This window comes from Somniosus microcephalus, chromosome 13 (assembly GCF_052327205.1).
Source record: "Somniosus microcephalus isolate GS21.2 chromosome 13, FLI_Smic_1.0, whole genome shotgun sequence".
Lineage (NCBI taxonomy): Eukaryota > Metazoa > Chordata > Chondrichthyes > Squaliformes > Somniosidae > Somniosus > Somniosus microcephalus.
In genome coordinates this window covers 137,382,695-137,454,783 of record NC_140999.1, presented here as the reverse complement: position 1 = coordinate 137,454,783, position 72,089 = coordinate 137,382,695, and the positions used below count along the sequence as shown (strand labels likewise).

Genomic DNA, 72,089 nt, shown 5'->3' with positions numbered 1-72,089 from the left:
TGATCCTGTGTCCAATTCCATCTTTACCTGGACTCCTGCTAACTTGAGAGTGACCCAAATGGTTCGGTGATCCTCCGTTGTGATCACATTATGTAGTTTCAGACAACTCAGCTCCCTGCTTTCGGAGTCGTTATCACTCTTTTGTTCGTCTGAACTATTCTCCGTCATCTTATGTACCTTCTCGTACTTTCCTTTGGTAGATTTCTTATTGCTGGTTTTCTTTCCCGACCTGCAGACTCGTGCTATGTGTCCTACTTTTCCACACTGTCTGCACACTTTGTCTTTGAACCAGCAATCATTGTGGTCGTGTGTTGTTCTGCTGCAGCGATAGCACTTCTCTGTTCCATATGACATTTCGTTTGTGCCATATTCTTACGGTCTCTGTTGTATCTCTGCAGCGCCCCGTGCTGCTGCTTCATATGATACCCCAATGCTGTAAGCCTTTTCCAGCGTAAGGTCCTTTTCAGATAAAAGCCGTTTCTGGGTTCCTTCACTTTGAAGCCCACACACAAACTTGTCCCTTAAGGTATCTGCCAGTCCCGCTCCAAACTGGCAGTGTTTCGATAGTTTGCGCAGTTCTGTTAAATAATCAGCATTGCTTTCATCCTTATGCTGGTTCCGTTTGTGAAACTTGAATCTTTCTGCTATCAGCAGCGGTGTGGGGTTTAAATGTTCCTTTAGTATCGTTACTATGTCTTCAAAACTCTTTTCCATTGGCTTCGTTGGGGTTACTAGATTTCATAATAAACCATACGTCTTTGCACCCATTAAATTTAACAATATCGATGCTTTCTTGTCATCTGACACCTCATTTGCCTTGCAGTACACCTCTATTCGTTCGACATATGTAGTCCAATCTTCGACTTTATTGTCAAATGCGGTGATACTGCCACTCTTCGGCATTTTGGGTGTGGTTTAAAATGTCGTCTCCCAATGGCTTAAAATGGCGTCTCCTTCGCTTTCCTTCCTCCCCCGCTGCTGCCAACGCCACTCCCGGTGGTTCTCGTGGCAATGGCAGCGCCCTGTAGTTTTCGCGCACTTCTCCTGCGCTGCTGCCAATGCCGCTCTTGGCGGTCCTCATGGCAATGGCGGCACCTCACGGGTTTCTGCGCGTCTCTCTCAATCTCTCCGACGCTGCTCAGCCCCTGAACACCGGCTGCGCCCTGTGCGCTCTGCCCTCTCTCTCTCTCCCCCGTCGACACTGCTCAGCCCTTTGCTGTGCCGCTCGGTCGGGCTCTAGCCCGCCGCTGTCCGGGAAGGGTCTGCGCACTACCTGTTGCCAGCCCGTTTCGCTGGACCACCTCGACTGGAAAGCCAAGCCTGGCTCTCGACAGCCTCCCCCTCAATTCTCGAGTCTCTGCTGGATGACTGGGCGGTTGCCCGTGGTCGATGCCTGAGTCTCTGGCCTTGACCTTCAATCCACTGATCTCCAGGAACGAATCCCCGGGAGGTGATGCAGAGTTGCAGGTAGGTTTGAACCTGCCTCGTCGCCAATGTTGCGTCCATGTATAATAAGACACAGACTGCGGAGAACGGTACAACAGGTGTTTACTCAACGTGGCTCACACTGCAACTGATCTGTACAGATTACTACTCAGTGCTATGCAGGTAGACTACCCTTTATCCGGACTTCCGAAAACCGAAACCCTCTAAAAACCGAAGGTTTTTTCGTTCAGCGTAAGTCGTGCGTACGAACGAAAAAACCTTCGGTTTTTAGAGGGTTCTGGTTTCGGAAGTTCGGATAAAGGGTAAGTCGTGCGCACGACCCCCCGCCGACCCCCCCGTGGACCCCGCCGGCCCCGACAACCGCCGACCCCGCCAGCCCCGACAACCGCCGACCCCCCCGCGGACCCCGCCGGCCCCGACAACCGCCGACCCTGCCGGCCCCGACAACCGCCGATCCCCCCCGCCGACCCCCCCGCGGACCCCGCCGGCCCCGACAACCGCCGACCCCGCCAGCCCCGACAACCGCCGATCCCCCCCGCCGACCCCCCCGCGGACCCCGCCGGCCCCGACAACCGCCGACCCTGCCGGCCCCGACAACCGCCGATCCCCCCCGCCGACCCCCCCGCGGACCCCGCCGGCCCCGACAACCGCCGACCCCGCCAGCCCCGACAACTGCCGACCCCCCCCGCCGAACCCCCCGCGGACCCCGCCGGCCCCGACAACCGCCGACCCCGCCAGCCCCGACAACCGCCGACCCCCCCGCGTACCCCGCCGGCCCCGACCCCCGCCGACCCCAACTGACTTACGCTGAGCGTCAGCGTAAGTCGTGCGCACGACCCCCCGCCGACCCCCGCCGACCCCCCCGCGGACCCCCGCCGACCCACCTTCCGAAATCCGAAATTCTCCTTTATCCGAAACTCGGCTGGTCCCGAGGTTTTCGGATAAAGGATAGTCTACCTGTATACAGGTGTGGTCACTGCCGGTACTGCAGTATACATGAGCTGTAAAACATAGTTCCCCCCCTTAAAGGTATATACATTACAAGCACCTTAACGGGAAAGAAAACCTCTTTGTTTCAGATAGCAAGGACTGCAAGTTTCTACAGCTCTTGGATTCCAACCTATCTCCTGATCCCTCTTCTTTCCTTTCTTCTGACCCCATCTCTGCTTCCAATCTCACCCCTTGCCATATTTTCACCGTTCTCTCTGACCTGAACCTTTCTTACCCCAGATAATCTCTCCTCGGCACGAGCCTCAGCTTAAGTCCCCTACACTCCTAACGCAATGAAGTCAAAACTTTAAATAATGCTGAGCTCTTAACCCACTGCCTTCACCTCTGTGTCTACATTTTTGACCAGGAGGCTTCAACCTGCAATTCTGAACCTGTAATGTATATACCTTTAAGGGGGGGAACTACTTTTTACAGCTCATGTATACTGTAGTACCGGCAGTGACCACACCTGTATATAGCACTGAGTAGTAATCTGTACAGTCAGTTCCAGAGTGAGCCACGTTGAGTAAACACCTGTTGTACCGTTCTCCTGCAGTCTTGTGTCTTACTACTGACAGACACAACATTGGCGACGAGGCAAATTTGATCCTACCTGCAACTCTGCATCACCTCCCAGGGATTCGTTCCTGGAGACCAGTAGATTGGAGGTCAAGGCCAGAGACACGGGCGTCGACCACGGGCAACCGCCCAGTCATCCAGCAGAGACTCGAGAATTGCGGGGGAGGCTGTTGAGAGCCAGGCTTGGCTTTCCAGTCGCAGTGGTCCAGCGAACCGGGCTGGCAACAGGTAGTGCGCAGACCCTTCCCGGACAGCGGCGGGCTAGAGCCCGACCGAGTGGCACAGCAAAGGGCCGAGCAGCGTCGACGGGAGAGAGAGAGAGAGGGCAGAGCGCACAGGGCACAGTCGGTGTTCAGGGGCCGAGCAGTGTCGAGGAGAGGGAGAGAGACGTGCAGAAACCCGCGAGGTGCTGCCATTGCCATGAGGACCGCCGAGAGCGGCGTTGGCAGCAGCGCAGGAGAAGTGCACGAAAACTACAGGGCACCGCCATTGCCACGAGGACCGCCGAGAGCGGCATTGGCAGTAGCGGGGGAGGAAGGAAAGCGCGGGAGATGCCATTTTAAGCCACACCCAAAATGCCGAAGAGTGGCAGAATCACCGCATTTGACAATGAAGTCGAAGATTGGACTACATATGTCGAACGAATAGAGGTATACTGCAAGGCAAATGAGGTGTCAGATGACAAGAGAGCGCCGGTATTGTTAAATTTAATGGGTGCAAAGACGTATGGCTTATTACGAAACCTAGTAACCCCAGCGAAGCCAGTGGAAAAGAGTTTTGGAGACATAGTGACGGTACTATAGGAACATTTAAACCCCACACCGCTGCTGATAGCAGAAAGATTCAAGTTTCACAAACGGAACCAGCGTAAGGATGAAAGCAATGCTGAATATTTAACAGAACTGCGCAAACTATCGAAGCACTGCCAGTTTGGAACGGGACTGGCAGATACCTTAAGGGACAAGTTTGTGTGTGGGCTTCAAAGTGAAGGAACCCAGAAACGGCTTTTATCTGAAAAGGACCTTACGCTGGACAAGGCTTTCAGCATTGCGGTATCATATGAAGCAGCAGCACGGGGCGCTGCAGAGATACAACAGAGACCGCAAGAATATGGCACAAACGAAATGTCATACAGAACAGAGAAGTGCTATCGCTGCGGCAGAACAACACACGACCACAATGATTGCTGGTTCAAAGACAAAGTGTGCAGACAGTGTGGAAAAGTAGGACACATAGCACGAGTCTGCAGGTTGGAAAAGAAAACCAGCAATAAGAAATCTCCAAAAGAAAAGTACAAGAAGGTACATAAGGTGACGGAGAATAGTTCAGGCGAACAAAAGAGTGATACCGACTCCGAAAACAGGGAGCTGAGTTGTCTGAAACTACATAATATGATCAAAACGGAGGATCACCGAACCATTTGGGTCACTCTCAAGATAGCAGGAGTCCAGGTAAAAATGGAATTGGACACAGGATCAGCCCTAACAGTCATAAACCGACGGGACTACGAGCGGCTATTCTCACACATACCCTTGAGAGACACAAAAATTATTTTGAAGACGTACACGGGGCAAAAAGTCTACCCCAAAGGAAAAATAAGGGTGACCGTTATATATAATGGTAAGGAAACACCAAAACTAGACCTGTATGTATTGCAAGATGGAGGACCACCATTACTGGGACATGAATGGATCTGGAAAATACAGCTGGATTGGCATTCCATACAAGCACTGACTGTGGCTGCCAAAAAGGATGACGACGTCACACCTGGGCGACTGTCAAAGATCCTAACCGACACGCAAGAAGTGTTCCAGCAAGGACTCGGAACACTAAAAGGCATGACAGGAATAATTAAAATTGAAGAAAACGCAAGCCCCAAATTTTTTAAGGCCAGACCGGTACCTTATGCGATCCGCCCAGCTGCCGAAGCAGAGCTGGAGAGTTTGGAACGTTCAGGAGTACTGTCCAAGGTAGACTGGAGCGAGTGGGCTACACCCATCATCCCTGTGATGAAAAAGTCGTTGAGCAGCACGCCTGGGGAACCAAGGAAGGTTCGCATCTGTGGGGACTTTAAGGTAACAGTGAACCCAGTCCTTCACACTGTGCAATATCCACTTCCGCGGATTGAAGATATTTTCGCCTCGCTATCTGGAGGGAAACGCTTCACTAAGATTGATCTGGCCCAGGCGTATCTGCAAATGGAGGTAGAAGAAGCATCAAAAAAGTACCTCACAATCAACACCCATAAAGGTCTCTACCAATACAACCGGCTGGTATTCGGGGTAGCATCAGCTCCGGCTATTTGGCAAAGGGCAATGGCAAAGAGAACATCTATCAGAAACGCTGTTTACAGAGATCACTGACCATCATCAAAGACCCTACCCACCCCAGCCATAGTCTGTGTGCCCCCCTGCCATCTGGGAGACGCTACAGATGCATTCGCACCCGAACGACCAGATTCAGGAACAGCTTCTTTCCCAGGGCTGCCATCCTACTGAACGCCACAAATAAACTCTAAAGCCTGCACATCTGCCAATGCACTTAATAATGTTTAATGTTTAATGTTTATGTTAATGTATTACAAGCCAAATGAATGTTGAATGTTTAAATGTCTTAATCTAAATGTACACTCTCGGGAGCCGCAAGCCTACATTTCGTTGTACTGCGCTTGTGCACTAACAATGACAATAAAGTTGATTATGATTATGGAACAAGTCCTGCAAGGGATCCCAGGGACCCAGTGTTATTTGGATGACATCCTGGTCACGGGCGAAAATGACAGTGATCACCTCGCCAACCTGGAGCAGGTGCTCACTAGATTGAAGGAATATGGGCTCCGAGCTAACCGCCCCAAATGCGAGTTTTTAAAAAAACAGATCTCGTATTATGGCCATGTTATCGATAAAGAGGGGTTACATAAGTCCCCAGAAAAGATTGAGGCAGTAGTCAAGGCTCCAGCACCGGAAAATGTGTCAAAACTGAGGTCGTTCCTCGGGCTGGTAAACTACTACCATAAGTTCTTGCCAAATTTGTCTACAATACTACAGCCACTGAACACCCTACTGCAAACTGGAGTGCCATGGAAGTGGAGTGACGAATGTAAACAAGCTTTCCAGAAGAGCAAAACACTAATCACATCGAAAGAGGTATTGGCCCATTTCAACCCAGCACTACCAATTCGGTTGGCGTGTGATGCGTCACCCTACGGCATTGGAGCGGTGCTGTCGCACAAATTCTCGAACGGCTCAGAGAGGCCAATAGCCTTTGCGTCACGATCACTAACCTCAGCCGAGCGTAACTACGCCCAGATTGACAGGGAGGCACTCAGCCTAGTGTGGGGAGTGAAAAAGTTCAATCACTATCTGTACGGGCAGAAATTCACCTTGCTGACTGACCACCAGCCTCTTGTCTCCATTTTTAATCCGAAGAAGGGCATTCCGGTGATGACTGCGCAACGACTACAAAGATGGTCACTCTTTCTAGGGGCGCACCACTATGAGATTGAATATAAGGGCACAAAACAGCATGGAAATGCTGATGGGCTATCACGCCTGCCACTGCCTACTGCGGAGGAAGCACCAGCAGTGGATCCTGTCGAAATATTCCATTCGACTATAGTTGAATACCTACCGGTAACTAACGCTCGTATAGAAAAGGAGACCCGAAATGACCCGACACTGTCTCGGGTATATGATTTGATGGTGAAGGGATGGCCAGCACATGGCGACTCACTGTTGCCAGCATTCTCGACAAGAAGAGAACAGCTGTCAGTTTCCTGGGGGACCTTGATGTGTGGATCCCGAGTGGTAATTCCACCCAAGTTAAGGGATAGAGTGCTCAATGAGCTTCATGAGGGTCATCTGGGAGGGGTAAAAATGAAAAGCCTTGCCAGGGCTTATGTGTGGTGGCCGGGAATCGATAAACAAATCGAGGACCTGACCAAGAGCTGCTGAGGATGCCAGAAAGTCCAAAATGCACCACCACATGCCCCTCTACACCCATGGGAGTGGCCCTCATCTCCATGGCAACGGGTGCATATTGATTTTGCTGGTCCATTCATGGACTCAATGTTTTTAATAGCCGTGGATGCGCACTCGAAATAGCCTGAGGTGATCAAAATGTCCTCCACCACCACGGAGAAAACTATTGCAGTCCTACGGACCATTTTTGCCAGGAACGGCTTGCCAGAACAGATTTGCTCCGATAACGGACCACAGTTTGTGTCCGAAGAGTTCCGGAGGTTTATGCAGAAGAATGGGGTAAGGCATTACACATCGGCCCCGTATCATCCAGCCACAAATGGATTGGCTGAGAGGTTCGTACAAACCTTTAAGAAGGCAATAAAGGCTATGTACAATGACAACATTCTGCTGCAGCATAAGGTGGACAATTTCCTGTTCGCCTACCGGAATGTGACACATGCAGTCACCAACCAGGCCCCGGCCATGATGTTCTTTAACCGAAGGTTAAGATCTCGCCTGGATTTGCTCAGACCAAACGTACGAAGAGAAGTTGAGAGTAAGCAATTCCAGCACATCCACGAGAAGCCAACAAGGAGCTTCAATGTAGGGCAACCAGACTTGGCCCGCGACTACCGAACAGAAAAATGGCAGCCAGGAATGATATGCACACGGCAGGGCCCACTAATGTACACAGTGGACATTGGGGAGAACATCGTGAGACGCCATGCTGACCAGATCCTAGAGTCACAGGAACAAGTCAACCCCATGCCTCGCTCATACGTACCTGGTGAGGAACCCGACATACAGGTCGCATCTACCCCAGAAACAGTAGCATCGGAAGCTGATGACCCAACCGACGACAGGGTCTTATGTTCATTAATAAATAGACATTCTTATTATGAACACAGCTAGCTTTTGCTAGACACTTTTATTGAGCACATGTGGACTAGGTACAGTATCTGTAGAGGCTTCCATCTTGACTGCTGCCTTCTGGGTAGCCTAGTGCCTCATGGGTAATGTAGTCTTATATACATACAGCTGGGTAGTGTAGTCTTATACATACAGCTATATACAGATCTACACAGCTCTACGGCTCCACCTAGTATCCACTATAGAATGACATGTTATTGATCATTACACAGGGTGCCAGAATCGCCTCCGCACCAAGAGCGAGACACTTGGGAAAGGCGCTATCCAGAAAGGATCAGGAAGCCTCCCCAAAGACTGATATATTTTCAGCTAACGTTACATGTTAAAAGTGTTAATTGTAATTAGTTTGATATTTAATTGTTAAATGAGTGTTATGGTACTGTTAATCTAAAAGGGGAGGAATTGTAATGTATATACCTTTAACGGGGGAACTACTTTTTACAGCTCATGTATACTCTAGTACTGGCAGTGACCACATCTGTATATAGCACTGAGTAGTAATCTGTACAGTTCAGTTCCAGAGTGAGCCACGTTGAGTAAACACCTGTTGTACCGTTCTCCTGCAGTCTTGTGTCTTACTACTGACAGACAAAACAGAACCTTTCTTTGTCTTCAGCTTCCTCAATCCATCTGGATCCTGGGCAGGATTTTCATTGGGCCGTGGAGGCAGGATTGGAGGCGTGTGGGGGTTAAAATCCCGAAATCAGGGGACATGAATCCATCCCGCACCCAACCCATCTCCATGCCAGTTTCAAAGGAGGCGAGTACCCGACCCGCACTGGGACCCACCTCCCCGAGGCGGGAAGAGGATTAGTGTCAATTAACTGCCTGTTAACAGGTAGTTAACAGGCAGTTTTTAGCCTAATCCCTATTTTTAATGTTGAAGTGTGGGATTCCCGATGGCTCCAAACCATGCCAAGTTAGAGGAGGCGGACCGTCGGGATGAAGGGCTTGGAGGGGTCGAGATGTCCAGTGTTCAGGTGAGTGATGGGTGCATGAGTGCAAAGGTAAGTGTGTTTGGTGTGTGTAAAGTTTTTAAAGAAGTTTTACATACCTTTACAGCCTTCCTTCCTTCAGGTCTCGGGAGTCCCTCATCTCACCGGCACAGAAAGCAGAATGGCCGCAAGCTGTCAAAAATTGCAGCATTCAGCTTTCTGTTCCGGGGAGATCTCTAAATCAGCTTGAGAGGAAGGAATTAACCTCGAGTACAGATTGTCAGTGTTTGACAGCTTCAAACAGCTGTGAAACGCTGATATTTCATCTGTCAAAAGCTCTTGACACATGAAATATCAATCTGTGATGTCACCTGTTGCCGGGTGGCCCTTAATTGGCCTGCTGAGCCCACTGGGTGGGCTCAACAAGGTCAATCAAGTCAAAATCGCGTGGATTGGCTAGAACTCGATGGAGGCGGGACTACAACCCCGACAGTTGTAGTTCCGCCTCCTACCCGACTCCTCAATGAAAATCCAGCCCCCTTTCTCTCTGGCCTCCTACTCTCTCGTTCTTTTTATTGAGCACTGCTGACGTAATATGGGCTGTTGTTAGTTTCTCTACACCCTTCTTTCACTCTAATCTATCTCCCCCTGAAATTACCATGCTCCATTCACTCAGGTCCAATCCTGATATCAATATCCAAACCCACTGACAAAGAGAGTGTTATGGCAGAAGGACTTCTATCATGCCAAGGCTGAATGCCAACTCTCTGACAACTCCTTCTTTCTCCCCCTGGACCACGAACTCACCACTGCATAACAAGCCATCCTTTCCCAGGTCGATACTGACCTCAACTCTTCTGGCGATCTCCACCCCCACCTCCACCTCCCGCCACAGCCTCCAACCAACATAGTTCCTCAACCCGACACAGCTTGCTTCTACCTACTACCCAACATCCACAAATAGGAATGTACTGGTAGACCAATCATTTCAGCTGCAGTTTTGACAAAGAAACCCACCTGAAACGTAAACTTGTTTGTTCTCTTCACAGACATTGCCTGACTGGCTGTGTGTTCCCAGCATTCTCTGTTTTTGTTTCAGATTTCCATCATCTGCAGTATTTTGCTTTTTGTTAACCTGAAAGAGAAAGATAGTTTAATGTTTCGCGTGAAATGGTGGAGAGGGCTCGAGGGGCCGAATGGCCTACTCCTGCTCCTATCTTCTATGTTATGAAACCTTTTATTAACTGATCAGCACAACTGAAGGTTTACACCATCATTACCTAAACTACCTTTCTTTCACCTAAAACACTAATTTATCTTTCTCTTCTGGACATTAACTGACCTGCTGCATATTTCTAGCATTTTCTATTTCTACTTGAATAGAAATAGGGTTGTCTAATCAACTCAGTGCCTAGCTGAGTTCTGTACCAAATATAATCACATCCAAAACACAATTGCCCTGTAATATGTCAATCAATAGCAGCAGAGTAGGATGTTCAATCCAGGAGAGAAATGATGTGTAGGCACTTTCTAAAGTGTAACTGGCGAGGAAATGTCAACCTCAAAGCGCTAAGGTAGAACTTCCATTAGCAAGGCTAAATTCCATTCAAACTAATAGAAAGATTGTTCTGAGCAGTAAGTTACAGCAGGTGACTGCTGATTTGAGGGTATGTTTAGACAGCTTTCCAATGACTACATCTATGTAATGGACTAGGAGGACTGTGGGTGGTGCAGGTGTGTGTATCCCTGTTGGGGAGTATGGCAGGGTGGTCCCTGCCTATTACTCAGTTTTGAGTTATAGTTTTGACAGTAAATGAATTCGTCAGAACATGGGTTAATGAAGTCATCCATATATTCCATTCCATTAGGCCTTAAAGAGACAGGATCACTTTTTCTGTGACTCACATTTGATATGTTCATGGTGAAAACTATATCAAATGAAAAGTTTATCTCATGTTTTAATGTCTGTAATTATTCCTCCATGATCATTGTTCATTTAAAGCTACAGTCTCCATAGATTATCAAAATAACCATATAAACCAAAGTCATGTATACCTGCAAAATGGAAACTTTGGAAAATATATTTAATATTAGTATAAAGTATAGGTGGGTATTTGGTGAATGCTGTATAATGTTTGCCAATCGATGCCCCCTATCAATTGTGGCTATGTTAAAAACATGCTGACATTACAGTGAAGTATGTTAGTGTTGCAGCTGCCTAACTGCTGGCTGCTTCACTGATGCATTCCACAATGACTCATTGCACCATTGCGATATCCATTCCATACACTATCCTGTCCTCTAAAAGTTAGGCTGTTGATTTAATGCCAATTAGCACCAAATTATGGGTAGTTTATGATACAGTACCATGTCTGGATATATAGAGAAAGATCTACATTCCTCGAGATGTCAAATTATGTGGTGAGATGGCTACTTTTTAAGCACTCATTTTTCTCATTCCCTCAATGCTTTTGCAAAAGTCATCTGATAAAATAGCTAAAAAGGTACAGCTTTTGAAAATAAATATCTTGATTTTTCTTGCTATCATTTCTGGATCAAGGACCTCAGAGAGTTAAATATTGCCGGGGATTATTTTGAGAGAAAAGAGCACCTTGTCCTTGTCTGCGACAGTCCCAACTGACCTGTCATTACAGAGATAGAAAGGACACCTGGTCTGTGCGAAATGCACTATTCGATGGCACCTGCTGAGCCATGCTGGCAGAGCGGGGATACTGGATAAACCCAGATCACAGCAAATGAAAATCAGTTAGGAGGCAATGATCAACTTGCATTTAATTTGATTCAGTCACTAAAAATATTGTTTATAATTTCACTTTGCAGAATGTCTGTTCCGACATTCTTCTTCTTTGGTTTGGTTGCAGTCATTTTAATTCTCTCCTCCCTCAATTTTCAGCCCAGCTCCCTCATCATTTTCTATACATTCCAACATTTACCCTCCTGCCACCAAGATAGTGGGGCTACCGTATTCTCATCTGTCCCAAGCTTTGTGTCTCCATGATTTGCTGACATGAAATATGTTTACTGAAGGGCAAGGCAGGCCACATTAATGAGCCAGCCCTCTCTTACATTAGCTTTGCTATAGTGAGATACTTCACCTGAATCCTGAGTGGGATTTCAGTGAACCTTTTTATTACACACTTGACAGACCAGTCATCAGACAGCAATTTGAATTCATGGACATGTGCTCATCAAATATGGCCTTGAGTTTCCACACATGTCAGATACCCAGCAGATAAAAAAAAGTTACATTTAGAACTAGATGTAGCTAATTCTGGGACACGGTGCATTTGCAGATTAACTTGGGGTGGCAAAACAGCTCCTTCACACAATGAGTTCCTGATTATAATCAAGTCACATGGGCGAGGCAATGAAAAGAAATGTGAGAACAAAAAAATGAAAGCTGGTGATAGGCCTTAGAGGTTGGTTGAGAGAATGGCATCCATAGAGGCTTGATTACCTGGTCACCTCCCTGATGGTGGAATATTGCATCACACAGGGGAATTAAAGGGTGAAGAGAATAATAAGCAATAAGAATGGTGCAGAGGGTTTAGCATTATAATTAACAATTAAATCGTCATGACTTAAAGTTAAGGCTAATTTTAAGTTTTACTTTTATAAATGCATTTTAAATCCAGGTAAGGATATATGAGGAGTTGTATTATTGATTATCATCTTGCCCACCATTTTAAATCCTTTTTCATCAGCTTCCTGTTTCCACATCATTCACTTCAGCCTTGAGGGTGCCATGATCTCGCAGAAATGATCAATGTCACTATGCATTGGCCAACTGGATATTCCCTTAGATAGAAGTCATACTTAAGTTTTCTTCCTTTGAAAGAATTCTTGGAGGACTTCACCAAGGAAACCTAGATAAGCTTGCACGTAAAGGGTATCCAAGTTCAAATGACAGTGAAGGCTGGTATTTGAACTCCGATCCTGCACTGGCGTCCAGTCGCTATTGCTAAGTATGTATGCAATCTGAGGATTAGCTTTAAAAGGAATTATTTCAATATATTTTGAATATAGAAAATGAAATCTAATTTATTTCAATGTTAAATAATAGTAAACGTATGTTGAGGTCAGGGATTCTCGGACAGTGTCTGTACTGAGGAGAAGGGAGAACACATTTTATAGGGTCTGAAAACTAAAGTCATTTGTAGAAGATTTAGGGTGGAATTGTCCTCAGGCCCCCTTGGGCTCTGTCTCTCCCTACAACCTAGAATGTGCCCAAAGAGTAAAGGTCATGTAGGGTCATGGCAATGGCTCATATTCTAGCTAACTTATCAATGTCAGTGCTGATTTAGTTATTGACCAGATGTGTCGATACAATATCCCACCTTGACAAGCTCCTATCAATCTTATCCCGTAGGTTTGTGAAACCAACTGGCTAAGAAGGAAAGACAGGGGCTGGTGGGGACCGGAGAAAATGACAAAAAAAGAATCAGTGACCTTAGAATTTTTTTTGCTTTGGCAAGCCTATATACTAGGCCTGTTTCTAACATTTGTGTTCACCAGCCTCTGCAGTTTTCCTTGGCTTAATTGAAGAGCTAAACAAACTAATTAATCATTTCAACCCATAAAAATGACAGGATTCATACGGTAGCATTCTTCACCAGCTCCAATTTGTTTTTAAATCCCCGCAGCAATTTATTTGCTGAATATGCAAGTTTTCCCCATGAAAATTACAAATTGTAGTCAAGGTTAACTGCCTAATATTCTCATTCAATATTTATTTTTTTAAAGGGAGGAAGGGATGCTGCTGAAAGTATTTTCTTTGGTTATGAAAACTGGTTTGTTAATCAAAATGACAAGGACACTGTCCTTTTGATAATACCCTTCTTATATAACTGAATCATCGAGAATAAAAAATGAACTTTATTAATCAACAGCTCCTGATTAATTGTTACAAAGTGATAGCCATAAATTTTCCTTCATTTTAATAATCCTTGCAGAAAGCTAACAATCTCCCCTGTGATTAAAGGGCTTTTTGGGGCTAAGCTTGTGGAGTAATGTCACATCGGATACTTTGACAGTGGTGAGACTATTCCATGGACAACCTTCATAGGCCTGACAGTTAAGAAATACAGTTATCGCCTATATCTGTGTAGGAATTCATCATTTCTATAGGTCTTAGACAGAATGAAAGGATTATTTTTACCCAGTAAAATACCAAGGGACAGAATGTGACTTATAAGAAGACCTTTTCTCTTCCTTTTATCTTGCATAAAATTGTTGTACATGCACTAATTTTATTTTATTTTTCACACAGGGACTGCTGCACAGCACTGGCTAAATAATTATGAAAATGAAGAATTAAATTAAGGATGTATGTGCTGTATCTAATTTGAGATGTTCTTCATGTCACAGTAAATGCTGTAATGAGGAATTCATCACTGTGAAACCATCAGAGCTAGCTGGCCCTTTTCTGAATTCTCCTTAATTTTTTTTTACATAAACTTATTTAATTAGCCAGCATTTCCTTCAGTCTTTTGTTAGTTGTTTATTTGCCTCCTCATCAGTCTTGACATACACCAATTAGTAGCATGTAATTGTTTAACCTTCTCATAGGGAGTGCAAAAAAGCAGTGTGCCGCAAGGAGACAAAACAGGGATTTTGGGTTTGTCAGATATCACACATGAACTGTAAAGGAAACTGCTTTACATGCTGTAGCTATAATTTACACCTATATCCAGTGAAATCCAATGATTTCATTAGATGACAGGAAAATTCTTGTTCCTCTAAAGCTTATTTCATTGAGTTGGATGCAAATTTTAAATAATGTTAGACCAGCACAAACTGCAGTTGTAATGATAATGGGCAAGACCATGGAAATCTGGTACTAAATCCAGATCATTATGGATCAGAGTATTCCATTCTGGTTCCATTACCTTCAAGGCCAGTCCTGAACTTACTCGTCAATGTCAATTTCCCTAGGGATGCCCAAAAATACTTTCCAGAACTCCTAAAACACGAGGCTAGCATACAACAGCTTGTTGGAACAAAAAAACCCCACAAAAACAAAGTTGATGCTTAATCGATTTAAGAGTATGACTCAAGCTTTTAAATGAAAAAAATATAAATGATAAATCCTGTTCCTGCATTTTCAGATCCAGATCCTCACCTCTATTGTTGAATTGAGATACTGAGAACTTTTGGAACTGGTTAATAATGGTTAAGTTCCAGACATTTCCCATTCAGGTAGAGTTGCTGCCTTTTAATGAGGTCCTGTTTATTAGGGATGTATCTTTCAAGGAAGGGCTCTCCTTTGCACTGATCCCCAATATATTTAAATCTAGTCCTGATGGGTCTTTTTTAATGGAGCTAATCGGGTGAATAGGGTGACTTAATTTCTAACAGAGCGGAAAAGGCCATTCTATTGCGCACAGGAATTGCTTGCACCAGGAATGTTTTGCCCAGAGTTACATCACAAAATTCCAAGAAGAAGCCTCTCCAAAAACCCTGGCAGACTCTTCAGTTTATAATGCCAGATGCATTACTCAGTTGGAGATGAAAATTGACCATAAGGGTAGGTGACCTTTTAAGTAACCCACAGTTATAATTAGAACAGTAAATGAACAGTAGATGCAAAGGTCTGCAAGAAAGTTAATTCAATGTTCACAAAAAATATTTACAAAAAAAACCCCACCTAGCAAAATTGCAGTATAGCTACAAATGGATTATGCCATCCATCCCCCACATATGGTCATTTCCTTAGTTTGGTTGTGATGTTATACTTCCTTGTATATCCTTATGATAACCTGTTCTCCCTTCTCTCCCAATTTTTTCCCTTCTCCTCCAGAAGATGGAGACTCATGCTGGCACAGATCCACAAGGACCAACAGCCCTCCCAGTACCATGATCTAGAGTCCATTTTTCATATGTTTGTCTGTACCGTGAGCATCAGAATTTGATTGTGAAGGCATCACAGTTGAACTTGACCTTTTCCTTGTCCAAAATCTACACAAGCACACCATCCAGCAGGGTTAGTGATCAGGGGCAACCCTGGCTGATTTTTTCCCCCCTTCCTAGCCCAGGAATATTAAGATCAGCTCTAATGCCCCAGTGCTGCTATGGCTAAAATTGACTAATGCGACGCAGCCCAGGGATTGAACTTTTGTGGTCATTACGGCTCAGTGTCACACTACGGCCACGATTTCGCCAGCTGTGGCGAGTCCGGTGCGACCGGAGCAGACAGCGGCCTCAAACTCCGCACCCGTCTTCATCCCGCCTCCTCCAAGTGATTTTGCCCTAATTGGGCTTATTAAGCCTGCCCTGTGAGGTTCCCAGCCAATTAAAAGGAAGCAGGTCTGATGATGTCATCTGATGACGCGTCATCAGCCGGTTATCTTAAAGGGGCCATGTCCACATTGATTTTGACAGTTGTGCTGTCAGTGTTCTACAGCATTGAGGTGCTGCAAACACTGACAGGCACTGCACAAAGGTGCACGGCTGCACCTAGGCTTTCCCATGACTCCCTCCATATACTTATAGAGGGCGTCACAGCAAGCAGGGAGGTCCTCTTCCCTTCCCATGGGCGGAAGAGACCTCCCTAGGAGATCAACGCAGCCTGGTTGCACATTGCACAAGAGGACACAAGCAGGGATGTTGTCAGGAGGATCTGGCTGCAGTGGCGCAAACCTTTCAATGATCTCAGTAGATCACGAAATGTTACTGCAAAGCCACACTCAACCTCATCCTCTTGTGCCATTCATTACATCCCCATCACTCTGCCTTCCCTACTCCAGTCCTGCACATCTTTACTCACACTAACTTACCTTGCACCTCCACCCATCCCTCTCTATCTATATTATCACTTCCGCATCTCACTAGCCACCTCTCACACTCTCCCTCATCCTAGTCCAATCATAACAACTAACAATATACAAGGGTAGGCACTTGGGTGTTTTAACCAATGGTTGTGTAAACTTTTTGTTAATGTGTTGTCAAACATTGAAATCCTCATTGTCCCCACTTTGCCTTCTTGGACAGATTTGTGTGCACCTTTTAAAGTGTTTTTAGTGAGTTCCAGTGAATGATAAGACATAACATCCCCCCCGCTCCCCAATGGTGATAAGTGTGAAAGGAATGGCTTGGACATTGGACTGTGTGGAGTTTGCACATTCTCCCCGTGTTTGCGTGGGTTTCCTCCGGGTGCTCCAGTTTCCTCCCACAGCCCAAAGATGTGCGGGTTAGGTTGATTGGCTATGATAAATTGACCCTTAGTGTTAGGGGGATTAAATACGTGGGGTTACGGGGATAGGGTGGGATATGTGTTGGTGTAGGGGTTACGGGGATCGGGTGGGATATGTGTCGGTGCAGGCTCGATGGGCCGAAATGGCCTCTATCTGCACTGTGGGGTTTCTGTGATTTCTGTGATTGTAGGGATGCTTTATGGTGCTGGTGTGAGGTGGTGCCAACCTGGTGCAGCATGTGGCAGCCAGGGTGTACAGTGTTAAGTGAAGCAAATCTGGACATGGTGAGGCCATCGCTGGCGTCTCGGGCAGCAATGAACATGGGTGATGATGCCTTGTGTCCAGTGCAGCATCAGTTGATTGCGGAGAAGGTTGGTGTGGATGTTGGTAATGTTGGTGTGCCTGGTGATGTTGGTGTTGGGGCTGATTGTGTTGGGATTCTGAGGACCAAGGTGAGATTTTTTCAAGGGCACCGATGCTGATGGAATAGATGGCAGGTGAGGTTGAGATGACAGAAGTAATCTGTCAATGTCGAGAGAGGTTGTTCCAAGGAGGTGACAGTGGATAGAGAGATTACTCCAAACACTTCAAAAGTGGGTTCCAAATCATTAATGCTCCAGCTTCTAAGATTGGGAAGTGAACAGCTGTGAAATGGTAGGTTTTAGACCACTTTTGCAACTTTCACCTATTCACAGCAATCCACAGTCATTGAGAACCCGACATACTTACCTGACGTGATAGCCGCTCTCTGGGAACCTCATTGAAAATCTGGTAAAATGCTAAGTACTGTACATGGGAAAATGATTCTTAACTACCTTTCAATAAACTTTTAACTATCTAAATTGGCTGACCCGCCGCTTGGTGTTGGGTCTGTTCAGGGATGACACTTGGGAAACTGACAAGGAGGCGGGTTTACAGTGGGATATTGACCCGTTGTCAATCTTTGTGATTTTGACAGCGGACCCGCCTCCAAACCTGCACTCTGAGTGCCGGCAAAATTCAGCCCTTCATATTATATTTTTCCACTAAGCAATCAGGGAAGCACATAATATTTTAAATATAATTCAGATGCCAGCTCCAAGGAGTTCCACCATCAGGATCCATTGTAAAAATCAAATATTAGACAGCATTTTAATTAACTTTAAATGTCTTTCATTTTTTTCTGTCCATGTCTGTTAACTTTTGTGAAATTTGTGTGAGACATTATCAAGGTGCTGGCTGAGAACAGTTACTGAGCATGAAAGTGCAAGTGAGCTGAATTAACACACACCAAATTATACAGAAGCAGCCCTAGGTTAATCATTGTATCTCTACTTATTATAATTTAGTTCCATCACAGACTCGTAGTAACTGGCCCAAGTCTGTTCCTCAATGCTGTCATCACCACTCACTAGTTAAACACAAACACTCAAAAAAATACAAAAGAAAGATAATGATAATTCTTTGGAATGGTTCTGATTTTAAAAGTGGTTCCAATTAGGAGATTTGCTCTTAAGTGCTTTATTGGAATTATTTCTGCTCTTATTCAAACTGTTGAGGTTCTGTGGTACAAGCATTTACATTTATGTAATGCAATTTGATGAAATGATGGACATTTCTCTAGGACAGACCATCTGCCGCAGCAGGATTTAGTAATATTAAGCTAGTTAGGTATATTGCTTGATACAAAATCAATCATTTCATGTTACAACAGATTTCATGCAAAATCCTCACTGAATACTCCTCTGAAATTACACAAACTGAACACATAAAGATCCTTAGTAAACAAATTGGTTAGAGTGAACTGTTCTGAAAATGATAGACCTTTGATGAATTGAAAACCAAGCTGTGAACTCTCAAATTATTTTCATATAAGCTAAACCTTTTGTAAATTAATGTGGTGAGTCACTGGATACATGACAGAAATCTGCAGATGCTTGCACATTAGGTCTATGTAGGTTAACAATTATTGCCGTCTCTAACTTTTTGGTTTGATATCTGGTTGAATACAATACAGCAGTCTGACAATTCAGACGTTCATATTGGACCCTTGACAGTCTGAACAATTCTATGTCATTTTAACTACTATGAAACTACCATAATGTTCATTTTGTATTAATTGGTTCTGAAAGAGGTGTTTTGTTATTTTGAATATCATATGTAAAAGGCAACATCTAAAAACAAGAGAATTTAATAATTTTCATCAACATTAATTTATACTTCAGATGTATAACTTGGTCAGTTTTGGAATCAATTATTATGTTTCTGTTTTTTTAAAACGATTACCTTCCTACAATCAAATCTCACCTATATCACCATAAATTTACACTTGCTGTATTTCTTAAAAGGGGTTTAATTATAAAGAGCACAGTTTGCTCAAATTATACAAGAGAATATGCCATGAATTTTGAATGACTTTTTAAAATTTTGAATAATGCTGATAGTGTGTTTTAAGCCTAGATAGGTTCACTAATTTCAATTGCTAATGTCTGCATTGGTATAAACACCTGGGACGGCGGGGGGCGGGTGGGTGAGGAGGGGTGGAGGTTTCCGGCAATCTTAAGGAGCTAACTGCTCAGCTTTTATTGGTTATACCCTTAACCAACAGACTTGTTTGTCTGGAAACTTCCTCACAGAGTTGGAACTAAGGAGACTGATTGGTCTGCGTGAATAATATATGCTTCCTCCACCCCACCATCAGTGGTATGGTCTTTATCCATCTTGCTCCCATTTTCTAGAATTCTCCCTAAATCCTGTTGTGATGGACCAGAGATCTGTCTTGTTTCCAATCATAAAAACTATGGGCTAGATTTTCAGTATAGACAGTTTTGGGGCGCTAACCTTAGCGCCCGCCCGAAGTTAGCGCCCGCCCCAAAGTAGCGCCCCGTTGCCGGAAATTCAGTGGCTTCGCCCTAAGAGGTTGGTGGAGCGCTAAAAGAGGCGTTCCACTACTATCTTTAGGCGCTAAGCCGGCAGTGTAGAGTGCAACACCCGAGCTCGGGCGCAGCGCATGGCAGACACTCTGGTGCCAGTGAGCTCTTAAAGGGGAAGGGTGCATGTGTTTTTTTCAAAGGCAGAGTCTGGGGGGGAAACAGGAGGAGGAGGAGGAGGAGGAGGAGGAGGAGGAGGGGGAGGAGGAGGTGGTGGAGGAGGTGGTGGAGGAGGTGGTGGTGGTGGTGGTGGTGGTGGTGGCCGGAAACATAAATACACCGTTCACAACAACACACTGGATCCTTCCACACAACACATGCAGACTGCCTTTTATAGTGCAGGAGGAGTGCCCTTTAATTTGCGCTCCCCAGGGTGTGTTGCGTTCCATTTTACAAACGCTCTGGACGCCAGCCGCACAATGGGGCGGTCCGACTGAAGTTTGGATTCGGGGCGGCCAAAGGGCGTTGCACGAGGATGTGACGTCATTTTCTGCGCGCGCATCCGAGCAGCCGCTAAACTTTGCGCCGGCGCTAACGGGCAACTTAATTTGGGGCGGGGCGCAAACTGCGCTGCGCCCAGGCGCTACATGCATAGCGCCCGAAAATCACTTCTCTTAAGGCGCTAACTGCTGGCGCAAGCAACTGAAAATCTAGCCCTATATTTATAATAATTCTTTATTGAATTTTGGTAGCCGGCCACTTGAATTTGTTTACTGCTTCTCTGTATGGATCCCTGCATTTTATTTTTCTAATGTGTCAGTGACATTTCAAAAGTCAGATAAGTCACCTCTGTCTACCACTTAACGTGTGGTAGTTGCCAAGTCCACATAGGTGACAGAAATACTTAATATGACTTGGCTGCAAGGAGACATAGCTAATTGTTTGGGATTGCCAACATATCCGGGGCAAGATCCAATTTCTCTCCTCTTCTGTACCTGCGTTATTCTGACATCAAACTGTGGCGTGAGTTGGGATTTTTTTTTGCATTAAAGACACTGTATAAAAGTACAGGAAACTCTTTGGTATCCGGCACCGATGGGACCGGGATGGTGCCGGTTGGTTAAAAATTCCGGATGATGGAGAGGGTTATCTACCGAGACTATTTTTAACAAACAAAAATTAAAAAATCAAGAAATGTGCAGTATACAGTAATTGGGTACTCCCGGCAGCGCGGGAGAGTCAGACTCCCGTTATTGAGGTGTTCGGACTTCTGACAGCGCCAAGAAGCCGAGTAGTGGCAATTTGGAGAACTACCCCCACTGACTAACTCGGCCACTGCGGGAGACTCGGACTCGGCAACATTTCCGGTTATTGAGGTGTTTTCAGAGTATGAATTTTGCCGGTTAATAGAGAATTACGGATATTTAGGTGCCGTTTAAACAAGAGTTTCCTGTACGTTGTTGTTGTTGTAATAGTAGCCAGTAAAATCTAGTTTAAGTTTAAGGTAGCACAAGGATATGTAAACAGATTACTGCAAATAAGATCATTTGAAATCTTCAGGTCCCACAACTCTGCCAGGGAAGATTACTTAAAAAAAGTAATGCTTCTAATTAGTTGGAGACAGCATCTGCTTTTGGGAACCACTGTGAAACTATTGAAGGGGAAAAAAACAACTGCATAAAAAATTTGAAATTGTGCCAGATGGACGTTACTATTTATTTAACTCATCATCACGTGTAAATGTACCTCGGAATCAGAGATCCCCACCTGACTGTTTTTTCAGATTGGTTACGTCCATTTTCTGAAAAATCTACCGAAAGGGGAGTTTGGTGTCATAGATGTTTGAGCTCAGACATTGATTTGTATGAAACAGTGGGAGCCAAGGCAGTTAAAGAAAGAAAGTTGTAATGGATTCAAACTTTCCCTGCTTCCTTAGCAACCTTTAACAAATTCGCCTTGAAATTCAAAACATGCATCAATATCTAAATAAGTATCACACTATAATCTAAGAAAAAACTGTGCTGGTGCTAATTGGTATTTGATGCAAAAAGTTACTGTGTAGTTTCTTGCTAATTGTTTAATCACCAATTAGCTTTTAGTAGCTTCAGGGGGTCAGTTAAATTGACAACAGATCTGTTGCTTTATTTCCTACAGGAGTTCACAAAATATTGTATTCAAATAATGGAGCTCATTCTATGAACAGGCGATTGTCACTTTGCAAGTTTAGTTTTGTGATCACTTGCCTTAACTCAGTCAAACCGTCATTGGTAACCGGAAAACAGATCCAGTGGTACAGCTACTGATTTTGGGAGGCAGGAAGGGTTCCTTCAAACACTATGCAAAGAGGCAGAGTCATACAAATCCTCAATCGCTATTTCTGCAAAACATTCCTTTCTCAGAGCTGAGTGGCTCAACATGACACCTTCTCATGGTGGAAGAATAATCGGAGTAAGATTTGATTACTATCCAGAATGGCAGTGTGCAAAATTTTGAATCTGCTGAATTGCAAATGTGACTAAGCAAGCTGCCATCCAGGAAATTTTAGGAATAGGAATGCCTTGTCCCCAAGTGAGGCAAAGGTAATCATTTTAGATTGGGGTTTAACTGAACCTCTAATATTAACACTGGGGGACCAAATTCTCCCCCTACTTTTCCTAAATCATATGTCTATAACTATTCTTCCATTCAACAGGTTGTTGCGCTGCCACAAAAAAGTCACTAATGAGATGATACAGCAACAGATGTATGGATTGAGTATTTTCTGATAAGTGAAGTTATGTAATTTATGAGTTCAACACAAACTGCTAAGCCAATCTGTCACCAGCCTGCAACCCCTGCTGCACACACTTAAATATTGCTTCATTTTATCTCTCTGTTTAAAAAGCAAACTGCAATTCTGTTTTAAAATAAGCCTTAAATGTATCTTCATTTCAAAATGGCTAAACAGTACTTTGCACTTTAGAAATGCAATGTATTCGCATCTTTTACTATTAAAGATGTTAAATGCTAAATCTGATTAAGCTAGGTCTGTGCAGTGTAGTATTATGTGAAGAGGTTGGTAGCCAGAATTAATTAAGAACTCTGAGGCATGGTGTGGCCTTTTCAAAAGCCACCATCAATGTTGCTCCATGACTGACAGTAGGATGTGGTTTCTAAGATGAGACTGGTCCTGTTGCTTTCCATCCACTTTTCTTCCAAATTGCTCTAAATCTAGCTTCTTGGTTTAGCATTGGCAAAACCTACTTGGGGGCTGACATTTTTAGATAGGATCAGAGGCTAGAATTCAAACTCTGGCTGTCTGGGCAGGAGTCCAAGGCTTTATGACCATAGTTGTTCAACTATATATTTTTAAATTAATTCATGGGATGTGGGCATCGCTGGCAAGGCCAGCATTTATTGCCCATCCATAATTGCCCTTGAGAAGGTGGTGGAAGGTGTTAGGGAGGAAGTTCCAGGATTTTGACCCAGTGACAATGAAGGATGGTGTGTGACTTGGAGGGGAACTTTCAGGTGGTGGTGTTCCCATGTGTCTGCTGCCCTTGTCCTTCTAGGTGATAGAGGTGGTGGGTTTGGGAGGTGCTGCCGAAGAAGTCTTGGTGAGTGCTGCAGTGCATCTTGTAATGGTACACACTGCAGCCACAGTGCACTGGTGGTGGAGGGAGTGAACGTTTAAGGTGGTGGCAATCAAGTGGGCTACTTTGTCTGGATGGTGTCGAGCTTCTTGAGTGTTGTTGGAGCTGCACTCATCTGGGCAAGTAGAGAGTATTCCTTCACACTCCTGACTTGTGCCTTGTCGATGGTGTAAAGGCTTGGGGAACCAAGAGGTGAGTCATTAGCTGCAGAATAACCAGCCTCTGACCTGCTCTTGTAGCCACAGTATTTATGTGGCTGGTCCAGTTCAGTTTCTGGTCAATGGTGACCCGCAGGATGTTGATGGTGGAGGATTTGGTGATGGTAATCCTGTTGAATGTCAAGGGGAGGTGGCTGGACTCTCTCTTGTTGGAGCCTTTTTAGTCAGTACTGGTAGTAAATATATCAATTTCCAGTTTCAATAAATGTTTTTAAGATCTGTTTCCTTGCAATAATAATTTCACTGTAATAATATGGCCACGTACGAAGTCAAAAATGTTACTAACAAATAATTTTATGAAAGCATTTTTTTAGCAAAAGAAACATGAATAACTAAACAGGTAATGAATAATACAGCAACCCCTCGATATAATGCTCCCTTTGGGAGCCATATAAAAACATGTAATATTGAAGCAGGCATTATAATGAGGATGTTTTGTATACTTTCCTTATTAATCAGGGAGCCATAAACAATGTATGTTATATTAGAGGATGTGGCATATCAGACAGTGGCTTAATGAAGGGGAACTGTATTATTGTGCAAGAGATGGAAGAAAGTCAATGTAGAAACCACCTCTACTTCAGTTTGTAGAGTTCTTTTGGAATTAATAAAATGAGAAAACAAGAACAAAATATCCTATTTTGAGGCAATTAAAAAAAATCCAAATATGAGATGTAAACTGTTTTAATAATTTGATTGAAAACAAGAACAGAAAACACTAGAAGTACACACCAGAAATACAAAAGATAGGTCAATATTTTGGCGGTGGTCCTTTGTTAGATTCAAGCTTACACCCAACAGTTTGACCTATCTTTCCCTTTCAGAGACTAATCAACTTCTGTGCATATCTAGCTTTTTTGCTTCAGATTTCCAAAGCAGTTTTTCTTTGCTAAAAAATTGTCCTTGGGTTCTTCAATGACAGAATATGTTATAACATCTTCTTTCTACTTTATGTTCAGATTCAACTTGGATAGTGCGATTAAATTCTTTTGAATATAGTGAGGTTAGACTGTCATAATTTAGCTCTTCATGAAAGTTAGTCCAAAGCACAAAAGTGTGCTTAGAATCTGCACTTTATAATTTGAATTAAAAAAAAATCAAAACTGAAGTCTTTGAAATGCAACTTAATAGTAATAGCAACAGTCTTTCTATTTTAGGAAAAGAGCCATTATTCCTTCAAAAACTAAAGGAAATCTGTATTCCTGGCATTTTATTCCTTCCTGGCATTCACAGGTAAAAACAAGAAAAACTATTCCCAAATCATTTCAGTTTTAACTCAATTGTCAATAAAACAAATTGCAATGTGCTTAAGTTAACAAAATAAATTGCCAATGGGATAAGCTTACTTTGTAATAGGCTGTTATAGCATTATGTTTATAGGAACGCAAGAGCAGGAGTAGGCCATTCAGCCCTTTGAGTCTATTCTGCCATTCAGTGACACCGTGGCTGATCTGTACCTCAACACCAGTTATCTGCCTCTGTTGCATATTCCTTAATGCCCTTAGCTAACTAAAATCTAACGATTGCAGTCTTGAAAATGTAAATTGACCCAGCATCCACAACCTTTTGGGGGAGAGAGTTCCAGATTTCTACTATCCTTTGTGTGAAAAAGTGCTCCCTGATTTCATTCCTAAATGGCCAAGCTCTAATTTTAAGAGTAAGGGGGCTAAATTCGGTTGATTTAGGTGTCTCCCGTAGGGCGCTAACGGGGCGCAAATCAACTAGCGCCTGGGCGTGACACCGCTAACGCTCCCCGCGAACTTCAGCAGTTAGCGGCGTGTGGCGCTGTGCCGCTGGCAATGACGTCACCGTGCGCAGTGCCCAGCTTGCGTCCCGGCTGTAAAATTGGGTGGTGCCCCCGACTTACTGCCGGACGCAATGTCCGCTGGAGTCAGGGGGGCCTACTTGCGGCCGAGGTGGCGGGCGGCCATTTTTCTTGCTGGCCGCTTGCCAGCACCTGCCCCCATTCCTGTCCCCGGCCCCCATGAAGTCCCCCTGCTGGGTACCGGCTGCTTTCCATGAGCCTGGCACTCCTCTCGAGTGCTGGGCTCGTTTGCCGGCACTCCCGATCCCTGGTGGCCCATTGGGTGCTGGGACGCGCTGGGCCAGGCCCCTCCCCTTTAATAAGGGGAGGAAGACGTGCAGTACCATGGCACGACATGCCGGCGCTGCGGCACGTAGCACTGCGACATTGGCTCGCAGCACCCCAAGAGGGATGCGGGGTGCTTCCAGTAGCGCCCCTCCTCCCTCCTCGGGGTGCTACCTGGGAAAATCTGCCATAGGGGCGATAACTTTTTCGGGGCGCTAAAATTTACGCCCTGGAAAAGGTAGCGCCCCTTTTACGCCTAAGAATCTTGTTCCGGATTCCTGCACCAGAGGAAATTGTTTCTCTGTATCTTTATCATTATAACCACCTTGATTAGGTCACACCTCAACCTTCTAAACTCAAGGCGTTACAAGACATGTTTATTCAATCTGCTTTTAAACCATGAACAATTAGTGAATTAAAACTGCTGTGCGGTATTAATACCAAATGCATTATTGTGTTTATATGAAATGTCTTTATTCATTGTTCTAACAAAGGTATTAACCTGTTAGGATTAACATTTTCAATAAAAAAGCAGAAAAATGTGCAAAAGTATTTGCTACTAAAATCCTACAGAGCAATTTTCAATACTAAAATTTATAAATCATAAAACACATTCTAAATCATTTAAATAAAATAATCTACTATTTTAAACCATGGCTGTTTTATATTAAAGGATAATCCTTTCTTAGGTCCATTAAAAACACAGTGATTGTTGTTTGCCTACATAGCAACAGTCACTGCTTTTCAAAATCAAAATTAGAGTTATTTTGACATGATGTAGGTATTATTTATTAGAAGTAAAATAGATAAATATTACTTAATATTCCTCACTGAACAAGCTCTGTGAAGAACTTGAATAAAAATTTGCGCTGCCAATATGTTTGGGTCCATCTTAATTCATAAGTAAAGGTTTTAGCATTTTGTGTGCCTTAACTCACTCCAAAACAAACTCAAAGAGGGTGAAGCTCTTTTAACAATAAATGGGAAAACGCCTGTTCTTTAATTAACAAACGACTAGTGAACTTGCATTCTCAGAAATTGCATGTGTCAAAGCTGTATGTTTCTTTAGTGATTTTGTTCACTGGCTGTTAATTAAGTCAAGAAACGATTCTCTCATTTTTCATTAAGGAGAATTTTAGACCCCAAGTGAGTCCCAAGCCAGTAACGGGTTGAGCATAACAAAATTACATAGGCGGCTGCTCCAATACTGGTGCTTTCATTAGGTGGTAAGAGTGACATTGCTGAATTCTGCTTGTTGTTTTCTGCCAAATTGTTGTGATAGAGATTCTTAGCATCATTTATGAAGGAGTATTCCTTTAAGGTAGGTTATTTGGAATTGATCATGTGACACTAATTTAAGAACATAACAACATAAGAAATAGGAGCAGGAGTAGGCCATTTGGCCCCTCGAGCCTGCTCCGCCATTATATAAGATCATGGCTAGTCTGATCTTACCCTCAACTCCACTTTTCTGCCTGTTCCCCATAACCCTTGACTCCCCTGTAGTTCAAAAATCTGTCTATCCCAGCCTTGAATATATTCAATGACTCAGCCTCCACAGCTCTCTGGGGTAGAGAATTCCAAAGATTCACGACCCTCTGAGAGAAGAAATTCCTCCTCGTCTCCGTTTTAAATGGGCGACCCCTTATTCTGAAACTATGCCCCCTAGTTCTAGATTCCTCCACGAGGGGAAACATCCTCTCAGCATCTACCCTGTCGAGCCCCTTCAGAATCTTGTATGTTTCAATAAGATCGCCTCTCATTCTTCTAAACTCCAATGAGTATAGGCCCAACCTGCTCAACCTTTCCTCATAAGACCACCCTTCATCCCAGGAATTAAGCTAGTGAACCTTCTCTGAACTGCTTCCAATGCAAGTATATCCCTCCTTAAATAAGGAGACCAAAATTGTACGCAATACTCCAGGTGTGGTCTCATCAACGCCCTGTACAGTTGTAGCAAGACTTCCCTACTTTTATACTCCATCCCCCTTGCAATAATGGCCAACATTCCATTTGCCTTCTTAATTACTTGCTGTACCTGCATGCTAATTTTTTGTGTTTCATGTACGAGGACACCCAGATCCCTCTGTATCGCAGCATTCTGTACTCTCTCACCATTTAAATAATATTTTGCTTTTCTATTCTTCCTACCAAAATGGATAACCTCACATTTTCCCACATTATACTCAATCGGCCAAATTTTTGCCCACTCACTTAACCTATCTATATCCCTTTGCAAACTCTTTGGCCATGATCTTGCTGGCGCTCAGAGGGTGGGTTCGAAGGTGGGTCAGGTGTCAAAATGGCAAAGATTGACAGTGGGTAGGGAACCTGCTGTCAACCCGCTTCCACGTGAGTCTCCCAGGTGTCGGGTCAGTCAGTGCAAAACAGACCCGACATCAAGCGGCGGGGGAGGCAATTCAAATCATTAACTGGGTTGTTCACATCCAATTATCTGCTATTTTATGGCTACATTTCATTTTACGTGCTCCCCCATGGGTTACCCGCTGCTTAGGGAATATGTTGTGAGTTGAGTCTGCATTGCATTATCTGATTATCGGAGAACTGCAGAAGTTCTATAATGGTTACCATGTTGCAGCTGTTCACTTTCAGAGCTCAGAAACTGTTGGTTACTGCATTTGGAATATATACAGCCTTGTGCAGCTTGCATGTGTTTGGAGCCAACTCTCTATCCAGTTCCACCTCATTGGAACAACCTCTCTCAGCAGTCACAGATTTGCTTCTGTCATCTCTCTGTCACTTGCCATCTATTACATCTGAATGGGTACAGTTTACTCTCTCTCACCTTGGTCCTCAGAATCCGACCACAAAGAGCCCCAACACCAGCAGAACCAGGCACCCCAGCAGCCACAACAACAGTAAGAGTGTCAACCTTCGCCTCAACCACCTGATGCTGCACAGGGCAGAGGGCATCAGCGCAGGGCTGGAGTTCGCCGGAGGCACTACCACCAGCACAGGGTTTACAGGCAGAGGATGAGCTTCCTCAACATGACTGAGCAGCAGTGCAAACGGAGGCTTAGGCTATCGCGCCACGATGTGGCGGACACTTGCAGATTGCTGGAGCAAGAGCTGCAGCCCAGAGGAGCGAGTGGACACCCCTTACCAGTAGTTGTGAAAGTCACCCTTACCCTCAACTTCTTTGCCTCAGGCTCCTTCCAGGCACCTGTAGCAGACATTTGCGGCATCTTGCAGTTGGCTGCACACAGATGCATTATGCAGGTGACCGATGCCCTATTTGACAAGTCAGCAAATTATATAAACTTTGCCATTGATGAAGCCAGTGCTGCTGAGCGCGCAGTTGGCTTTGCGGCTCTGGCTGCATTCCCACGCATGCAGGGCATAATTGACTGCACACATGTGGCCATCAGGGCACTCCATCACAATCCAGCAGTGTTTATCAACCGCAAGGGCTTCCACTCCCTCAATGTGCAGCTGGTCTGCAACCATAGGAATATCATTCTCCATGTGTGCGCCAAGTTCCCTGGGAGCTGCCATGACTCCTACATCCTGTGCCAGTCTACCGTCCCTCAGCTCTTCATACCTCCAAACAGTCTTTCCAGTTGGCTGCTTGGAGACAAGAGCTATCCATTAAAGACGTGGCTCATGACACCTTTGAGGAGGACAACAAATGAGGCTGAGGAACATTACAATCAAAGCCTGATCTCCACCAGAAGTGTCATGGAGCAGACGATTGGGTCACTTAAAATGTGCTTCAGATGCCTGGACAGATCTGGAGGAGCCCTGCAGTCCGCACCAGCCAGGGCCTCTAGAATCGTTGTGGTCTGCTGCGCCCTGCACAACATAGCGCAGGAGCGGGGCTTAGCGCTGCATGAGGAAGCGCACACAGCCTCTTCAGAGGAGGAGGAGGAGGATGAGTTTCAGGACGATGATGAGGAAGACCTTGATCAGCCAGCAGTACCAATGCCACCAGTACACGAACACATTGCTGCCCATGAGGCCAGATTTAGCTAAGTTCACGTTACACAGACATGTGGCTGCCACATGCTTTGGCACATTGGCATCAACCCACATCAACACCATTAACCATCCATACAATGACCAGTCCTACTTCATGAATCTCACCACCATTGATGGAGATTAAAGTATCCCTGACCACTCTGCCACTTCCAAGTTTCAACACACATTTGCGAAGGAACAATATTTGAATGAATTAAAGATTTATTCCACAAAATAAAATTAACAGAAACTTGTCATTAACAATGAAAGAAACACCCAATGTACCCTTGCGACTCTATTTGTGTATCATCTTTCTTTTCCAAGTGCTTCTACGTGGTGCAACTCCGGTGGCTTCAGCAGAGGTAGAGTCAGCCTGCTCACTTCCTTGCTGCATCTGCTTAAACACCTTTGGCAGTCAGCCTCTGGGTTTTGGAGCCTGTGCGGGCCCTGCCAAAGTGTGCTCCTCCTGCAACTGTGCAGTGGCAGACTCGGCCATCGCTGTCCGTGGAGGCATCTGGGGCTCTGACTGAGGGGTAGGCAAGGGGATTGAAGTGTGAGCACTTGGAGAGGAGCCCGCACTTCCATGTGCTCTCCCACCATCATCCCTTTCATGGGCCACCCGCACTTCTCTGCTAGCAAGTAGCTGGAGAGCACCTTCCTGCACATCAGTGGGGTCATGAGGACCCATGTTTATACTGTCATTCCTCCTAGCAAGGACCTCTATGAGCTTCTGGTTTCTCTCCTCCACATATGCCCATCTATCCTCCATAGATGCCCATCTATTTTGAAGGGAGACCATGTGCTCATGCGACTAGCACGTTAGGTCCTCCGTGCAGGTGGCCATCCTATCCATGGAGGAACCAACAGTTGCGAGTGTGTGCGCCGCGGTGGTGCTCATGCTTAAGATGGACTCCTCCATTCTCTGCACACTTGCAGTCACCCCAGTTGCAAAACCTGTCAGAGCCTCCTGCACTTGTTCCTGCAGCTCCAGGATCGCCCTCTTCCTGGATGGCCCCCAAGGCTCGGCGTCTGCATGCAACTGAGCAGAGCTAGGAGATTCCTGCGCCCTCCAATGAGGTGTCTCCACTGCTGACCCTGTCTCCACTATCTGCTCTTGCTCATGTGTGACGTGCGAGACACCAGGTGACAACACTACTCTATCTCGCGATGGACCCACCGAGGTGATTGTACCTGTGCTGGTGCTGGCTTGCCTTGTCAGAGGTGACACTGTGCCCTCAGAGGCTGGAGCCTCCTCTGAGGTGTGCTCCTCCAGTTCCTCATGGACATTGGGGGGGCTCTTGATGGACCTGTGGGAGAGTAAAGACATCAGTTAGCTATATGATCTGTACATTGCATGCACAAACCATTATGCACATTATGAGCAATCAATTCCTGTTGACATCAGCCCCAATATGAGTGACTGATGAATGACATGTAGGTGTATGGGAAATGATTCTGGTACCAGGTTGTTCTGATGAGCCCCTCTCTCCGTCCCCCACTTCTGGCTGGTCCACCGCTCCAGTGATCTCCAGGGCAGCCTCCTCTGCAAGAGTCAGAATGGCCAATGATTGAGGGCCACCTCCCATTCTCCCCCTCTCCCTCTTGATGTGGGCTCTCTTCTCCTGCAAGGAGGGAAAGAAGAGAAGGTTGAGTGAGAGTGGTGGAATGAGTATAAGGAATGGAAGTGTTAGATCTTTATAGGGAGACTATAATGGATTAGGATGGCTGTAACAAGTCGCATCCTTTACTGTTGCTAGTTGGTGTCATTACATTAGGATGAGAGTGAGTGTGAGGGGCGCATAGTAAGATAGGGCTGCAATAATGTGGCTAGAGAGGGATGAGTGAAAGTCCAAGGGATGGTGCATCGAGTTGCGATGTGCAGGAGTAGGGTTGGGAATGCTGAGTGATGGGGAAGTGATAACAGGCACAGCAGCATGAAGGTAAGTGTGGCTTTATACTCACTTTTCCAGATCATAGAAGATCATGAAAACGCTTGCAGCACTGAACCCAGGTCCACATCACCACACACCTGCCTGTTACCTCTTCATTTATTTACAGCCAGGCTGCCTTGGTCTCCTGGGGAGGTCTCTTCCACCCACTGGCAGGGAAGAGAACCTCTCTGCGTGCTCAGCCTCCCTCCACAAGGGCATGGAGGCGTCATCACTGAAACGAGGAGCAGCCCTCTGCCTTTCTGAGGCCATTCTTGGAGCAGAACCAGGTATATCTGTAATGCATGCTTTAAATGGAGCAAATGAAATGAAGTGGGGCCGTGAGCCCTTTAAATATACCGGCAAAAGAAGCTTCAGCGCTGACGTCACCTGACCTGTACCTAGTAATAGGGTCGTGGAATGCGAAGGGTGGGCTTAACAAGGCCCATTAATGTAAAATCTTTTTTCTAGGTGGGATGTAGATGGCAGCAGGCTCGTAGCCCAACAACGACCTCTCCCACCCCGGTCCCGCCTCGGTCTTTGTGTCCTCCTCACAACTTGCTTTCCCACCAATTGAATGACATCAGCACTATCAGTACCATATGAATCCAGTTTGGAAACTTTTCATTATGTTTTTCCATCTCAGTTTCAAAGAAAGTTTGTATAATTTATCAGCCTGGTCCCCTTTACTCAATCTGCAGAGTAATTCACTATTTTGAAATTATTGCGATGTGTGTGAAAAAAGTCAGGTTATTCTAGTTTATTTTCAGCATTTAAGTTGTAAATCAAAATATTAAAGATCAGATGTGTGAAATTGTAAAGAGGATCAAAATGACATTAATGATATATTAGCTGATCTTCTGTGGCAATGCTCATCGGTAGTTAGCTCTGGAGAACAACAACAACTTGTATTTATATAGCGCCTTTAACGTAGTAAAATGTCCCAAGGCGCTTCACAAGAGTATTAAAAGACAAAAAATTTGACACCGAGCCACATAAGGAAAAAATAGGGCAGATGACCAAGAGCTTGGTCAAAGAGGTAGATTTTAAGGAGCATCCTAAAGGAGGAAAGAGAGGTAGCGAGGCGGAGAGGTTTAGGCAGGGAATTCCAGAGCTTAGGGCCTAGGCAACAGAAGGCACGGCCACCAATGGTTGAGCGATTATAATCAGGGATGCTCAAGAGGGCAGAATTAGAGGAGCGTAGATATCTTGGGGGGGTGGGGGGCGGGCGGTGGTTGTGGGGCTGAAGGAGATTACAGAGATAGGGAGGGGCGAGGCCATGGGGGGATTTGAAAACAAGGATGAGAATTTTGAAATTGAGGCGTTGCTTAACCGGGAGCCAATGTAGGTCAGCGAGCACAGGTGAACAGGACTTAGTGCGAGTTAGGACACAAGCAGCCGAGCTTTGGATGACCTCAAGTTTACGTAGGGTAGAATGTGGGAGGCCAGCCAGGTGTGCGTTGGAATAGTCAAGTCTAGAGGTAACAAAGGTATGGATGAGGGTTTCAGCAACAGATGAGCTGAGGCAAGGGCAGAGACGGGCGATGGTACGGAGGTGGAAATAGACGGTCTTTGTTATGCTGCCGGCATGTGGTCGTAAGCTCATTTCAGGATCAAATATGACACCAAGGTTGTGAACAGTGTGATTCAGCCTCAGACAGATGTTAGTGAGAGGGATGAAGGGAGTCATAGCATGCAGAGAGGTCCTCTTCCCTTCCCATGGGCGGAAGGCACCTCCCCAGGATACCAATGCAGCCTGGTTGCACATTGCACAGGAGGGCACAAGCAGGGATGTCGTCAGGAGGACCAGGCTGCAGTGGCGCAAACCTTTCAATTATCTCAGTAGATCACGAAACGTTACTGCAAAGCCACACTCAACTTCATCCTGCTGTGCCACTCATCACATCCCCATCACTCTGCCTTCTCTAACCTACTCCTGCACATCCTTACTTACACCAACTTACCTTGCACCTCCACCCATCCCTCTCTATCTACATTATCACATCCCCATTTCAATAGCCACCCCTCACACTCACCCTCATCCTAGGACAATCATACCAACTAACAACACACAAGGGTAGGCACTTGGGTGCTTTAGCCAATGTTCATGTAAAGTTTCTGTTAATGTGCTGTCAAACATTGAAATCTTTATTTTCAACACTTTACGTTCTTGGACAGATTTGTGTGCAACTTTGGAAGTGGCTTGGTGAGTTGCAGTGAATGGTGAGACATAACAGTACCTCTCCCCCCCACTACAATGGTGATGAGTGTGAAAGGAATGGCTGGGGTATTGTAGGGATGCTTTATGGTGTTGGTGTGGGGTGGTGCCAACCTGGCGCATCATGTGGCAACCAGCGTGTACAGCATCGTGAAGTAAATGTGGCCATGGTGAGGCCATCCCTGACATCCCGGGCAGCAATGTGGTTGGGTGCTGATGCCCTCTGTCCTGTGCAGAAGCAGGTGATTGCGGAGAAGGTTGGTGTTGTTGTTGGTGCTGCTGGTGTGCCTGTTGATGGTGGTATTGGGGCTGATCATGGTGGGATTATAAGGACTAAGGTGAGATAGTTTCAAGGGCACCCATGCTGCTGAAATAGATGGTAGGTGAACTTGAGATGACAGAAGTGATCTGTCAATGGTGGGAGAGGTAATGAGGTCAGACTGGATGGAGACTTGTGTAAAGACTTGCAGCATCCTGAATCTGTAGTGGAAATGCAGTTTAGAGAAGCTAATGGTTAAGGGAACATATCTCAATCAGCTGGGAGCTTTGACTTCACATTTGAAGCAGTCAACTCCTCAGCTGATTCAATGGCCAATGACCTCCTGCCTCAGCTTCACAGATTAGGTCTAGGCACAGCGGGAAACCAGTGGGTGACCTGTCAAATCCAAAACTGGGAAAAAAACATTGATAAGTGGCTTTAAACAAGCCACTATTGATTTTAATTGCCTCCCCTGCTGCTGCCTATCGGGTCTGCTCAGCGCTGGCAGACCCGACATCTGGAAAGTCCACTGTGCATGGTTTGACAATGGGTTCCCGACCCGCTGTCAATCATTTAAAATTTAACAGCTGACCTGCCACCCATCCTGTCCACTGAGCGCTGGCAAATTCTGGCCATAGTTTCTGCACAAAAAAAATTGTGGAAATACATACTGGACCCATTTTAGCAAAACATTGAAAAACAAGACCATAAAATATAGTCTGAAGCTATCATTACAGAGTTTGGGCACTGTATGTTCCAGAATACTTGTCATTTTTCCTTGTCAGTTTCATGTTACCCTTCATTCCAATGGATGAATTCCAGCTAATTGTACACAACTGAAAGCAGGTATGAAACAAACAAGTTTTTAAAAAATCATAAGGGCTGAATTTCCCACTGGCTGGCGAGTGTTCCATCTATCTCAGCATGCATTTTACCTAAAGGCAATTGCAACAGTGCATCCCATGTCAATGGTGCCAGTCAGAACACCCTCTGCATGGAAAATAGCCCAATTAAAGAAAATAATATATCGACCACAACTGGAACAAAGAAAATTCTTATTAATCTGGTGCCTCTTTCTTGGAATACAGTGCATGTGTGGGGAGGGAGGTGGTGTTGAAATAATTGGCAAAGAATATGCTAGCTGGTCAAAAGAGGACAAACTAACTCCGCCAGCATGAAGGCCAAATAATCCCAGAAGAAAGAAACACACTAGTTTAATAACCAGGAAAAATGACAAGAAAATGAACCAAGAGCCCAGAACCGTTTAGCGGGACTCACACTGCACAGCATAGTATTACTGGAAAGATTTTCAACCTTAACGTCAGTGGAAAAGAGTGCCTTATGATGTACATAAATAGAAATTAAAGAAAATTAATTTTAAGTTCAATTCACTGTACCTATATAATACATGTGCTGTCAAATGTTGAACTGAATATGATTACAACTGAGGCAAACTGAAAAATGAAAAGCTGTAAAGCGTTTTGGGATGTGCTGAGGTTGTGAATGGTGCTATATAAATGCAAGTCTTTCCTTCTTTTTTTTATAAAAAAAACACTTTTCTATTAGATATTAGTAAGCCACAACCCCAGCCCTACGTTTAAGCAATTATTTTGGCTGGGGCCAAGGGGGAAGAGTGGGAGGGTAGAAATTAAATATTCTCGTCTGATGATGAGTACCAATCGTCAAAAATGCCCAGTATCGGACTTAAATGGATTTAATGCGAGTGGCGAGCTTTTAATGGTCATCCAGCAGAAAACCTGGGGCTTCAATTAAAGTATTAATAATATTTATATTTCAGAATATACTGACGTTGTAACCTTCATAGGTTCTGCTCTTTTGTTGAAACAAAATGGATGAAAGTTGTTCAGCGTTTTATAATATTGGGATCTGGAAGGAAGTAATCCAAACAAAGGGAACTTTAGAAAGAATTCTGTCTGCTTAGAAAAAAATGATTTCAAACCACAGCATAATTCGAATAGTCAGTTTTAATGTGTTTTGAAAACAAGATCATTCCTGTGGGTTTGTTGATGCAGCTAACGGACTACTCTCAGTCATGACCTTTCACCTCTGGAGAGCTGGGTTGAACCGCCTTAGTACTGAATTTCCTTTGTAGCTTCCAAACTATACACATTTCCTGTCATAGAACATTTGCAAAATTAATTTTATGTACATTCATAATGGTAGATGTTATAAAGCAGAATTATTCCCCCTTTATATTTGTGCAGCAAATATACATCTGAGGTAGCTTTGCAGCATCTGGTCAAGTACAACAGTACAGACTTATCTAGTCGATTGGATTTCAGAATAAAAACTCCCACTGCTTGACCTCAGTGTTGTCTGGGACGAGTATAAATGCCTGATGCTAATCTCATGTTCATTGCAGCTGGAAATCAAAATTTAGTGGATACATTGGGCAGGTAATTTAAAGCGTCCCAGTGTAGGAACTGACTCAGGCAGCCCTCTGTGCCCCAGGGGATCACATTCAGTTCTGGTCATCATGACCCCAACTGAATGTAATCGCGACAGTGCTAAAACATAAATTGGGTTTTAGAAAAAGGAATAGAACCATCGCACAGTACAGTGAGCTCCTGTTTTATTTGTTTAAGATACTGTTCAAGGAACATTGCTGAGATGCCACATCCCATTTACAATGAGTTCCTGCTGGAAGTAGAAGGTCACTACAAGCAACATTAAGTAGCAAGACCCAGTTACTACTGGATTAGTGTAACCATAGTTGAACCAGAACCAGGATTTGCTCAAGGTTTTTGCAACTACACAGTATAATAATGATTTTCCAAGTATAAATCTATACATATATTTGAAAGTGGAGAGGGCATATTGAGACTTGACAAAATGTAATGGAGAATTCCAGAAAGTAGCACTAGAATAGAGAAAAGATTATTTGTAAAAGTTTGCATAAATGCATGGCAAGTAATTATTCCCATTATCTCTTGGTCGGGTGTTGATGACATTTTGATAAGTTATTAGTTAAGTCAGCAGGAGATGTTATTTTTCATACTTGTAAATAATCACAGCTAGGTGATTTTCTGATCCAGCAGCAGGAGGCAGCCAATTAAATCTTATAATGTAGTTCAGAGTGAAGAGTGAGCTGATCATATTTCAAGATACATCTGGTAGTTTTGTTGTAAAACATAACTGGTTACAAGGCAGTAAAGTTTGGGGCAAACGTAGCACTTGCTTCGGTAGATGGAAACTTTAAAAGGGAGCTTCTGTAAAGGTTGAATGGGCAACTGCACGTTGCAGTGTGATACTAAACCGCACCGACTCGGAAAGGTTCCAGGCCCAATGTCCCAGTCTGTGTTGAGTTAGCTGATCTCAGGTGGCATGGCAATTTGGACAGCATAATTGGCTTAAGCATCCCTGAGAGAGGGAAGAAGCAACTATTTTCCTGCTCCCCATTGCTGTTCAGTGATCCCATGCTGGGAAGCGTGCATGTATGGATGTCAAGCAGTGACAGGATCATGCTTCGCTGTGATGCTCCCATGATTAAACATCCTTGCTATCTACGCTCAGACATGGTCCCTCTAATTTTAACTAGTCAAGTTTGAGAACTACTTTCCAGAAATAATGGGACCAAATAAATTTAAATAACTGTCAGTTGAATACAATACTGGAAAGTGTGAGGTTATGCACTTTGGCAGGAAAAATCATAGAGCAAGTTATTATCTTAATGGCAAGAAACTGGAAAGTACTGTAGTACAAAGGGATCTGGGGGTCCTGGTGCACGAAACTCAAAAAGTTAGTATGCAGGTGCAGCAAGTGATTAAGAAGGCCAATGGAATGTTGGCTTTTATTGCTAGGGGGATGGAATATAAAAACAGGGAGGTATTGCTGCAGTTGTACAAGGTATTGGTGAGACCGCACCTGGAATACTGCATACAGTTTTGGTGTCCATACTTAAGAAAAGACATACTTGCTCTCGAGTCAGTACAAAGAAGGTTCACTCGGTTAATCCCGGGGATGAGGGGGTGGTCATATGAGGAGAGGTTGAGTAGATTGGAACTCTACTCATTGGAGTTCAGAAGAATGAGAGGCGATCTTATTGGAACATATAAGATTGTGAAGGGGCTTGATCGGGTGGATGCGGTGAGGATGTTCCCAATGATGGGTGAAACTAGAACTAGGGGGCATAATCTTAAAATAAGGGGCTGCTCATTCAAAACTGAGATGAGGAGAAACTTCTTCACTCAGAGGGTGGTAGGTTTGTGGAATTTGCTGCCCCAGAAAGCTGTGGAAGCTACATCATTAAATAAATTTAAAACAGAAATAGATAGTTTCCTAGAAGTAAAGGTAATTAAGGGTTATGGGGAGCGGGCAGGAAATTGGACATGAGTCTAGGTTCGGAATGGTCATGGCCCTATGGGTAGTGGAGTGGGCCCAGGGGCTGTGTAGCCTTGTTCTGCTCCTACTGTGTTCTAATTCTGTGTTAGATTTCAGGAGATGGTTTTATTCCTGTTCCTGGCTGGGGTGGAGATCGCCTTTACAGAAGGTAAGTACTGTAGAAAATATAGGGACAGAGTGATCTCCTGGAAGAATTTCGATCGCCTAGATGGGTCGGAGAGGAATTTCCCAGATTTTTTTCTCCCAAATTGGCCATTGGGTCTTTATCTGGTTTTTCGCCTCTCCCGGGAGATCACATGGGTTCGGGTGGATGCAGAGTGATAGAAGATTTGAGGTTAGGATCAGATCAGCCATGATCTTATTGAATGGTGGAGCAGGCTCGAGGGGCCGATTGGCCTACTCCTGCTCCTATTTCTTATGTTCTTAAAAAGTCCAACAAGTGGTTTACACTTGATTTAAAAGGCTCAGCCCTCCCTTGGTTACCTGGGTTAGATAAAATGACTAAAATCGGCTAAGTTTGTATCAAAATAAACTAGGGCATCTATTTTCCGTGAGTGACAGAACTAAAGCAGCTAATACCATGCTAAATCTAGGACATTTTTGTCACAAGCAATATTAATGGAGTGAAAAGATCACAAACCAACTCATTAACTGTCTAGAAGATGGTTACTTAAGAGACATGTAGAGAGGGGAATATGAACAATGGCCCAGATTTTGCTGGAGCGGGGAATCTCATGGTGTGCCCAATTAGTTAGGCTTGATCATGCATGTTAAAGTTTTTAAAAAATTTGTCCACAAAGTTGTTGAGAGGGTGAGCTGATAATGGCACAGTGAGGGAAACAGGGCATCTGGGACCTGAGTGAACAGGGCAACCAACAGGGTATCTCCTTAACCAATGAGATTTAAGGATTGGAAAATAAACAGTGGAAGGACTGAGAAGGAGGGTGAATTAGAGTGGATGAATTCAATGTCAAATCAGATACAGAAAGAGAAATAAAGAGAGGGAAAGAAAGATTGGATTAAGAGAGAGAAAAAATAAAAAGAGACAGAAAGGAAAGGAAATAAGTATTTAAAATTTAGGCCTAGAAATTCAGTGGGCTGCGCCACCCGTTAGCGCCTAAAGAGGGCACTTAGTGGGTTTTACGCCACTGGCCACGCCTCCCGCTAAATTTAGCGGGAAGCTAATGGCGGCGCTAGCCGTTAGCGCTGCGCCGCTACCGATGACGTCATCAGTGTGCGCAGCGCCCCGCTACCGCCCCGATCGCGAAATTTGGTAGCGCCCCCTGCTTTAATGCCGGTTGCAATTTGCGACCGGTTCAGGGGGGCCTACCTGCGGCGGTAGAGGCGCAAATTAAAGGAGAGGTGCGGGGCGGCCATTTTTTTTTGCTGGCTGCCTGCCAGCACCTCTTCGCGCCACCGTCCCCGGCCTCCTGAGCACCCCCCCCACATTGTGCCAGCTGTGTCCCAGGAGCCCGGCACTTCTCCTCGGTGCCGGGCTCTTTTGCCGGCACTCGCGATCGCCGATCGCGTTGCAGCAGGCCCCTCCCCTTTAAGAAGGGGAGGAAGGCCTGCAGTACCGCAGCGCACCGTGCCGCAGCGTGTAGCGCTGCGGCACGTTGCGCTGCGATTTTCAGTTGCAGCACCCCAAGAGGGATGCGGGGCACCTTGAGTAGCGCTGCGCTTCCGTCTGGGGCGCTGAAACTGAATTTCCGGCGGGCGTTCGCGACTCCTTCCAGGGCGGTACTTCCGGCGCCCTGGTGAGACTGGCACCTCAAACGGGGCGCCAGTGAATTTCTAGGCCTTAAAATTTAACATTTTAAAAATTGCCTAAAACAATTCACAACTTGAAGGAATCAGACTCACAACTTATAATTGTTCATTTTCTGGGCAAGAGAGTTTGATCATTAACAATTATCACGTCGTTAAAAGGGTACTTACACTGTTAATTACTGGTCTTAACTTTATGTGGCAAGTTTAATGGGAAATTAATGCGCAAATACAGCAACTTCATGAAACTCACCGGGAGGTTAAAGGCAAGATGCTGTTTTCGCAAAGCTAACGGTAAATCGGCCAACGGCTTGTGGCGATTCACAATTCATGGGGTCTCTCTTTCTCGCTACAAGTTGCTGGCTGCTTTGCACATTAATAATGCTGTGCATCATTCAGGTGCTGCTATTTTCTCAGCAAAATTTGGCCCATTGGTGTTATTACATTAGCAAACTGGAAAAACATTGGTAATTGTTAACACCAGTAGTTAATCAGAGTGAAATGGCTTCAGTATATTTCCACTTAGAGGTTACTAAGCTTTGCTCAGAAGATGAATTGGTTGCATGAGCTCAGCATAAGCATATACAACAAATTTTTGGAGCTTTCTGTCAATCTGATCCAAACCTTTAGCAGTGGAGGTCAAAGGGACTTCGAGCACTTTCTCCACAACGGATGGATCTATAAGTGAAAAGTTAAACAGGTTGAAAGATGATTTGTGAAAATAGGCTTGGTTCGTGAAACGGTGAACTTGGCTGTCACTAGTGCTCCAATGGTAAAGAGAAATGAGTTGGAATGCTCGAATTTTGTTTGCTTTTCATAGTAGACATTAGCGAGGTGGTAAACTGACAGTTTTTGATTTGGAAGAGTGATTTAGGAACTTTCCCAATATGGCCAGAACAAGTTTTAAACTACGTAACACCCCGCGAGAAATAGTCACCTTTCAACTTGCTAATTGAAAGCTGATTCAGTTTCTGATTTTTCTTTTCTGGACGGATCCCATGAGTGTGGTGGAAACATTTAAATTGTGCTTTATAATGCATGATGCTCCAATATTTCATTTTAGGCAGGAATTCATTTATGATCTATGGCATGTAGGCTCCTTTACTTTGCATGTAATGAGTAGAGTATGTTTGTTGCACAGTGCTCAGAATTCATTTCTGAGGTATTCCCAGGCATCATTAATATCAGGTGTAAGCTTTAAGCAATGCCAGCTTACTGCTGGCAAATCCTGCAGCAAGACATTATGATTAAAATGGTTATGACCAGGTAGTAAGAACATGACGTGAAACTTGAGTGATGAATTTTTCTTGTGCTTAAAATATTGATTACTTAGATTTATGGCCATAAATCTTGAGTTTGTTCTGTGATCTTGATTAGGAGCCTCAGATCTAAGAGTAGAATAGTTTGAGCTAGCTTGTCAGTGAACTACCATTTTGCGTTAACTGAAAATACTTTAATAAAAATGTCATTTTTCAATTCAATATATTTTCCTCGACATATGCAATAGTTCAACATAGATATTATTAAAAAAACTTGCTTGCAACCAGACCTGCATATAATAGGACAAGCTATACCAGTGCTGATTAAGTCAATACTAAATTGGCACTTGATTTGCTTAAATCAGATTGACATTATAAATAGATCTAACTGTACTTAATTTGGAAGGACATTCACGTGGTAACTGACAGATAACAATGCCTGTACATCATTCACAGAGAGCCTACAGGCGGCCATTTTGGGCACCTGAGATAGTTTCAGTTTTTTGAAAGTTTGTGACCAATGTCAATGTTGTAAGAGAAAAAAAATATTGCTTATGGAGAAATCAAAGCAAGAGAAAATGACCACAAATAACATTTAAAAAAACCTTACTGCCATGAAGGATCAAAACTGCAGCAGATAATTGGGTTGAGTGATAAAAGCTGCAGGCAGATGTAAAAGGTTCCATGGAACTATTTGAAAAGGAGCAAGGGAGTCCTGGCCAACATTTGTCCCTCAATTAACCATACCAATAACAGTTTAATTGGTCATTTATCTCATTGCTGTTTGTGGGACCTTGCGTTGTGCGAATTGGTTGCCGTATTTCCCTAAATTATAACAGTGACTTCACTTCAAAAGTAATTAATTCACTGTGAAGCCCTTTGTGACTCCCTGATGTCATGAAAGACGCTATAAAAATGCAAGTTCTTCCTTTCATGATAAAAATGAACAGATACAAGATGATTTTAATTATATTTTCAGCCAGGAATGTTGAGATTAGTGATTCAGAACATTTCTGTTACTCAAATCCTTCTGTACTTGATGACCACAAAATAAGTGACATGAGGTGCTATACAATATAAAAGCTAGGAACTTTGGAACTTGGCCTTATTGATGTTGCAGTATAGATGATCAGCAATGCTGGATATTTCCAGCATGGTTGAGGAGGTGGAAGGATCAACGTCCATCTTGCTTAGCTCTATCAATCTGAAGCTATTCAAGACTTTAAAAGAAAGTAGTGATTCAGGCAACACTATGGCTCCTGGCCTGAAAAAGAAAACAAAAAAAGTACCTGTTTGGACCTCTTCATCTTCCCAGCAGATCCTGACTCCATGGCAGGAAAGCCACAGCAGCTTCTCTGCTCAACCGCAAGTTAAAATTGTAGTTGGAGCCTAATGACGTCATCAGACTGATCTGCATATTTAAAGAGGTGACCTGCCAGTTTTGGGCAGCAGAAGCCTGCATAAAAATCTCAGTCAGTGGAATCCAGATGTTTCAAAGGACGGTAAGTAACCTGTACCATTTTAACTGCCCACCTGGTTTCTGCTGAGTGGGTAGGGTAAAAAAAAATAGCTGGGCAGCACGATTTAAATGGACCATGCTATTGGCATTGGTGTCCTGTGGGAGTGGAATCCTAATAGGTGATATATTGAAATAATAACAGCAATTTTCGAAAGACTTTAAAAAAATTAAATCAATTACTTGACGTTGAAATGCATTATTTTTACCATTGACCCGATCACAGAGACGAGAATGGCGGTGGCGCCCAGCATGTATGCAAGAGACAAGGGTGAAGTGTTTGAATGGGCCTTCAGCCAAAAGTTCCAAGTGAATGATTACTCAGCCTCCTTCTAAGATCCCCACCATAGCCCATTGTTTGTCAATTCGGTTCATGCCACATGATATTAAGAAATAAGTACACGGGACTCAGAAAAGGCTATGGGCTTTGATAACATCCTGGCAGTAGCTGGCAGTGCCGAACTCGCTGTCCCCCCGCCCCCTTACCCAAACAATGTGAAAAATTACCCATGTATGTCCCATCCACACAAATATACCCTGGCCCTATCAGCCTCCTCCCAATTATCAGAAAAGCAATGGAAGACATAATCAATATGGCAATGACCATCTCTAATAAGAAAAGGTCCAACTGCCTCCCCTTGAATACATCAGCACTACCATTGTTGGGTTCCCCACCATCAACATAATGAGGGTCACTATTAACCAGAAGCTAACTGGACCAGATTACAAGAACATGGGTAGCCAGGCAAGCTGGGTAGAAACATAGAAACATAGTGTAGTGTATGTACCTTGAAGAAGGAACTATATTCTGCAGCCCCTGTATACTGCAGTACCAGTAGTGACCACCCCTGTATATAAGCCTGTGTAGTAACTTTGTATAGTAGTTCCAGTTTTGTCTCCATTCAGTAAACACCTGTTATAACCAACTTCTGCAGTCCGTGTCTCAATTACACACGGACATTACATTGGCGACGAACAGATCCGAACTTACCTACAGTTCTGCACCACCTCACGGGGATCCATCCCTGAAGCGAAGTTATTAGAGGTCGAAGCCAGAAGGAAGAAATCCGAAAAAAACAAACAGAAGAAACGGGCGTCGACCATGGGCAACCGCCCTCTGATTCATCGAATTCGAAGATTTGCAGGAGAGGCTGTCGAGAGCTGGGCTTGGTTATCCAGTCTATGGTGTTCCAGCTAATCGGGCTGGTGGCAGGTAGTACACTGATCCTTCCTGGGCTGCGGCGGGCTAGAGCTTGATCGGGTGGCTTTTCAACGGGGCCGAGCAGCGTTGTCGGGAAGAGGAGAGAGAGAGAGAGAGGGTGGAGCACACAGGGCGCGGCCGGTGCTACGAAGCCGGGCAGCGTACAGACCTGAGAAGAGGGAGGGAAATGTCCCATAGGGTCTGCTCTGAAGACGGGAACAGTAATTAAAATAAAAGAAAAAGAAATTAGAAGCGCAGAAAGCCGCGAGGAGCTGTAGTTTGCCATGGGGACCGCGGAGAGCGGCGCTGGCAGCAGCGGAAAAGGCAGAAAGCGCGGGAGGCGCCATCTTAATCCAGCGGGGAAGAAGGCAAAGCGTGGGAGGCGCCATTTTGTTCAATCGGGGAAGAAGGCAAAGCGCGGGAGGTGCCATCTTAGATCTCCAAGATGCCGAAGACTGGCAATATCACTGCCTTCGATAATGCAATAGAAGACTGGACCACGTATGTGGAAAGAGTCGAAGTATATTGCAAGGCAAATGAAGTAGCCGATGAGAAAAAGGCATCGGTACTACTAAACTTAATGGGCGCAAGAACGTACGGCCTATTGCGGAACCTGATCACTCCAGTCAAACCGATGGAGAAGAGTTTTAACAAAATTGTTGATATCCTACAGGAACACCTAAATCCTACACCGCTGCTGATAGCAGAAAGATTTAAATTCCACAAGAGAAATCAGCATAAAGATGAGAGCAATGCTGATTACCTTACGGAACTACGCAAGCTATCAAAGCACTGCCAGTTCGGAGCAGGACTGGCAGATACCCTATGGGACAAATTTGTCTGTGGACCCCTGAGTGAAGGAACCCAGAAGAGGTTACTCTCAGAGAAAGAGCTGACGCTAGATAAGGCTTTCAGCATGGCAGTATCATACGAAGCAGCAGCAAGGGGAGCTGCGGAAATACAGCAAAAGCCACAGGAATACGGCACCCATGAAATGACACAGGGATTTGAAAAATGTTATCGCTGCGGCAGAACAACCCATGACCAGAAGGACTGCTGGTCCAAGGACAAAACATGCAGGCAATGCGGAAAGATGGGACACATTGCACGAGTTTGCAGGTCCGGGAAGAAGACTAACGACAACAAAAAGACTACTAAGGAAAAGTACAGGAAAGTACAAAAGATGACAGACAGTAGTTCCGAAGACCAGAAGAGCGATAGTGAATCCGGGAACAAGAGACTAAGCTGTCTCAAACTACACAACGTAATCGCAAAAGAGGATCACCGAACCATTTGGGTCACCCTCACGATAGCAGGGTCCCAAGTCAAAATGGAATTGGATACAGGATCAGCCCTGACCGTCATGAATCGACGAGAATATGAGCGGCTATTCTCACACTTACCCTTGAAAGACACATCCATTGTCTTGAAGACATATATGGGGCAGAAAGTATACCCCAGAGGGAAAATGAGAGTGCCTGTCGAATACAACGGCAAGGAAATACAGAAATTGTATCTGTACATACTGCAAGATGGTGGACCACCGTTATTGGGACGTGAATGGATCAGAAAGATAAGTTTAGACTGGCACTCCATTCAGGCACTGACTGTGGCTGGTAAAAAGGATGACGACGTCACACCTGAACGATTGTCAAAAATTTTAGCTAACGCTAAAGAGGTATTTCAACAAGGACTGGGAACTCTTAAAGGCGTAACCGCCTCGATGAAAATAGAAGAGAATGCAATTCCCAAGTTTTTCAAAGCAAGACCGGTACCGTATGCAATTCGCCCAGCCGTCGAGGCAGAGCTGGAGAATCTGGAGAATGCAGGCATGTTATCTAAGGTAGACTGGAGCGAGTGGGCGACACCCATCATTCCTGTCATGAAGAAAACATTAAATAATAAGTCTGAGGAGCCAAGGAAGGTTCGCATCTGTGGGGACTTCAAGGTGACTGTGAACCCAATCCTTCACACAGTACAGTATCCTCTTCCGAGGATAGAAGATATTTTCGCCTCACTATCTGGAGGGAAACGTTTTACAAAAATTGACCTAGCGCAAGCATATTTGCAGATGGAGGTTGAAGAATCCTCTAGGAAGTATCTCACGACAAACACTCACAAAGGTCTTTACCAGTATAATCGACTGGTATTCGGAGTAGCATCAGCTCCGGCTATATGGCAAAGAGCGATGGAACAAGTCCTGCAAGGGATTCCGGGGACTCAGTGTTACTTGGACGACATCCTAGTGACAGGTGAAAATGACAGTGAACACCTTGCCAACCTAGAGCAGGTGCTCACTAGACTAAGAGAACATGGGCTACGAGCCAATCGCCCCAAGTGCGAGTTTTTTAAGAAACAAATATCGTATTGTGGCCACGTGATTGATGAAGAGGGGTTACATAAGACCCCTGACAAAATTGAAGCGGTAGTTAAGGCTCCAGCGCCTGAAAATGTGTCACAACTGAGGTCATTCCTCGGATTGGTGAATTACTACCATAAGTTTTTGCCCAATTTGTCCACAATTCTGCACCCACTGAATGCCCTGCTACAAACTGGAGTAGCATGGAAATGGAGCGATGAATGTAAGCGGGCCTTTCAGAAGTGTAAAGGCCTGGTCACTTCAAGAGAAGTATTGGCTCACTACAACCCATCACTACCGATAAGACTGGCGTGTGATGCGTCTCCCTACGGCGTTGGAGCGGTACTGTCACATAAATCCCTTGATGGTTCAGAGAGGCCGATAGCTTTTGCGTCACGCTCGTTAACTGCAGCCGAGCGTAACTACGCCCAGATTGACAGAGAGGCCCTCAGCCTGGTGTGGGGGGTGAAGAAGTTCAATCACTACCTGCACGGACAGAAATTTACTCTACTAACTGATCATCAACCTCTTGTCTCCATTTTCAACCCTAAGAAGGGCGTCCCGATAATGACAGCACAACGGCTACAGAGGTGGTCCCTTTCCCTAGGGGCACACCAATATGACATCGAGTACAAAGGAACTAAACAGCATGGGAATGCTGATGGATTGTCGCGCCTACCGTTGCCGACGGTGGAAGAAGCACCTGCAGTGGATCCTGTGGAGATATTCCACTCGACCATAGTCGAATGTCTACCTGTGACGAATGCAAACATAGAAAAGGAAACACGAAATGACCCGACACTCTCCAGGGTCTATGATTTAACGGTGAAGGGATGGCCAGCACATGGCGAACCACTGTTGCCAGCATTCTCGCCGAGAAGAGAACAGCTGTCAGTGTGCCGAGGAACCTTGATGTGTGGATCCAGAGTAGTAATTCCACCCAAATTGAAGGATAGAGTGCTCAATGAGCTTCATGAGGGTCATCTGGGAGGGGTAAAAATGAAGAACTTAGCCAGAGCGTTTGTGTGGTGGCCGGGAATCGATAGGGAAATCAAAGAGATGACCAAGAGCTGTACAGGATGCCAGAAGGTCCAAAACGCCCCACCACAAGCCCCTCATGGGAGTGGCCCTCATCTCCATGGCAAAGGGTACACATTGATTTTGCTGGTCCATTTATGGACTTGATGTTTTTAATTGCGGTGGATGCACATTCAAAGTGGCCAGAGGTAATAAAAATGTCCTCAACCACCACAGAAAAAACTATCACAGTCTTACGAACCATATTCGCCAGAAATGGGCTGCCTGAACAGATTTGCTCCGACAATGGACCGCAGTTTGTGTCTGAAGAGTTCTGGAGGTTCTTAAAGAACAATGGTGTTAAGCATTACACATCCGCCCCATATCATCCAGCCACCAATGGATTGGCTGAGAGGTTCGTTCAAACATTCAAGAAGGCTATCAAGGCAATGTGTAATGAAGACATACCCCTAGAACACAAGGTGGATAACTTCTTGTTTGCCTACCGGAATGCGACACATGCGGTTACCAACCAAACTCCAGCCATGATGTTCTTCAATTGAAGACTAAGATGCCGCTTGGATTTGCTTAAGCCAAACATCAGAAGAGATGTGGAGAACAGGCAGTTTCAGAATATGAATGAAAGGCCAACCAGGAGTTTCAAGATAGGTCAACCAGTTTTGGCCCGGGACTACCGCACAGAGAAATGGCAGCCAGGAACGATCTGCACACGGCAAGGACCTCTAATGTATACCGTGGACGTTGGAGAGAGCATTGTAAGACGCCATGCTGACCAGATTCTAGAGTCACTGGAAAACGTCAAATCTACACCACGATCCTATACACCTGGTGATGAAACCAAAGTACCAATTGCATCTACCTCAGAATCGGTGATATTGGAAGCAGACGAACCAAACAACGACGTTCATCCCGAATCAACTTTGCCAGAAGAACCTGATACCCCAAAGAGGCGTTATCCGGGCAGAATCAGGAAGCCTCCTCAAAGCCTGAATTTATAATTGATTAACTTCAGCTAATGTATATAGCAACTGTAATTGTAAATATGTTATTTAATTATTAATCGAATGTTATGTACTGTTTAGCTAAAAGGGGAGGAATTGTAGTGTATGTACCTTGAAGAAGGAACTATATTCTGCAGCCCCTGTATACTGCAGTACCAGTAGTGACCACCCCTGTATATAAGCCTGTGCAGTAACTTTGTATAGTAGTTCCAGTTTTGTCTCCATTCAGTAAACACCTGTTATAACCAACTTCTGCTGTCCGTGTCTCAATTACACACGGACATTACACATAGAAGATAGGAGCAGGAGTAGGCCATTCAGCCCCTCGAGCCTGCTCCGCCATTCAATGCGATCATGGCTGATCATCCAAATTCAGTAACCGGTCCCTGCTTTCTCCCCATACCCCTTGATCCCTTTAGCCGTAAGAAATATATCCAACTCCTTCCTGAATATATTTAATGAATTGGCCTCTACTGCCTTCTGTGGTAGAGAATTCCACAGGTTCACCACTCTCTGGGTGAAGAAATTCCTCCTCATTTCTGTCCTGAATGGCTTACCCCATATCCTTAGACTGTGATCCCTGGTTCCGGATTCCCCGACCATCGGGAACATCCTTCTTGCATCTAGTCTGTCCAGTCCTGTCAGAATTTTATAAGTTTAAATAAGATCCCCTCTCATTCTTCTAAACTCCAGCGAGTACAAGCCCAATCGTCCCAATCTCTCCTCATACGTCATTCCTGCCATCCCAGGTATCAGACTGGTGAATCTTCGCTGAACTCCTTCCATGGCAAGAACATCCTTCCTCAGATAAGGTGACCAAAACTGCACACAATACTCAAGATGTGGTCTCACCAAGGCCCTGTACAACTGGAGTAAGACATCCTTGTTCCTGTACGCAAACCCTCTCACTACGAAGGCCAACATACCATTTGCCTTCTTAACCGCCTGCTGCACCTGCATGCTTACCTTCAGCGACTGGTGCACAAGGACACCCAGGTCTCATTGCACTTCCCCTTCTCCCAATCTATTGCCATTCAGATAATAATCTGCCTTCCTGTTTTTGCCACCAAAGTGGATAACCTCACATTTATCCACATTATATTGCATCTGCCATGCTTTTGCCCAATCACCCAACCTGTCCAAATCATCCTGGAGTTTCTCGGCATCCTCCTCACAGCACACACGCCCACCCAGCTTTGTGTCAGCTGCAAATTTGGAGATATTACATCTAGTTCCCTTATCTAGATCATTAATATATATTGTGAATAGCTGGGGTCCAAGGACCGATCCCTGTGGTACCCCACTAGTCACTGCCTGCCACTCGGAAAAAGACCCGTTTATTCCAACTCTTTGCTTTCTGTCTGCCAACCAGTTCTCTATCCAAGTCAATACCTTGCCCCCAATCCCATGTGCCTTAACTTTACACGCTAATCTCTTATGCGGGACCTTATCAAAAGCCTTCTGAAAGTCCAAATGCACTACATCCACTGGTTCTCCCTTATCTATTTTACCAGTTACATCCTCAAAACATTCCAGTAGATTAGTCAAGCACGATTTACCTTTTGTAAATCCATGTTGACTTTGTCCAATCCTGTCACTGTTTTCCAAGTGCTCTGCTATTACATCTTTTATAATGGACTCTAGCATTTTCCCCACTACCGATGTCAGGCTTACCAGTCTGTAATTCCCCACTTTCTCTTTACCACCTTTTTTGAATAGTGGGGTAACATTAGCTACCCTCCAATTCATGGGTACTGTTCCAGATTCCATCGAATGTTGGAAGATGATCAGCAATGCATCTACTATTTCTAGGGCCACTTCCTTAAGTACCCTAGGATGTAGATTATCAGGCCCTGGAGATTTATCGGCCTTCAATCCCATCAATTTCCCTAACACCATTTCCCTACAAATACAGTTCCTCCCTTTCATCAGACCTTATGTTCCCCAACATCTCTGGGAGGTTATTTGTGTCCTCCTTTGTGAAGACAGAACCAAAGAATGTATTTAATTGGTCTGCCATTTCTTTGTTCCCCATTATAAATTCCCCTGATTCTGACTGCAAGGGACCTACACTGGACTTCACCAATCTTTTTCTCTTCACAATATCTATAAAAGCTTTTACAGTCAGTTTTTATGTTCCCTGCTAGTTTACTCTCATATTCTATTTTCCCCTTCTTAATTAATCCCTTTGTCCTCGTTTGCTGAATCCTAAACTGCTCCCAATCCTCAGGTTTACTGCTTTTTCTGGCCAATTTATATGTCCTCTCCTTGGATCTTATGCTATCCCTAATTCCCCTTGTTAGCCACGGTTGAGTCACCTCTTTTGTTTTATTTTTATGCCAATTTGGGATGAACAAATTCTGTAATTCATCCATGCGGTCTTTGAATGTTTGCCATTGCCTATCCATCGTCAACACTTTGAGTGACATTCCCCAATCAATCCTACCCAACTCGCGCTTCAGACCATCGTAGTTTCCTTTATTTAAATTCAGGACCCTAGTCTCTGAGTCGACTACTTCATTCTCCAGCTTAATGAAGAATTCGATCATATGATCGCTCCGACCCAAGGGGCCTCGCACAACAAGATTGCTAATTAATCCTTTCTCGTTACATAATACCCAGTCTAAGATGGCCTGATCTCTGGTTGGTTCCTCCACAGTATTGTTACTAATTTGGTTAGCCCAATCTATATGTAAATTAAAGTCACCCATGATGACTGCTGTGCCCTTATTGCACGCTTCTCTAATTTCCCTTTTAATGCCATCCCCAACCTCCGCATTACTGTTTGGAGGTCTATATACCACTCCCACTAACGTTTTCTGCCCCTTGGTATTTCTCAGTTCTACCCATACAGATTCCACTTCATCAGAGCTTATATCCTTCCTTACAATTGTGTTAATCCCTTCTTTAACCAGCAATGCTACCCCACCTCCCTTTCCTTTTTGCCTCTCTTTCCTGAATATTGAATACCCGTGGATTTTGAGTTCCAAGCCTTGGCCACCCTGGAGCCATGTTTCCATAATCCAAATCAAATCATATTTGTTTACCTCTATTTGCGCAGCTAATTCATCCACCTTATTATGAATGCTCCTCGCATTTAGGCACAAAGCCTTCAGGCTTGTTTTTTTAACGCTCTTAGGCCTATTAGAATTATATTTACTGTGGCCATGTTTGATTTAAACCGTTGATTTCTGTGACTGCCACTTTTGTTTTTCTCCTTCCCATCTTTTGCTTTTATGCTTGTTTCCCTTTCCTCTGTCCCCCTGCTCAGGTTCCCAGGTAGTTTGTAATGAGTTTGAAAATAACAACTTCTGATTGTTCTATTGGAGTGCGAATTTACCAAGAGCTTTCCATATCAGGTACTGTATGTACATTTAAGCAGGTGCAGATAACTTAAAAAGTGACACATATGAAGACAACAAACAGGAAAAGACCAGCTGGTCCATCATACCGTCATGGTGCAACAGATGCACATCAGCTCTTCATTCCGCCCACACCCCCTACCAGCCAGCCACACAGTCTCCTGGAAAATGCAAAAAAAAAGAACAAAAACTCAAGGCTAATTTAGCAGGGAATTTTTTTTTGGGAAGTTCCTCTTTGACTCCTGAACCCAATCAAACAAGTTTCAGGAGGCCAGAGACCGGGAGGCAGATCCACCAATACCCCACTTACCTCCTCTACATAGTGATGCCGGCCACATCCAACTCCTTTTTGAATGTTAGCTGCGAATCCACGCTCAGTGCAAAAGCCAGCAACTTATTTGATTAATATGCTACTTATCTGTAGATTTCTACCCCATATAACCATACAGTTTTCTGTCCAATAGGTTCGGCTGACCTAAATTACCTTGACTCCTCAATGCTTTAATCTATGAATGCTGATTTTACTAGAACAAGACAACCATTGATACAGTTTGGTGCCATTATAGTACTATAAAAGAAGAATCACTGGGAGCAAATATTTATCATTCACAGTTCTTACCTTTACACCTGTCCCACATTTTTTTGTGTTATTTATCTTCTGAACAGAAGTTTCTGCTGTTTAGCATTTTCTCCCCGAGTGCATCATGTATTACTTTATTTTTCAAATTTGGAAACCAATACTTTAACTAGCTGGCCTTGTTTTCCTAAACTGGAATCATTGGCAAACACTACGATGAGCCAAATGCATTTATCACTGTACTGGGGGTGGTGCCTGGGATATGCACTCAGGATACTGGTTAGCAGAATGTCAGCCCACCCAAGTTACAAGTAGTGCACTCCTGCCAGAACGGCAAACGTGATATATGTAACTCTACCGCTTAGAACACCAAATGACGGAATAATTAAGGAATAAAACTGCTTGAAAATAATAGCATAAGTAAGAATAATAGTGATGCTTCTAAAATAGGCATTTTATACTTTACCTTTGAATTAAACATTTATACTGTACACTAGTGGAAATATCAGTCACAAGGACCCAGCTTTGTTGATATTTGCAACAAGGCTGTTATCATTGCTAATATTGTTGAACTTGGCAAAGACCAGTCAAACCTTTAGCATTTATATTACCAACATGGCCTTCCAGCCGTGGGGTTAAAATGTTATTTCAGTATACTATAGCTTGAAAAATAATATTGTGATTGGATCTACTTCTAATCCCTTTGCAGCATTCGAAATCCTCAAAGTAGAAATTTAGGTGCAGCTATTTGGTCATCTAGGACCCTAAATAAATATTACATTTTTTTTAAGTTGTCCAGAAAGTTATTACAAACTTTCCATTTCAAACACTTTAAAATGTAGAGTAGTAATTAGAAACCACTTCACTCTTTTAGCAAAACATGCATAAACAAAAACTCGGAAGCAAAGCCTCTTGTGGAAGAGATTGACGTATGGTGCTTTATTCTCTGCCTTATTATATGTTCCAACATCTTGTGCCGGATTAATTGTGCAAACAAGGTCCTTCAAAGCCCTAGTAGCAATGTCAGGAATGAGGTAGAAGCAGTGCAAAAGTATCTGCGGGAATGTAGGGAAAATGGACTCGCATTGGTAAATGTCGATGCACGAGAAATAGCAGAACAGATATGAGCATTAATGGAACTCCCTGAGGAGAGACAAAAGAGACGCATCTTCTATTATGTGGCGCAAGTCGACCCCACAAAAACATCCGTAGAGAGGTCCCGAAGGGACTTCTTTCTTTATGTAATGGATATGGCGTTGTCCAGCCTCACTGAACGGTTTAGTCGGGTTGAGTGTTTCTACGCTCCATTTGATTTTCTGCATACCCGCTGAAGAAGTAAAGGTTATCCATGAAGCTACCCTAGATGAGCAATGCAATAATCTTCATTCACAATGGGCGATATTGATCCATCTGACATAGTACTTGAAATACATGCAGCTGTTGACGCTTTTTCATTAAAACTTTCATCAACTCCATTTGATATGCTTGATTATAGCTACAAAGAAAGATTCCTAGACCTTTATCTTAACCTCTGTATTGCATTTAGATTTCTGTTGACGGTGTCTGTGACAGTTGCATTAGGTGAATGAAGCTTTTCCAGACTGAAATTGCTAGAATTATTTAAGGTTGTCTACGTCGCAAGATCACCTAAACGGCCTGGCAGAAATCTCGATGGAACTTGAAATTTGTCGACTACTCAGATTTTACACAGGATGTCCTGCAGCTAAATCATAAAAAAGCTAGTTTTCATACAACTCATACACTGAAATAACATTGGTGTTTCAAAACATTTATAATCGTTCAATGTCATTTACTCATGTTATTTATCGCTTATCCTTGTCAACTATTGATCAGCAAGCATGTCTTTTCACGATTGTACATGTGCAGATTAAGTAGGTTGTATTTAGTATCATTGTCTAGGCAAATACCTCTCCTGTCTAAGTCACAAATCCATTGCCATTTCTTGATTGCTGCTAGGTCAAAATCATGGAATTTGCTGCCTAATAACATTGCGAGAGCACTATCAGCACAAGGACTGCAGTGGTTCAAGGAGATGAGCTACCGCCACTTTTCCAGAACAAGTAGGGATGGCTGATAACTGTGGCCTTGGCAGCATCGGCCACTTCTTGAGAACAAATGTAAAAAAAGAGCTTGTTTGCCTTGAAAGGTGATTGAAAATGGACCCTCTAGGAGGTATGTAAGAATTTTGCAATGGCATAACTAAAGTAAATCTGGAGCATTACTTTAATATAAGCCAAAACAGTAGAACAGGGGCATAAGTTAAAATGGGTGAAATATCAATTTAGGACAAATGTTAGGAAGCAAGAGTGATCTGGATTGGTCTTCTGGGATGGTGAGATAATTCAAGTTAAATAACATGTTGGTAGAATGTAAGCTTTTATTCTAGATGGATAAGCCATAATGGGCATAAGAACATAAGAAGTAGGAGCAGGAGTAGGCCATACGGCCCCTCGGGCCTGCTCCGCCATTCAATAGGATCATGGTTGATCCGAACCTAGACTCACGTCCACTTCCCTGCCCTCTCCCCGTAACCCCTAATTCCCTTATCTGCTAGGAAACTGTCTATCTCCGTTTTAAATCTATTTAATGTTGCAGCTTCCACAGCTCTCTGGGGTAGCAAATTCCATAGATTTACTACCCTCTGAGTAAAGAAGTTTCTCCTCATCTCAGTTTTGAAAGGGCAGCCCCTTATTCTAAGATTATGCCCCCTAGTTCTAGTCTCACCCATCAGTGGAAACATCCACACCGCATCCACCCGATCAATCCCCCTCACAATCTTATGTTTCGATAAGATCGCCCCTCATTCTTCTGAACTCCAATGAGTAGAGGCCCAACCTACTCAACCTTTCCTCATACGTCAACCCCCTCATCTCCGGAATCAACCGAGTGAACCTTCTCTGAGCCGCCTCGAGAGCAAGTATATCTTTTCTTAAATATGGAAACCAAAACTGCACGCAGTATTCCAGGTGTGGCCTCACCAATACCCTGTATAACTGCAGCAAGACTTCCTTGTTTTTATACTCCATCCCCCTTGCAATAAAAGCCAAGATTCCATTGGCCTTCCTGATCACCTGCTGCACCTGCATACTAACTTTTTGTGTTTCATGCACCAGGACCCCCAGATCCCTTTGTACTGTAGCACTTTGCAGTTTCTCTCCATTTAGATAATAACTTGCTCTTTGATTTTTCTGCCAAAGTGCATAACCTCACACTTTCCAATATTATATTCCATCTGCCAAATCTCTGCCCACTCACTTAGCCTGTCTATGTCCTTTTGCAGGTTTTTTATGTCCTCACTCACTGCTTTCCCTCCCATCTTTGTATCGTCGACAAACTTGGATATGTTGCACTCGGTCTCTTCCTCCAAATCATTAATATAGATTGTAAAGAGTTGGGGTCCCAGCACTGACCCCTGTGGGACACCACTAGTTACTGATTGCCAGCCCGAGAACGAACCATTTATCCCAACTCTTTGTTTTCTGTTAGATAGCCAATCTTCCACCCATGCCAGTATATTGCCCCCAATCCCGTGATTTTTTATCTTGATCAGTAATCTTTTGTGTGGCACCTTGTCAAATGCCTTTTGGAAGTCCAAATACACTACATCCACTGGTTCCCCTTTATCCACCCTGTATGTTACGTCCTCAAAGAATTCGAGCAAATTTGTCAAACAAGACTTCCCCTTCATAAAACCATGCTGACTCTGTCCTATTAAATTCTGTTTATCCAAATGCTCTGTTACTGTTTCCTTAATAATGGACTCCAACATTTTACCAACCACAGATGTTAGGCTAACTGGTCTATAGTTTCCAGCTTTTTGTCTACTTCCCTTCTTAAATAAGGGTGTTACATTAGCAGTTTTCCAATCTGCCGGGACCTTTCCTGAGTCCAGGGAGTTTTGGAAAATAATCACCAATGCATCCACAATCCCTACCGCTACTTCTCTCAAGACCCTAGGGTGTAGGCCATCAGGTCTGGGGGATTTATCCACCTTAAGTCCCATTATTTTACCAAGTATCACTTCCTTAGTGATTTGAATCGTGTTTAGCTCCTCCCCCCCCCATTGCCCCCTGTTTGTCGAGTGTTGGGATATTTTTAGTGTCCTCTACTGTAAAGGCTGATACAAAATATTTGTTGAGCGTCTTTGCCATCTCCATGTTCCCCACCACTAGTTTCCCGGTCTCATCCTATAAGGGACCAACGTTCACTTTAGCCACCCTTTTTCTTTTTATGTAGCTGTAGAAACTCTTGATATCTGTTTATATATTTTTTGCTAGTTTACTTTCATAATCTATCTTCCCTTTCTTAATTAATCTTTTAGTTATTCTTTGCTGGCTTTTAAATGCTTCCCAATCTTCTACCCTCCCACTCGATTTGACTACTTTATGTGCCCTTGTTTTCAGTTGGATACTATCCTTTATTACTTTACTAAGCCACGGATGGCTGTCTTTTCTTTTACTCCCCTTTTTCCTCAGTGGAATATATTTTTCTTGAAAGATGTGAAATATCTCCTCGAATGTACACCACTGCTCTTGTACCGTCTTACACTTTAATCTGTTTTCCCAGTCCACTTTAGTCATAAATGTAGGCATAATTGTATCTATCTTGTGATGTCATGAACCAGCAGCAGGAAGGACCCCCCACCAGTGCTATTTAAAGGGATCATCAAAAGCTTTTTGGTTAGTTGCTGATTGATTTCTACTGGCTCTTGGTGAGTTTGTGCAAGTGTTTGGTGGTTTGTTATCTTATTTGAAGTTGCTGAAGTCTCCAGGGAGTGGTGTGGCAGGTTACTTTAAGGCTTCTGTTCAGACCAGTTGCTCCCAGGCATGGGTGCAGTAGTTTGTATCCACCTTGTCCTGCAAGAGGGAAGTGTGTCAGTGAGTGTGGTGCAATGTGTTTGGGTGATGCACCTATCATGGTTGAATAGCTGGCAGTGTGTGCAAGCTGTGAGATGTGGGTGTGAGGCTTTCAGCAGTATTAAATGTGTGAGGGTGAGCTGAAGCTATAATGTAAGGTATGAGTTGTGATTGATAGAGATTGTTGGTAGGTGAGTGAAGGAGGGGGTGGTGAATTGAACAGTGTCTGAGCCTAGTGGTTCACTTGTAAGGATATGGCATTTGAAGATGAACTCACTGACCATGACCACTCATATCAGGTCATTAAATGTCCTGCGGCACTGCATCCAGGTCCTCAGGGCTAGACTTATCTGCCCCCATTGCCTTCTTACAGTTTGTCTGTGAGGGCCTCCTGGCCTCATGTGCATACAGGACATCTCTCCTCCTGTCCATCCCCTGTACCAGGGCCTCGAGTGCTGCATCAGAAAATCTGGGAGCCCTCTCTCTGCCATGTTGCGCCATCTTCACTCTTCCTGTAGGTCATACACTCCTGTACAATGACTTCCAGTACCTGCTGAAGCCAGAATGCACCTCCCCTTTAAGAAGTGCAGGCTAGATTTAAATGGTGCTAGCCTCGCACAAACTTGGGGCCCCCCTGTTGAGGCATGCAGCCACTCAGCAGCGCATTCAGTTCTGGGCTGCACACCACAATCATTATAATTAGCAGGCAGCACGAAGTTTGCATGCTGCTGCATTACTTTGAACGGGCGAGGGTTGATCGCGTATCATGATCCCCGCACCTGTTTTCGGGGACAATCGAATTTTAAGCCCAAGAAATTTGCAAAATTCAAAGGGATCCACAAAAATTGTGACAGTCAATCAAACAATTCTTGCAAATGCATGTTAATTATATAAATCTTCCATTTCAAAAGCAGTTATGATAGACTCCTGTGTAAATCAGGTACAAAGTATATCCCAGGAGGAGCAAAATAAAATTATACAAACTAGACTTCTGAGAGGAGGAAAATGCCAGATAATAACTGGCAATAAGCAGAAGCATTAAGTAGGAATATAGGACCAGAATTTTTTGCAATGGCACATTCGGTGACATACGCCATAAATTATCCCGTTTTATGTCCTGATCTTTGCATTGCGAAGTAATGCCGAAATTTGCTGGAAAAATAATTTGAATATGTCACAGTGAATATTGGCGAATCAGTGACCTCAGATGTGGCCCTGCCAATGACTTATCCCAAAAGCCGATCACATGCCACTATAAAAAGCTCAGAACAGGTGCCATGCCCCAGAGTGAGGCTTGGGAGTGTAAGGCAAGTGTCATCATACTGCACCTGCCTTGGCTAAAATCATTTAAAATCATGTAAAACATTTGATTTTAGTTCAAAATTGCTGTAAAACACTGCAGAAAGTAAATTTCCAATCTCTGAACAACCCCATTTTTACAGAGTTAAAATAACGCCAATAAAAGACCTGTAGGCCATACTCGAGGAGATGGAAAGGTGATGTGAGTGGCTACTGGGGATGTCGAGGGGGCAGGCCAAGATCAGCCAGGCAGCATGGAAGGAGGTGGCAGTGGCCCTGAGTGTGACTGCATTGACACCACGGGCTGGGAAATTACACGGAAATTACAACAACCTGACCAGGGCAGCCAAGGTAACACACTCGCCACACTCTTAAAAAGAAACACTGCAAATTTCCCTTTCTTTGCCATTGCTGCCTGTTCTCCTGAGTATTGCCAGCCAGTTCTGGTTGTGTTTCAAGCTGTTTCAGAGGAAATTCTTGTTTAGGGGGCTTCAGAGGATCTCTCAGCAGCAGGTGACAAATAGGTGGCGGCCTTTACAGGCAGAAATTTGAGATGGACAGGTGTGTACAGGCCAGATGTGTTTGTTTACTCAGGGCAGCACCCAGCAGCAAATGTGTTTATGATCTGCTTGAATATGGCAGAGAGGCTTTTAAAAGTGTCTGGTTATTGAATTAGGCAGAAACAGGTTTCCACCCAAAGACATATTTACATTGTCTGGAAAGTCCCCATATAAAGCGGCAACTGAGCAGCAGAACTCCACCTCAGCATGCCGCAAGATGAATCACTTATGTTATCTTCAGGGCAACCGACCGTCCCAAGACTGTATATGAGGATGGACACAACTGCACCATTCTAACCTGTTGTCTGTACTTCCCACGGGTCCACATGGTTCTCAGGACCCAAGGGGAGAAGATGATGAGGGGGATATGGAGCAGGAGGACAAGAAAGAATTGCATCAGGAGGATGAGGAGGCTGAGCAGCCCCAGGAGAAAGCCGGGAGATAGGGGTGTCCCCACACTGCACAGAAAAAGTGCTGAACTGAAGGAGCAGGGAAAAAAGGGCACCGGAAGTAGCAGACCTGGTGGGAGCGCAGCGAGAGCGGAGCATTTAAAAGGAGCAGTCCCGAGTGGTAGGGGCCTGAGACCGGAAGGAGCGGATCTGGTGGGAGTGCAGCGAGGGCGGAGCAGTTAAAAGGAGCAGTCCTGAGCGGCAGGGGCCTGAGACCAGAAGGAGCGGACCTGGTGGGAGCGCAGCGAGAGCGGAGCAGTTAAAAGGAGCAGTCCCGAGCAGCAGGGGCCTGAGACCAGAAGGAGCGGACCTGGTGGGAGTGTAGCGAGAGCGGAGCAGTTAAAAGGAGTCCCGAGATTATGCAACTCAAAAGAGGCAGTTTTTGAAAAAGTGACGTCAGCGTAAAAAAAAGTGACGTCGGCACAAGGGAAGGAGCTGATTGGTGAGTAGCTGGTGAGTGTATATTTTTTTAAGTTTATAAGTTTATTTCTGCTAAGTTAGTTAATAGCACATTAAATAGAGGGAAAGAGCTGATTGGTGAGTAGCTGGCGAGTGTTTTTTGTTAAGTTTTAAATTTATTTCTGCTGGGTTATGTAGTGTATGTGCCTCTAAGAGCCCCATGTGTACTGTAATGCCGGTAATGGCCGCTCGGGCTATATAAGCCTGTATATTGTGTTGTATCAGTTAGTTCCCCTCCAGACTTTGTTTAGTAAACACCTATGAAACCAACTCCTGTCTTCAGTGTCTCTATCAACACACAGACACAACAGTGGCGACGAGGATGGGATTCGAACCCACGCGTGCTGTATGGCTGTATCATACGAAGCAGCCGCAAGAGGAGCTGCAGAGATACAACAAAAGACACAGGACTTCGGCACCCATGAAATGACACAGGGTTTCGAGAGATGCTATCGCTGCGGCAGATCCACCCATGACCAGAGGGACTGCTGGTTCAAGGACAAAGCATGCAGGCAATGCGGAAAGATTGGACACATTGCACGGGTATGCCGATCTGGAAAAAAAAATCCACAGACAGGAAAAAAAAAATCAATAAAGAAAAGTACAGAAAGGTACAAATGATGACGGACAGTAGCTCCGAAGACCAGAAGAGCGATAGCGACTCCGAAAACAAGAGACTAAGCTGTCTCAAATTACATAATGTAATTGCCAAAGATGATTACCAGACCATTTGGGTTACCCTCACGATAGCAGGGTCCCCAGTTAAAATGGAACTAGATACAGGGTCAGCTCTGACCGTCATAAATTGACGGGATTGCGAGCGGCTATTTCCGCATATACCTTTAAAAGACACATCCATTATCTTGAAAACATATATGGGGCAGAAAGTATACCCCAAAGGAAAAATAAGGGTGCCTGTTGTATACAACGGCAAGGAAATACAAAAGTTGTATTTATACATTCTACAAGATGGTGGTCCACCGCTGTTGGGACGTGAATGGATCAGGAAAATACGTTTAGACTGGCACTCCATTCAGGCACTGACGGTGACCAGTAAGAAAAAAAACAACGATGACGTCATACCTGAACGATTAAAAGACATCTTGGCCAACGCCAAAGAAGTGTTTCAAGAGAAACTAGGAACCTTGAAAGGCATCACCGCCTCAATAAAAGTGGAAGATGCAGCAATTCCCAAGTTTTTAAAGGCAAGACCGGTGCCATACGCAATTCGTCCAGCAGTCGAGGCAGAGCTGGAGAATTTGGAAAAGGCAGGCGTATTATCCAAAATAGATTGGAGCGAGTGGGCAACACCCATCGTTCCAGTCATGAAGAAAGCATTGAATAATGATAAATCTGAAGAACAGAGAAAAATTCGCATTTGTGGAGACTTCAAGGTGACTGTAAACCCGGCCCTTCATACGGTACAGTATCCTCTTCCGAGGATAGAAGATATTTTCGCCTCACTATTCGGAGGGAAACGTTTCACCAAAATTGACTTGGCACAGGCATATCTACAGATGGAGGTTGAAGAGGCCTCTAAAAAATATCTCACGATAAATACACACAAAGGTCTGTACCAGTACAATCGACTGGTTTTCGGAGTAGCATCTGCTCCAGCTATCTGGCAAAGAGCTATGGAGCAAGTCCTCCAAGGGATTCTGGGGACTCAATGCTACCTAGACGACATCCTTGTAACAGGAGAAAACGACAACGAGCACCTTGCCAATTTGGAGCAGATGCTCACTAGGCTGAGAGCACTACGAGCAAATCGCCCCAAGTGCGAATTTTTCCAAAATCAAATATCATATTGTGGCCACATCTATATATATAAATCGGTACTTCTGTCATTCTGTCTATCTGTCTGTCATCGCGTGTGCGTTGCGGGTATGCACTCGAAAGTTACAGGGCGTACCTACGCGCGCGTTACCTCCAAAGAAAGCTTACGCTTCCGAGACGGTTTTAAGCGTATTTACGTTTCGGCCAGGCTAAAATTGCGCCCGCGGTATCCCAAAAACCTTCAACATTCCGCTCATTAGCATCTCATTATCCGCTCATTAGCGACAGAGTGACCTCGAGCTCGACCAATCGTACGCCGGGTTGCTGGCGTGTGCCGCCGGGCCAATCGGTGCGCGTGTGGCCGGGCTTTATCGTTCTGAACCGAGGTGAGTCGCCGCCATCTTGATTCCAAACTTTTCCTTTCTTTTTCCCGCTTTCTGCGTCTTAAAAAAAAACGTTGCTTTTAAAACACATATTGTTTTAAAAAAAAATGATTTAGAAAGTAATTAACTTATCTAATCTCATTCATTTTCCTACCTTTCCCCGTTTTTCCAGGTAGGCCTAGAAGCCTCGGCGTCTCCTCCGCACCCAAGCCCGAGCTAGGCACCTCCCGGCCCCACTCGAAGGCTGGAGAGCCGAGCCTCAGCCCAGCGGCGCTAGGGTGCGCGCGCAGCAGGAGCTGAGACGTCTCTCTCTGCCGGGGCTTGCTGAGCGTCCAGCGTTACCCTGGCAACCGGGCCCGCCGGACGTATCGCACAGCCGCAATCGGCGGTCTTCACCTCGGGGGGAGGGGGGGGCGGCCGCGACCCTCGGGGGGAGGGGGGGGGGGGGCGCGACCCTCGGGGGGGGCCGCGCGCGCAGCAGGAGCAGCTGAGACGCGGCGTCTCTCTCTCTGGCTTGGTCAGCGTCACGGTTGCCCTGGCAACCGGGCCCGCCGGCCGAGAGAGACGCCGCGTCTCAGCTCCTGCTGCGCGCGCAATCGGCGGTCTTCACCTCGGGGGGGGGGCGCGACCCTTGGGGGGGGGGGGCGCGACCCTCGGGGGGGGGCGCCCCCCGCCCTTCCTCCCCTCCCTCCCCCCCCGCCCTCCATCCCCCCTCCCCTCCCCCCGCCCTTCCCCCCCTCCCTCCCTTCCTCCCTCCCGCCCTCCCTTCCCCGCCCTCCCCCCCTCCCCCGCCCTCCCTTCCCCTCCCCTGCCCTCCCTTCCCCCCCCTTCCTTCCCCCCTCCCTTCCCCGCCCTCCCCCTCCCCCCTCCCTCCCTTCCCCGCCCTCCCCCTCCCTCCCCTCCCCCCGCCCTCCCTTCCCCTCCCTCTCCCCTCCCTCCCCCCTCCCCTCCCCTCCCCCACTCTCTTCCCCCCAGTCGCTCTCTCTCTTCCCCCCAGTCGCTCTCTCTCTTCCCCCCAGTCGCTCTCTCTCTCTCTTCCAACAACAACATGCCTTCGAAAAAGCCTCGGCACTGCCGGGCACTTCAGCTAGTAATTAATAAGGAAGGGTTACATAAGTCACCTGAAAAAATTGAAGCGGTCATAAAAGCCCCAGCACCTGAAAATGTTTCACAATTAAGGTAGTTCCTGGGATTAATAAATTACTATCATAAATTTTTACCGAACTTATCAACTCTTCTACACCCTCTTAATGAACTGCTACAAACAGGAGTAATTTGGAAATGGAGCGAAGACTGTAAACGTGCCTTCCATAAATGCAAAGACTTAATCACATCCAAAGAAGTTTTGGCTCATTACAACCCATCACTGCCAATCAGACTGCCGTGCGATGCATCCCCTTACGGCGTGTGAGCAGTATTATCGCATAAATTCCCTGATGGCTCGGTACGGCCGATAGCTTTTGCGTCACGCTCATTGAACTCAGCTGAGCGTAACTATGCCCAAATCGACAGGGAAGCACTCAGCCTGGTATGGGGAGTGAAGAAATTCAACCATTACCTACATGGACAAAAATTTACCTTGTTGACTGACCATGAACCCCTCATCTCCATATTCAACCCTAAAAAGGGTGTTCCCATTATGACAGCGCAAAGGCTACAGAGGTGGTCCCTTTTTCTAGGGGCACACCAATACAGCATAGCATACAAAGGATCAAAACAGCATGGGAATGCTGATGGGTTATCACGCCTACCATTGCCAGCGGTAGAAGAAGCACCTACCGTAGACCCAGTGGAGATTTTCCACTCTACCATAGTCGAATGTCTACCAGTAACAAATTCTGCCATTGAAAGGGAAACTAGAAATGACCCGACTCTCTCACGAGTCTACGATTTAACAGTGAAGGGATGGCCAGCACATGGCGAACCACTGTTGCCAGCATTCTCGCAAAGAAGAGAACAGCTGTCAGTGTGCCGAGGAACCTTGATGTGTGGATTCAGAGTGGTGATTCCACCCAAACTCCAGGATAAAGTTCTAAAGGAGCTTCACGAGGGGCATCTGGGTGGAGTGAAAATGAAGAACCTAGCCAGGGCGTTTGTATGGTGGCCAGGTATCGATGGAGACATCGAAGAAATGACCAAGAGCTGCCTAGGATGCCAGAAGGTCCAAAACGCTCCACCCCAAGCCCCTCTACATCCATGGGAGTGACCCTCATCTCCCTGGCAAAGGGTACACATCGACTTTGCTGGTCCATTTATGGACTCAATGTTCTTAATCGCGGTTGATGCACACTCCATTGGCCGGAGGTAATAAAGACGTCCTCCACCACCACGGAAAAAACCATCACAGTATTAAGGACCATATTTGCCAGGAATGGGCTGCCGGAACAGATCTGTTCTGATAATGGACTGCAATTTGTGTCCGAAGAATTCAGGAAGTTCTTAAAAAACAATGGGGTTATGCACTACACGTCCGCCCATACCATCCCGCCACCAATGGATTGGCTGAAAGGTTTGTCCAGACCTTCAAGAAGGCCATAAAGGCCATGGGTAATGAAGACATAAAACTTCAGCACAAGGTGGATAACTTCTTGTTCGCATACAGGAATGCAACACATATGGTTACAAACCAAACTCCCGCCATGATGTTCTTCAATAGAAGCCTAAGATGCCGGCTGGATTTGATCAAGCCCAACATCAGAAGGGACGTGGAGAACCGGCAATTTCAAGGCATGAATGAAAGGCCAACTAGAACCTTCCAGATAGGTCAACAAGTTTTGGCCCGGGACTACCGTACCGAGAAATGGCAGCCTGGAACTATCTGCATACGACTAGGACCGCTGATGTATACCGTGGACATCGGAGAAAGCATAATAAGGCACCATGCTGACCAAATCATAGAGTCATCCGAAAAGGGACAACCTACACCACAACTCTATACGCCTAACGATGAAGTAGAGATACCCATATCTACCTCCGATCCGGGGATACTGGAACCCGATGAACCCGACACTGGCATTCAAGCCGAATCAGCCTTGCCAAAAGAACCCACTACACCACCAGAAACTACTACACCACCGAGGCATTATCCGGACCGAGTCAGAAAGCCTCCAGAGAGACAGACTTATAATTAATTAACTGCAGCAATGTGTAGATTATTTTTCTTATAACATGTAATTAATAATTACTTAAAATATTATGTACTGGTTGGCTAAAAGGGGAGGAATTGTAGTGTATGTGCCTCTAAGAGCCCCATGTGTACTGTAATGCCGGTAATGGCCACTCGGGCTATATAAGCCTGTATATTGTGTTGTATCAGTTAGTTCCCCTCCAGACTTTGTTTAGTAAACGCCTATGAAACCAACTCCTGTCTTCAGTGTCTCTATCAACACACAGACACAACAGGTTAGTTCTTAGTCTATTAAATAGAGGCATGGTAGGGTAGCTTAGTCCCATGAAGTGCACATCCTGTGCCATGTGGGAAGTCCTGGACGCTTCACGTAGCCTGGACAACCACATGTGCGGGAAATGTCACCAGCTACAACAACTCGAGCTCCGGGTTTTGGAGCTTGAGCGGCGGCTGGAGTCACTGCGATGCATCTGCCAGACTGTGAGCTACATGGATAGTACGCTTCTAGAGGTGGCCACCCTGCAGCTTAAGAGTATGCAGGCAGAGAGGGAATGGGTGATGGCCAGACAGAAGAGGAGGACCAGGCAGGTAGTGCAGGAGTCCCCGGAGTGCATCTCGCTCTCCAACCAGTATTCTGTTCTGAGTACTGGTGGGGGGCGATGGTTTCTCTGGGGAGTGCAGCCAGAGAAAGTCCAGGGCACCACGGGTGGCTCAGCTGCACGGCGGGGGAGGAAAAAGAGTGGAAGAGCAATAGTGGTAGGGCATTCGACAGTTAGGGGAGCAGACGGGCGTTTCTGCAACCGTAGACGTGATTCCAGGATGGTATGTTGCCTCCCTGGTGCCAGGGTCAAGGATGTCACTGAGCAGCTGCAGGATACTCTGTGGGGGGAGGGTGAACAGCCAGAGGTCATTGTCCATATCGGTACCAATGACATAGGCAGAAAGAGGGGTGACGCCCTGCAGGCAGAGTTTAGGGAGCTAGGAAAGAGGTTAAAAAGCAGGACCTCAAAGGTAGTAATCTCCAGATTACGCCCGGCGCCACATGCTAGTGAGTACAGGAATAGGAGGATAGAACAGATGAATGTGTGGCTGGAGAGATGGTGCAGGAGGGAGGTCTTTAGATTTCTGAGGCATTGGGACCATTTCTGGGGAAGGTGGGATCTGTACAAGCTGGATGGGTTAAACCTCAACAGAGACGGGACCAATATTCTCGCGGGGAGGTGTCATCGACAGTGCTATCAAGCAACAGTTACTCACCAATAACCTGCTCACTGATGCCCAGTTTGGGTTCCGCCAAGACCACTCGGCTCCCAACCTCATTACAGCCTTGGTCCAAACATGGACAAAGAAGCTGAATTCCAGGGGTGAGGTGAGAGTGATTGCCCTTGACATCAAGGCAGCATTTGACCAAGTGTGGCATCAAGGAGCCCTAGTAAAACTGAAGTCAATGGGAATCAGGGGGAAAACGTTCCACTGGCTGGAGTCATACCTAGCACAAAGGAAGATGCTTGTGGTGGTAGAAGGTCAATCATCACAGCCCCAGGACATCACTGCAGGAGTTTCTCAGGGCAGTGTCCTAGGCCCAACCATCTTCAGCTGCTTCATCAATGACCTTCCCTCCAACATAAGGTCAGAAATGGGGATGTTCGCTGATGACTGCACAGTGTTCAGTGCCAGTCACAACTCCTCAGATAATGAAGTAGTCCATGCCCTCATGCAACAAGACCTGGACGATGTTCAGGCTTGGGCTGATAAGTGGCAGGTAACATTCACACCACAGAAGTGCCAGGCAATGACTATCTCCAACAAGCGAGAGTCTAACCACCTCCCCTTGACATTCAACGGCATTACCATCGCCGAATCCCCCACCACCAACATCCTGGGGGTCACCATTGACCAGAAACTTAACTGGACCAGCCACATAAATACTATGGCAACCAGAGCAGGTCAGAGGCTAGGTATTCTGCAGTGAGTGTCACCCCTCCTGACTCCCCAAAGTCATTCCATCATCTATAAAGCACAAGTATGGAGTGTGATGGAATACTCTCCACTTGCCTGGATGAGTGCAGCTCCAACAACATTCAAGAAGCTCGACACCATCCAGGACAAAGCAGCCCGCTTGATTGGCACTCCATCCACCACCTTAAACATTCACTCCCTCCACCACCAGCGTACCGTGGCAGCAGTATGTACCATCTACAAGGTGCACTGCAGCAACTCACCAAGACTTCTTCGGCAGTACTTCCCAAACCCGTGACCTCTTCCACCTAGAAGGACAAGGCAGCAGGTGCATGGGAACACCACCACCTCCAAGTGCCCTTACAAGTCACACACCATCCTGACTTGGAAGTATATCGCCGATCCTTCATCGCCGCTGGGTCAAAATCCTGGAACTCCCTACCTAACAGCACAGTGGGAGTACCTTCACCACATGGACTGCAGTGGTTCAAGAAGGTGGCTCTCTACTACCTTCTGAAGGGCAATTAGGGATGGGCAATAAATGCTGCCCTTGACAGCGATGCCCACATCCCATAAACGAATTAAACAAAAAGGTTTGTTAGTGCTGTTGGGGAGGGTTTAAACTAGTTTGGCAGGGGGATGTGCACCAGCATATAGGAGTAGAAAAGAGAAATAAGGTACATAAAAGAGTGAGTGTGTTGGATACTACGAGAGATGATAGTACTAGAGGCGGTAGCAGTATCATATTAGATAGGAGCTGACTAAGGAAGACTACGAAAATTTCAAAAATATGTTTAGAATGCATGTACGTAAATGCACAAAGTATGGTGAATAAGGTTGGTGAGCTACAAGCACAATTAGCTGTGTGGCAATATGATGTCGTGGCAATAATGGAAACATGGCTTAAAAACGGTGAGGACTGGGCACTTAATATTCAAGGGTACAAGGTGTCCAGAAAAGATAGGGAAGGATAAAAGGGAGGTGGGGTGGCAGTGCTGATTAAGGAAGACATTGTAGTGTTGGAAAGGGAGGACGTTCTTGAGGGGACAAGGATAGAATCCTTTTTGGTTAGCATTGAGGAGCAAAAAGGGTATGATCACACTATTGGGGGTATTCTATAGGCCTCCAAATAGTGAGAGGGAGGTAGAGGAGCAAATCTGCAGGGAAATCGCAGAGATATGCAACAGCTATAGAGTGGTGATATTGGGGGACTTTAATTACCCAAATATCGATTGGGATAATGCTGGGTTAAAGGGAAAGGAGGGGGAGAAATTTCTGAAATGTGTTCAGGAGAATTTCCTTGACCAATATGTTCTTGGCCCAACTAGGAAGGAGGCATTGCTGGATCTGGTGTTGGGGAATGAGGTGGGCCAGGTCGACCAAGTGTCTGTGGGAGAACACTTGGGTACGAGTGATCATCGTACCATAAGATTTAGATTAGCAATGGAGAGGAGCAAGGAACAATCTAGAGTGGAACTTCTAACCTGGAATAGGGCTAACTTCAATGGGATGCGAAAGGATCTAGCTAGGGTAAAATGGAACCAAAGACTGACAGGAAAAACTGTAGCGGAACAATGGGTGATCTTTAAGGAGGAGATGTTCCAAGTACAGGCTAGCTACATTCCAACAAGAGGGAAGGGTAAGGGAACCAAAGTAAGGGGTCCTTGGATGATGAGGGAGATAGAGAAGATAATAAAACAAAAAAGAGGGTGTATGATGCATGTCAGGTAAATTCTTCAAGGGAGAACCAGACCAAATACAACAAGTTGAGAGGGAATGTGAAGATGAAAATAAATTGGCAAAGAGAGAACATGAGAGTAGAATGGTGGTTAACATAAAAGGGAACTCAAAAATCTACCGGCATGTAAACAGTAAACGGGTAGTAAGAGGCGGTGTGGGGCCTATTAGAGACAAAGAAGGTGATACAGTATATGCTTAGAGGTGCAGGGCAAGGCTAGAATACTCAATGAGTACTTTGTATTGGTGTTTACTAAGGAGGTGGATGTGGACAAAACATCAGTAGAAGTGGAAAAGGTAAAAGCAATAGAAGGGGTGAAAATTGATAGACAGGATGTACTAGAAAGGCTGGGTATGCTTTGATTGGATAAATCGCCTGTTCCAGATGGCTTGCATCCCAGGTTGCTAAGGGAATTGGGGGAGGAGATAGCGGAAGGGCTTGCCATAAATTTCCAATCTTCCCATGTGGGGGAGGTGCTTGAGGATTAGAAAGTGGCAAATGTGACACCATTTTTCAAGAAAGGGTATAAAGACAATCCTAGTAACTACAGGCTGGTCAGTTTAACATCAGTGGTGGGTAAAGTTTTAGAAACAATGGCCCAGAAATTAGGTTCGGGGGCTTGCCGCGTGTGCAAGCCCCCAATGTGCACTCACCCGGCGCGCTGACATCTGAAGCCTGGGCCTGCTTGGAATTCCTGTCACTGGCCCGGTTCAGATGTCGGCGCGCTGTGCTTACCTGATCCAGCGGCGTAGTTAGTTCGATGTGCCGGCTGGGATCAGGTGAGCACTGTGCAGCCAATCAGGAGAGGGGAAACTTCATTCATGAGTTTGATAGTAAGAACTGTCAAACTCATGAAAAGTACGGGCGCCCAAAAGACTACTTTAACTTTAAATAAAATTTTAAAAAACATCCCAATAATTAAATAAACTATAAATAACTTAAAAAAACTATTTTAAACAATTAATCAAATTTTTGAAAAAAATATTTTTTTTAAAAATCGAGTCTAAAACTACTTACCTTACTGTAAAGTCCTTAAAAACAATAAAGCTGTGGAAAAAATGTTATAATTTTAAGTAATAGACCACTTACCTTAAAGAATTAAGTCCTTACGTCTTCTTTTTAGGCCCTTACACACGCGCAAACCTGTGGAAAAAAAGGAATTTCAGTGCGCACGCGCAGACTCCTGCGCGCACGCGTTCGTCCTCTGAACCCCTTGGTTCAGAGGACAGGAAATGCCGGTTTTCCGCGCATGCGCTGTGCATGCTGAAAATCGGCACTTCCATCGGGCCCACGCGTGAGTACCCCGTCCGTACTCACGATTTGGGCCCGGAATTACTGGGCTAATAATCAAGGAAAAAATTAACGGGCACTTGGAGAGGTTTAAGCTAATTAAGGAGAGCCAACACAGATTTGTAAAAGGCAGATCATGTTTGACTAATCTAATTGAATTTATTGATGAAGTAACAGAGAGGATTGATGAAGGGTATGCAATGGATGTTGTCTACATGGATTTTCGGAAGGTTTGACAAAGTACCACATAGAACTTAGGTTAACAAAATTGAGGCTCATGGAATAGGTGGGTCAGTGGCAGCTTGGATAAGGAATTGGCTTAAGGACAGAAAACAGCAAGTTGTGGTAAATGGCTTTTTTTCAGACTGGAGGATGGTAGACAGTGGTGTTCCCCAAGGGTCAGTGCTAGGGCCACTGCTTTTTTTGATATATATAAATGACCTGGATATTGGAATACAGAGTAGAATTTCTAAATTTGCTGATGATGCCAAACTTTGGGGTGTGGCAACCAGTGATGATGATACCAATCGACTGCAACAGGACATAGAAAGGCTAGCAGAATGGGCAGACAAGTGGCGGATAGAATTTAATACAGAGAAGTGTGGGGTGATGCATTTTAGCAGAGGCAAAATTCAGTTAATGGCACAGTTTTAAAGAGTGTGCAGGGACAGAGGGACCTGGGAGTTAATGTTCATAGGTCCCTGAAGGTGGCAGGACATATTGAGAGAGTGGTTAACAAAGCATATGGGATCTTGGGCTTCATAAATAGAGGTATTGGCCTAGAAATTCGGTGGGCTGCGCCACCAGTTAGCGCCTAAAGAGGGCACTCAGTGGCTTTAGCGCCACTGGCCACGCCTCCTGCGATATTTAGCTGGGGCGCTAATGGCAGCGTTAGCCTGTTGCGCTGCGCCACCACCGATGACGTCATCAGTGTGCGCAGCGCCCCGCTACCGCCCCGATCTCGATATTCGGTAGCGCCCGCCTCTGTAGCGCCGTTCGCAAATCGCACCCGGTTCACGGGGCCTACCTGTGGCTGCAGTGGCGCAAATTAAGGTGGAGGTGCGGGGCGGCGGTTTTTTTTGGCGGCCGCCTGCCAGCGCCTCCGTCCCCGGCCTCCTGATCTCCCCCCGCGGCAGTGCCGGCTGTTTTCCGAGAGCCCGGCACTTCTCCTCGGTGCCGGGCTCTTTTGCCGGCACTTGTGATCTCCGATCGCGCTGGTGCAGGCCCCTCCCCCTTAAGAATGGGAGGAAGGCCTGCAGTACCGCAGCGGCCGTGCTGCAGCGTGTGATGCTGCGGCACGTTGCGCTGCGATATTCAGTTTCAGCGCCCTAAGAGGGATGTGGAGCGCCTTAAGCCTCGTCCCGTGTCCCTCTTGGGGCATTCAAGCTGAATTTCCGGCGGTCGCAACTGCTGCGATCGCTGCGCTAATTCCGGCGCCCAGGTGAGCTTGGCGCCCCGTTTGCGGCTCCACCGAATTTCTCCCCCATTGAGTACAAAAGCAGAG

At 45.2% G+C, this 72,089-nt stretch overlaps 1 long non-coding RNA gene across 1 annotated transcript; it reads right to left on the bottom strand.

Annotated features, from left to right (window-relative positions):
* Positions 1 to 36,202: 36,202 nt before the first annotated feature.
* On the bottom strand, positions 36,203 to 62,874 carry LOC147108607 (uncharacterized). The gene is made up of 3 exons (XR_015080725.1): positions 62,626 to 62,874; positions 40,980 to 41,033; positions 36,203 to 36,360 (listed from the first exon to the last, which is right to left on the bottom strand). It is a non-coding gene; the product is annotated as an uncharacterized LOC147108607 (long non-coding RNA).
* Between the last annotated feature and the right edge of the window lie 9,215 nt (positions 62,875 to 72,089).